Source organism: Alnus glutinosa, chromosome 14 (assembly GCF_958979055.1).
Source record: "Alnus glutinosa chromosome 14, dhAlnGlut1.1, whole genome shotgun sequence".
Lineage (NCBI taxonomy): Eukaryota > Viridiplantae > Streptophyta > Magnoliopsida > Fagales > Betulaceae > Alnus > Alnus glutinosa.
The window spans coordinates 6673006-6745094 of NC_084899.1; the positions used below are offsets into that span (position 1 = coordinate 6673006).

At 36.8% G+C, this 72089-nt stretch overlaps 3 protein-coding genes and 1 long non-coding RNA gene across 5 annotated transcripts; all 4 read right to left on the reverse strand.

The window, feature by feature from the left end:
• Positions 1–3993: 3993 nt before the first annotated feature.
• On the reverse strand, positions 3994–5579 carry LOC133856682 (uncharacterized). Its single transcript, XM_062291740.1, has 6 exons — positions 5340–5579; positions 5009–5242; positions 4790–4882; positions 4579–4680; positions 4053–4484; positions 3994–4005 (listed from the first exon to the last, which is right to left on the reverse strand). The coding sequence occupies exons 1-6, from the start codon at positions 5427–5429 to the stop codon at positions 3994–3996; spliced, it is 963 nt and encodes a 320-aa protein (XP_062147724.1). The 5' UTR covers positions 5430–5579.
• Positions 5580–6303: 724 nt separating this feature from the next.
• Positions 6304–14362, reverse strand: LOC133856576 (uncharacterized). The gene is made up of 3 exons (XR_009898222.1): positions 14268–14362; positions 13558–13604; positions 6304–6590 (listed from the first exon to the last, which is right to left on the reverse strand). It is a non-coding gene; the product is annotated as an uncharacterized LOC133856576 (long non-coding RNA).
• Positions 14363–16902: 2540 nt separating this feature from the next.
• LOC133857813 (protein NRT1/ PTR FAMILY 6.2-like) lies at positions 16903–20492 on the reverse strand. 2 transcript variants are annotated; one of them, XM_062293163.1, is made up of 5 exons: positions 20330–20492; positions 18992–19209; positions 18331–18887; positions 17789–18129; positions 16903–17619 (listed from the first exon to the last, which is right to left on the reverse strand). In XM_062293163.1, exons 1-5 carry the CDS (start codon positions 20436–20438, stop codon positions 17093–17095), a joined length of 1752 nt encoding a protein of 583 aa, XP_062149147.1. In that variant the 5' UTR covers positions 20439–20492; the 3' UTR covers positions 16903–17092. The 2 variants fall into 2 exon arrangements, with proteins under 2 accessions (XP_062149147.1, XP_062149149.1); XM_062293165.1 differs by having other exon boundaries at positions 20334–20476.
• A 42873-nt stretch (positions 20493–63365) lies between these two features.
• Positions 63366–64598, reverse strand: LOC133856565 (probable sugar phosphate/phosphate translocator At4g32390). Its single transcript, XM_062291618.1, has one exon. The coding sequence runs from the start codon at positions 64527–64529 to the stop codon at positions 63489–63491; it is 1041 nt and encodes a 346-aa protein (XP_062147602.1). The 5' UTR covers positions 64530–64598; the 3' UTR covers positions 63366–63488.
• Between the last annotated feature and the right edge of the window lie 7491 nt (positions 64599–72089).

The following is a 72089-nucleotide window of genomic DNA, read 5'->3' on the forward strand; positions in this document are numbered from 1 at the left end:
TGTTCTCGACAAAGATGAGTAGGAACAGTGGCCCTCGCCTTGGCGCTTGCATCGGCCACCGCAGCCGGATCTTCGACATTAATGTCTTTGAAATGAGGCTTGTATATATTCAAGTGCAGGTTGGAGCGAGTCCTTGAATAGCCTCTACTTAGACCAAAATCTAAGCCTTCCACGTGTGCTATATTATTATCATCCAACCTGAAGTAACTCTGGGACATAGTAATTACGCAAATAATAATGGTTAAAACTTTGTGATATTATTTCTAACAATTGGCATAATACACATAAACAATGGTCTACACTTTGTACCTTCACATGGTTTTTTAATATTTGCACCATCTCACTTGGGACCTCAGTCCAAGAATCATGATGCAACTTGCAATGATCGCTGAGGACCTCACCAATCAACCTCGAGAAAAAACGAGCATTATCGCCTACAGGATATCGCTCCCTACCCTGGAACTCGATATTGATGGGACCATTCTTCATTATTTCCTTCAACTTCTTATTTTTGTTCTTTCCTCTTTTGTGCGTAATAGATGTGGTAGCTATTACTCAAAACATAAAAATAGTCAGCATTAACAAATTCAATGGAAAAAAAAAAAAAAAAAAAAAACAATTTCTTTTTTTTTTTTTTTTTTTTTTTTTTTTTTTTTTTTTTTTTAAAAAAAAAAAAAAAAACACTAATGACCAGATGTTTACTTACATTCCACTGATGAGTGTACGGCATCAGATTGTGACTCGGAAGGATGGCCCTCCACTGGCGATGTAAGTGGGGCATCTAGTTGCTCCTCGATAGGATGGCCGTCCACCGGCATTGGGATGTCCTCCACATGGCCTCGGCCTTGGCCCTGAATATGTTTCTGCTTAGTAGACGCTACTAGTACTCGTTTTCCTCTGTGCATGTCTAATTTTCTTGATTGACCTGTACCAAAAAACAAAAACAAAAATTGATCAGTCATATTAGTTGGCAATATGCTTCTTTCAAAAGGAAAATAAAATAAGGAAAGAGAAGTATTTGGATTGACACGGATGGTTAACTATTCTACACCTTTACATTATGGAAATCGAAGTGTAAATACAACCGCATTTGTTTGTAAAATTTAAAAGCATCCAACATTGGCACGTAAATTTCATTGAATCTTTTTCAGTTATTCTATATTTTCATCGGCATTTAATAGAAGTGTTTGGATTGACGAAGATGGTTAACGCATTTTACACCTTAATGATAAGGAAAGATATGTGATCTTCTAGCATAATTAATTCTTGAACTTTCCATTCAGATATGTGATCTTTCCTTTCTGTAGAGAATTGTAACTTGAATAGCACGGAGGTCTTGGTAGTTTGACTTGGAGCACACGAGTATTTCCATAACAGAATTGTGCTTCATATGTCTTGCCTAAACTGGTTGATTTCTTTCTATCTTGGACTGCTAGGCTAGTTGGCATTCGCTGAGCTGAATCTTGCATATATTTTCTAGCATAATATGTGGGAGCTGCGTCGATATATGGTCCAATGTGATCTGCAATATTGTGTGCATATTCTGCAACACAATACTCGGCTGTTGATATGGGAAGTGTGGTCTTGAGTGCCATGTTGGCTACTGGGTGAGTGTCTTCTATTGGATGCTTGTCATCTCTAGAAGGTGCCATATGGGCTGCTGCATGCATGTCATCTGCTGAGTGCGAGGCAGCTCTAGAAGGCTGGTTAACTGCAGATAGATGGGTTTAGCTATGATGGTATGAGCAAGTGTAAATGGTTAGTTGTCGTTTCAACTGCTGGTATATATTTTTAATTGAAGTTGGTTCTTACTTGAAGTGAGAAAAAAAGTGACCAACATATGGTGCATATTGATCTTGAATATGTGCTTATGTAATGGCCATCCAATACGCTTGTTGGCACCTTGTTGTAGATCATGTAATTGTACTTGTGCTTATTGTCGTAGAAACCCAATCTTTTGCTCAAAGTGTAATACTTGAATCAGCCTAAAACTGTCAGGCTTGTGGTGTCATTAAGGGTTTCTCTATCTATCGGAATTAGACCTTGTGGAGTCTTGGTTTGGCATGTTTCTTATGACCTTGTCGTGGTGTTTTTGCAGAATGGATCATCAACAAACATCAAAGTCTAAATAACACATTACACAGCAAAAACCATAACCATACTGCATTAGTCTCCACATTTACCAAACACTAGTACAGAAAACAAGACCATATATACTGCGTTTACTTTAATTGATTTCAGGTTTTCGAACCACCTCCTTAATTTTTTGCTGTGTAATATGTGTTATTTAGACTTTGATGTTTGTTACCTACTGTTTGGTTTATTTCTGTGAGTTTAATGTATGTTGAGATTGTGCATCGTTTTGTTTATTGCCTTGGATTATGCTGAATGTTGTTCAATTCAGTTTGGAAATCACCCAATAGGTTGAGAAACCACAAAATTGAAATTAAAATATTTAGAAACGTCAAATGATTTTTTATTTTTTTCGTAAGTAGAAATTGTTTTGAAAACAGTTGTCCAAACACTTTTTTTTGTTTGTTTTCACACTACAAAAAAGCTGAATTTCGCCACTTGCAGTTCGCCGCGTGTACGGTCACTGTACCCGTGGCGAATTGTTGGCCGCGTGTAAGTAGCCGCGTACATACACGTGGTGGACTTGGGGAACGCTAAATGCACAATTGGCCGCGTGTAGAATAATACACGCGGCCAGTTATATATATATATATATATATATATATATATATATATATATATATATATATATTTTTACTAAAATTCTCCAAATTTATTTTATCCAAAAATATCACAAAATCAAATTGCACAAATTAATCAAAACAACAATATTTAAAAATTCGAATACCATGTACTAATAAATATATTCATTACTAACAATAACTACTTACACAACAATATCAACAAATTTGAAAATCTTGATTTAATAAAGTTATTCGTTACTAACAAAAAAAAAAATATACAAAATATTTACAAATCTGGAGGACGTCGCTGCGGATCACAAGGTGCAGTCCCGGGCGTGACCTCGCCAACTGTCGATTGTCCCGCAAGAGATGGTGTAACGGGCGATGGAGTCCCGAGAGGGGATTGTTGGCTCAGCAATTGTCCAGAAGGCGACAACGGACCAACCGTTGTCGCATTACCTGCAAGTAATAAAAATAATTAACCTACATAATATTATATGCAAATTTAAACAAGTAATGAGAACAAATTAAAAATAAACCTAAATGTATACATAGTATGAACCATACCTACAGGCGCACTACTAACAGATGACGTACTACCTACGTGTGCAGGTGAAGACTGCTGAGCACCAGGGCATACGAACGATAATCCTGTAGAGGACATGAAGGCCTCAAAATGTCGCATGCGCTGCTCCATAGCCGCGTACATACACGTGGTGGACTTGGGGAACGCTAAATGCACAATTGGCCGCGCGTAGAATAATACACGCGGCCAGTTATATATATATATATATATATATATATATATATATATATATATATATATATATATATATATTTTTACTAAAATTCTCCAAATTTATTTTATCCAAAAATATCACAAAATCAAATTGCACAAATTAATCAAAACAACAATATTTAAAAATTCGAATACCATGTACTAATAAATATATTCATTACTAACAATAACTACTTACACAACAATATCAACAAATTTGAAAATCTTGATTTAATAAAGTTATTCGTTACTAACAAAAAAAAAAATATACAAAATATTTACAAATCTGGAGGACGTCGCTGCGGATCACAAGGTGCAGTCCCGGGCGTGACCTCACCAACTGTCGATTGTCCCGCAAGAGATGGTGTAACGGGCGATGGAGTCCCGAGAGGGGATTGTTGGCTCAGCAATTGTCCAGAAGGCGACAACGGACCAACCGTTGTCGCATTACCTGCAAGTAATAAAAATAATTAACCTACATAATATTATATGCAAATTTAAACAAGTAATGAGAACAAATTAAAAATAAACCTAAATGTATACATAGTATGAACCATACCTACAGGCGCACTACTAACAGATGACGTACTACCTACGTGTGCAGGTGAAGACTGCTGAGCACCAGGGCATACGAACGATAATCCTGTAGAGGACATGAAGGCCTCAAAATGTCGCATGCGCTGCTCCATAGCATTAAACTGTCGTATGCGCTGCTCCATGCTGTCAGCCCGCTCTCTCTTGGCCCGCACTATGCCCTCCAACTCCGCAATTTTCTGAGCAGCCCAATCCTGAGACGTGCCCTCGGCCGGTCCCCCCCGTGTGCGGGCCCTATACGAGAAACAAGTCCCGCGAACAGGAGTAACGTTCGGCCCAACCTGCCGAACCCTACCCGCATACTCGGGTCGCCCAACCGCTTGCTCGTATGCGTCGCCAGGTGCCCAACGCACCGTATCTGATGAGACGGGGTCCGAGGCAGCAGGATCAGTGGACAAACTCTGTGTCATCCGCTCCTGTACGTCGTCAACATACAAAACACTGGTAATTAATAAATACTTTATCACACGCATAACTAATAATAATCGATAACCTATAACAGTAGCATACGCATAGGTCCCGTGTCCGCTCGTTTAGGTAGGTGCCGTCTTTCCTTGTGTGCGTCTTCACAAACGACTCGGCGCGAGTGGGGGGCGTGCCAGATATAGATGCCTGTCGCCATACAGTATAAATATATAACAAACATTGGATATTCATTTAATGTTAAGAAAGAACAATTATGTACAAATAAGAATTAGGGTTTTTACATATTGTTCCATACCTCATCGTGATTAAATCTGGCATAACTTTTGGACCCCAGACTATGGGGAATGTCATTCTGCTCCCGCAGCCGCTTCATTCGTTCAGACCTCGCCTTTACATTGAACATTCCCAAAAAAATGTAAGAATTGATACACTTAATTACTTATGTGCTATGATTGAATGAACTGTTTATTAAAAAAACACAACATTTTAGTAATACATTGAAAGACCTACATACCACATTTATTTTTGTGCACCACTCGTGCAGTACGTCCTCCACATCCGTTCGGTCATACTTATCAAAAAACGTATCTGGCATTCTCGCACGTATTGTCAATGGCGTGTCACCGTCTCGAATATTTAGCTGGGTCCTCAACTTCGACTTCCACGAACGGTGCTTACGGCCCATATCACCCCAGAATTCATTCTGTGCCAGGCGCTGGTCGACGGATACGGGTACATAAAATTCTTGCTGCACATTCAATCTAATGATTAATTTTAGCAGTTCAATAAAAACATCATCTTAAATTTAATTTCACAAAATACATATATTAGTTTCATACACATACCATTATGGCATCCCACATCGCCTGCTTAATCTGTTTATCTACCTTTGCCCATTTGTCCCGCAAGTGAATGTGGGACCCGCTCCGTAACATCTTGCCCGCAGCCCGTCTATAACGATTGCATGCTCGTCCCACGGGTTGTGTTGCAGCATTGTACTGCAACACAACTTTCTTACCCCTCGGGAGCACCCAATTTCTCTCTGGGTCCTTAATTACCTCAAAATAGATGCTCTCGTCTGGGTTATACCCTAGTCAATAAATATAAAACGTTAATATATTAACACTAAATAACTTAATTATATTAATAAATTAAGAATTCAATTTAAATATTATACGAACTTACTAAATTAAGATATAATGATGTATAAAAATGTACTTACCCATCAGCCGAATATGGTCGAACGCTATGTGCTCGGTCGCTGGGTCACCAGCATGCTCCTCGCCTACTTCATCTTCTGGGTGATGCTCATCATCATGATCGTCATCCGAAGGCATATTCTGGGGGACATCATGGGCTAACTGATCGTCCCCCTTGTGGGGCAGCTGGCTCTCCCCCACATCTGGGTCCTGACTCTCCCCAGGAAGCGGCAACTGGCTCTGTCCATAAACAGGCATCTGGCTCTCCCCAGGTGCCGGGCCCTGGCCCCCCGCCGGTGCCGACAGCTGTCCCGACCGCATACCCGGCATAGGCATCCCCCCCCGCTGTGGCAGCGGGAATCTGTCATCCTGAGTCTCACTATCAGGGTTGACTAGCATAGGTGGTGTAAGGGGGTGTGGATAGTACAATGGAAATCTGCTCAGATCATGACACTCTCGCGCCCACCATCGATCAATATGACCCTGTGAGGTCATCCCCAACTGCGAGAACGTCGTGTATGGAGAAGGAGAATATCCAATTGAGCTCGTCTGGCCGGGATTTGACCTGCTCATCCCTGCCGTACCCGGGGGCAATGGTCTATAAACGGCGTCCGGGTGGTGTGGCCAGGGTGTAGTATGTAGTGCCGCTGACATCGCCGGTGTGGACGTAGGCGGGTATAGAGAAGGAGAATATCCAGTTGTGCTCGTCTGCCCGGGATCTGACCTGCTCATCCCCGCCGTACCCGGGGGCAATGGTCTGTAAACGGCGTCCGGGTGGTGTGGCCACGGTGTGGTATGTAGTGCCGCTGACATCGCCGGTGTGGATGTAGTCGTGCAAGGCACGGGTAGGCGTGGTGCACGATGTGCGCAAGTAGGGGGTCTCTGGTCCATCGAAACCTGCGAACAAATGTGAGACAAATTATTTGAAATTCGTTTTAATTTTAATATTAAAAAAGAATATGCATAATATACAATGAGCTCTATGCAAACTAAGAAAGTACTTTGAGTTTAAGCAAATTGTACCAATAATAAATATAGCAATCATTGTATAACAGGAGCTTCAATCGGATCAATGTCGGGCCTGTCGTGATCGAATTCATCATTCATATCATGCAGGTCATCAGTGGGTAATATGATCGGTACACACTCGTGATATGCATTATTTGCATCACTACTCCCTTCCCCCTGACCAACATCGTACACGTTGTGCGGTTTAGTCCTCACGGCACAGACCCAGTTTGGGTTCATTTCATCCTCGACATAAAACACTTGGTCTACCTGAGATGTAAGCACGTAAGGCTCGTCAGTAAGCAGTTCTCCCCTGTGGACGAGGTGAGTGAAGTTGACAAACGCTAGACCATAATGGTCGACTCTAAATCCTCTGTCCATCGTGGGGCCCACCCAATTGCACTTAAATAGGACGTACGTAGTCCTATCGTAGTACTCGACCTCAACCACATTGGTTAAGTACCCGTAGTAGGTTTCGCATTCAACGGTTGGCACACATACGCCGCTGTTCTGAGTCCTCCTTCCCACATCATGGGCTAGCGTGCGGAACAGTTTCCCGTTTACCACGTACCTGTTATACTTCACTGCTGTCTCCTTCAACCCTCTACTGCGCATAACCAATTTCAGCCCCAATTCCTCCCTACCTTGATCGTCAAGGCCATCAACCTATGTTATCATTTCATATATTAAAAGAATACATCGGTTAATAGGGGCATATTGTCGAACCCTATCTTAAATTGACACTGAAAATAGGTAAATATTATATACGAAAATACGACTATTTCCTTACATATGTGCGGTACCACTCGCAGAACTGCTCGTGATGTTGGGCTTCAATCAGAGCATCTGTGATGCGACCCCTAACGCATGATCGCCTAATAGCGTCTTTGTGCATCCTACATTCAGCGGATATAATTAAAAAACTAATTATTATCAATTATATCATTTGAATCCGATTCAATATGTAAACACTACTTACATCCGAAAATTGAGAAACTCTTCAGAGTTGAACACAATATAATGATGAATTTGATGCATCGTCAACCGGTTCAAACTAACTCGCGTTCCCGCCCCCTTGGAACCATCAGGGTTTCTCAAAGGTCTGTTGTGGAAGGTTGGTGCATTTTCTAGATATCTCGAACAGAACGTTACTAGCTCGGTCGCTATGTAACTTTCCGCAATGCACCCCTCAGGAGCCGCTTTGTTGCGCACATTCGACTTGAAACCCCCAAGACTCCTGGTGCACACACAAACATTAAGGGCTTGTCCCCGTTTAATGCCACGAGTTACATGAAAATATATATATATATATATATTCTGCTGTATTTTACCTCTCTGCCGGGTACATCCACCTATATTGCACGGGTCCGCCGAGTCTACACTCGCGCACAAGATGCACGACCAAGTGGACCATGCTACTAAAAAACCCAGGAGGAAATACCTGTTCCAGCTTGCACAGTGTGATACAGACGTCACCCTGCAGTCGGTCCATCTCAGCTTGGGTTAGCTTGGTTGAGCATATGCCTCTGAAAAATGCTGACATCTCAACAATAGGTCTGACCACTTGTCTGGCAATGACTGACGCAATGCAATTGGTAGAAGCTGCTGCATCAGTATGTGGCTGTCATGACTTTTTAACCCTGAAATTGTACGGTCCTTCATCCGAACACACCGTGAAATGTTCGACGCATATCCGTCTGGAACTCTCACATTTCGAAGCACCTTTAAAAAGCTTTCTTTATCCTCCCTGGACATCGTGTGACAAGCCGCGGGTATAAATGTTTTACCATTTGCGGCGGTGAACGGATGCAATTTAGGTCTCAACCCCATCTCCTGCAAATCCAGCCGAGCTGCCAAGTTGTCCTTCGTTTTCCCTTTGATGTCCAAAATAGTGCCAAGTATATTGTCCATGACATTTTTCTCTATGTGCATGACATCAAGATTGTGTCTAAGCAAATTGTCCTTCCAGTACTGCAATCTGAAGAAAATACTTTTCTTCTTCCACACAACATCATCAGCACCCCGTGCACCTGTCTTCCGCTTCTTCCGTCTCGTCTTACCCGCGTTCTCATCCCCAAACGCAACTCCGTCCAACTGTTGGAGGATCTCGTCCCCGCAAGGCACATCAGGAGCACATTCTAACTCCTCAGTCCCATCAAACGTTCTTCTGTTCAGCCGCCACAGATGTTCGGTTGGCAAGTACCTCCTATGTCCCATGTAACAAAATTTACAACCATTCTTCAGATATTTAGAACGTGTCAAATGCATGCAACAAGGACATGCCTTCACACCTTTGTTAGGCCAACCGGATAAATCTGCATACGCCGGGAAGTCGTTTATTGTCCACATCAACTGAGCACGCATATTGAAATTCTCCATCTTCACAGCATCTAGTGTTCGTACCCCTACATCCCACAGCTCCAACAGCTCATCAATTAGTGGCTGAAGGTAGACGTCGATATCCATACCAGGTGAGCTCGGTTCGGGGATAACCAGTGACAGGATGAACGACGTCTGTTTCATGCACATCCAAGGAGGCAAATTGTACGGTACAAGCAATACGGGCCATGTGCTGTGGGATGTACTCATGTTCCCAAATGGATTGAATCCATCTGCTGTCAGTCCAAGCCGCACGTTCCTACTGTCAGCCATAAAATTCGGATGTAGAGAGTCGAACGATCTCCATGCCTCACCGTCCGCGGGGTGCCTCAATACGCCGTCCCTAGTGCGGCCTTCTGCATGCCATCTCATATTGTGCGCCGTGTGCTCCGACATGAATAACCTCTGTAACCGTGGGATGAGTGGAAACCATCTCAACACCTTCACTGGATGTTTTTTCCTCGACGATATTACCTCACCATCCTGATCGAAATGTATATCAGCCATCCACTTAGATTCTCCACATACGGTGCAGGTATCTAGATCTTTATTGTCTTTCCAGAATAGCATACAGTCATTACGGCACGCCGGAATCTTCTCATACCCGAGACCCATGGAACTGAGGAATTTCTTCGCCTCGTACGTATTCACCGGCAATGCCTCAATCGCAAGGAGGCAATAACTGACTGACAAGCTCAAGAATATCACAAAAAATCTTGTTACTAATACCTCCAATGCACTTCAAGTTGTAGAAATGTACAGTAGCACTCAATTTACTGTGCTTTGTACCGGGGTGAAGTGGCTTGTCGGCAGTCTTCAACAACTCAAGGTACTTCAATGTGTCCCTTGCAGAGGTTCCTTCATTTACTTCTCCGGGCTGGCCAACATGATCGATGTCACCTACTTCGTGCACGCTGAAGGCGTCATGCAACATGGCGTGCATGTCACCACCTTGTTCCAGGTCTCCGCCTTGTTCTGTGACTTCTACATGTTCAATGCCACATGCAGCCGTATCTGTGACACTGGGATGGTCGTGACCCCGAACAGGATCAGCAGGGTTTAGGGTTGTCTCACCGTGCATATACCAGAAACCGTATCCCGTGCACATTCCCTTCCCCCCTGTCAGGTGGGCAAGAACGTAATCTGGGGGGTGCCGCTGGTTATTCCGGCAGTACTTACATGGGCAGTAAATTTTGCCATCAGCAGACCTACAGTTACGAACGGCGAATGCCACGAACGCTCTACACCCGTCGTTATACTGTGTCGTACCTCTAGGTGCTGACATCCATGACTTGTCCATATTCCTCTGTACGCGAGTTAACAGTCTGAAACGAAATATGTTATTTGATTACAGCAAATAAAGTGCTTGTTTGTTTAATGTTTGTTTTAAACAGTTAACTCAAAGTATCATTTTTTCATACTTTTTTTAGGGGTTAGAGTTTTTTCTTTTTAGGTTTTAAGGTTAGGGTTTAGGTTTTTAAGGGTTTAGTTTTTAGGGTTAGGGTTTAGGGTTTAGGTTTTAATATTTGTAGGGTTTAGGGTTTTTTAGGGTGTAGGGTTTTAGGGTTTAGGGTTTAACTAAAATAAAATAGTAATAAAAAAAAAAAAAAAGAGATCTCGAACCTTTTTCTTTTCTATTTTTTAATATTCTTCTTTCTTTTTTTAGGGTTTAGGGTTTTGTTTTTTTTTTTTTTAGGGTTTAGGGTTTTAGGTTTTTAGGGTTTAGTTTGTAGGGTTAGGGTTAGGGTTAAAAAGGTTAGAGTTTAGGTTTTAAGGGTTTAGTTTTTAGGGTTAGGGTTTTAAGGGTTTAGTTTTTAAGGTTAGGGTTTAGGTTTTTAGGGTTCTAGTTTTTAGGGTTTGGGTTTAAAGGTTAGGGCTTAGGTTGTTAGGGTTTAGTTTTTAGGGTTAGGGTTAAAAAGGTTAGGGTTTAGGTTTTAAGGGTTTAGTTTTTAGGGTTTCGGTTTTAACGGTTTAGTTTTTAAGGTTAGGGTTTAGGTTTTTAGGGTTTAGTTTTTAGGGTTTCGGTTTTAAGGGTTTAGTTTTTAAGGTTAGGGTTTAGGTTTTTAGGGTTTAGTTTTTAGGGTTTGGGTTTTAAGTTTAGGTTTTAATATTTGTAGGGTTTAGGGTTTTTAGGGTGTAGGGTTTTAGGGTTTAGGGTTTAACTAAAATAAAATAGTAATAAAAAAAAAAAAAAAAAAATAGATTTCGAACCTTTTTCTTTTATATTTTTTAATATTCTTCTTTCTGTTTTTAGGGTTAGGGTTTACCTCACCATAAAAAGTAATTAAAAAAAAAAGAGATCTCTCCCTTTTTTAATTTTTTCTTTTTTAATATTCTTCTTTCTTTATTTATGGTTTAGAGTTTTAAGGTTTCTTTTTTTAGGGTTTAGGGTTAAAAAGGTTAGGGTTTAGGTTTTTAGGGTTCTAGTTTTTAGGTTAGGGTTTAGGTTGTTAGGGTTTAGTTTTTAGGGTTAGGGTTAAAAAGGATAGGGTTTAGGTTTTAAGGGTAAATGTTTTTAGGGTTAGGGTTTTAGGTTGTTAGGGTTTTAAGGTTAGGGTTTAGGTTTTTAGGGTTTAGTTTTTAGGGTTAGGGTTTTAAGGTGAGGATTTAGGGTTTACCTCACCATAAAAAAGTTAAAAAAAAAAAACAGATCGGTCTCTTTTTTCTTTTATGTTTTTTATTATTCTTCTTTCTATTTTTAGGGTTTAGGGTTTTAAGGTTAGGGTTTAGGTTGTTAGGGTTTAGTTTTTAGGTTGTTAGGGTTTTAAGGTTAGTGTTTAGGTTGTTAGGGTTTAGTTTTTAAGGTTAGGGTTAAAAAGGTTAGGGTTTAGGTTTTAAGGGTTTAGTTTTTAGGGTTTCGGTTTTAAGGGTTTAGTTTTTAAGGTTAGGGTTTAGGTTTAGGGTTTAGGGTTTAGTTTTTAAGGTTAGGGTTTAGGTTTTTAGGGTTTAGTTTTTAGGGTTAGGGTTTAGGGTTTAGGTTTTAATATTTGTAGGGTTTAGGGTTTTAGGTGTTTAGGGTTTAGTTTGTAGGGTTAGGGTTTGGGTTTACCTCACCATAAAAAGTAATTAAAAAAAAAGAGATCTCTCCCTTTTTTAATTTTTTCTTTTGTAATATTCTTCTTTATTTATTTATTGTTTAGAGTTTTAAGGTTTCTTTTTTTAGGGTTAGGGTTAAAAAGGTTAGGGTTTAGTTTTTAGGGTTAGGGTTTTAGGTTGTTAGGGTTTTAAGGTTATGGTTTAGGTTTTTAGGGTTTAGTTTTTAGGGTTAGGGTTAAAAAGGTTAGGGTTTAGGTTTTGAAGGTTTAGTTTTTAGGGTTAGGGTTTTAAGGTTAGGGTTTAGGGTTTAGGGTTTAGGTTGTTAGGGTTTAGTTTTTAGGGTTAGGGTTTAGGTTTTGAAGGTTTAGTTTTTAGGGTTAGGGTTAAAAAGGTTAGGGTTTAGGTTTTTAGGGTTAGGGTTTTAAGGTTAGGGTTTAGGATTTAGGGTTTAGGTTTTAGGGTTTTAAGGTTAGGGTTTAGGTTTTTAGGGTTTAGTTTTTAGGATTTAGTTTTTAGGGTTAGGGTTTTAAGGTTAGAGTTTAGGGTTTTAAGGTTAGGATTTAGGTTGTTAGGGTTTAGTTTTTAGGGTTAGGGTTTTAAGGTTAGGGTTTAGGGTTTAACTAAAATAAAAAAGTAATAAACAAATTTCACTCTTTTGTAGGGTTTAGGGTTTTTAGGGTGAACGGTATTTTGGGCTAGGGTTTAGGGTTTATGGTTTTTGCTTGTTTTTTAGAGTATAAAGCTTAGGGGTTTGGTTTTGAGATTTGATCATAGGGATTTTTATATTGGTTTTGATTTAGGGTTTAGGGTTTATTGTTTATACCTTTGTTATAAATTGAATAATAAAAAAAATTATTATAAATGGTCGACGGTGGCCAAATTTAATTTTCTGTATCTATCCAATAATCATTGGATACGATCATTTTATTATAAAATGATGGCGAGTTTACTTTGAAATGTTTTTTTTTTGTTTGTAAAAAAATTACCTGAAAATGAACAATTAAACTTTTTTTTCTTTGTTCTTAAAAAACCCAAAAATTGTTGAAATAGTACCGCATACTTATTTATATTTTATTGGTTTGGATCATTGATTTTATGATGAAGTTAATAAAATAATTGCCACAAATAATAATCCACACACCAATTCGTAGTACAGTAAAACATATTACAAAAAAAAAAAAAAAAAAAATACCACAACTGTACGAATATTTTTCATGCATAACGACCAACCACATCAAAACACATAAAATTACACAACAATAGATATTCAAACCCAACAAAATTAACAGCATTGCATTGACCATTATTAATTGCTAAATCCACAATTATTATATGAAATTATTAAAAAAATTAGAAACAGATTTTAAACAAATTAATTTAAATGCACCAAGTTTATTATAGCCAAAAATAAAGAAAAAAAATTAATGCTAAAATTACTCACAAATATTTTTTTTTGAGTGATTTGTATGCTCCTTAGCCAAAATGTACCTGCATTAAAGCATATTAGTCCCAAAATAATATCCCAAAACAAGTCCCAAAATAGCAATCACGTACAAGGCAGAGAGAGAGAGAGAGAGAGAGAGAGAGAGAGACCGGGAGAGGTTTCAGAGAGAGAGAGAGAGATGTAGAGAGAGATAGAGTCAGAGAGATGGGTGTAGAGAGAGAGAGGTCCGGAACTAGGGTTAGGGTTCCTACTGTGGTTCGGTTAGAGAGAGAGAGAGAGAGCTAGAGAGAGAGAGAGCTAGAGAGAGACAGAGAGATAGAGAGAGAGACAGAGAGAAAGAGAGAGAGAGAGAGAGAGAGAGAGGGAGATTTAGAGAGAGATAGGTCCGGACCTAGGGTTAGGGTTCCTACTGTGGTTCGGTTAGAGAGAGAGAGAGAGAGAGAGAGAGAGAGAGCTAGAGAGAGACAGAGAGATAGAGAGAGAGAGACAGAGAGAGAGAGTGAGTGAGAGGGAGATGTAGAGAGAGATAGGTCCGGACCTAGGGTTAGGGTTCCTGGTTCGGTTAGAGAGAGAGCTAGAGAGAGAGAGCTAGAGAGAGACAGAGAGATAGAGAGTGAGAGGGAGATGTAGAGAGAGATAGGTCCGGACCTAGGGTTAAGGTTCCTGGTTCGGTTAGAGAGAGAGAGAGAGAGAGAGAGAGCATGCACCTATTGGGCCAACACGCGTGGTGCAGTGACGGCCGGAGAGGGAGCTGGCCGGAGAAGACACCGGAGGGCGGTGGTCGGTGGACGGAGAGGGAGAGAGAGAGAGAGAGAGAGCTGAGTGAGAGAGAGAGAGCTGAGGGAGAGAAATGAGTGGATCGAGGGTAGCTTCCTCTGGAAGCTACCCTTTTTTTTTTTTTTTAATTAATTAAAATTTAGGCCAGGTGGCGCGCGGGAATTGTCCCGCGCAGGTCACCTGGCCAAAAATTGGCCGCGTGGCGTAATGCCACGCGGCCAATTAGAGACGTGTATAATAATACACGTCTCTATCTGTTTTTTAATTTCTTTTTTTTTTTTTGAAAAACGAAAAATTATATATATATATATATATATATATATATATATATATATATATATATATATATATATATATATATATATATATATATATATATATATATTTGTATTTGTAAACACAAACCCTAATCCGACCCTAAGTGTATGTAATATATATAGTGTTAAGGTTTACGTAAACTCTAACCCATAAAACTAAACCCTAAACGATAACCCTAAAACTAATTCTTAAACCCTAAGTCTGTGTTAAGTTTCATATATATATATAGGTCCTATATATATATATATATAGGGTTAGGGTTTTATTAGATTAGTATTCCATTAACGTAAATCCTAATTAGAGTTAGGGTTTACTTATAAGTATACCATATATATGTAAAGTACTCAACACGTAAAACGTAAATATACTATAAACATATTGCACGTAGCCCATAACCCCTAACCCTATGTCTATATACTATATATAGTCATAAACCCTAACCCTAAGTGTATGTACTTTGTTATGTTGCATATTTTTTTTTTGTTCCTCGCCGTATAATTATGCATATATATATATAGCACAAATTTGGGTTAATTATGCATTTAGTACTCTATATAAACATAAACCTTAACACTAAGTGTATATACAACGTTATTATATATATCTATAAACCCTAACCCTAAGTGTATATATATACTATATATAGCTATACTGTATATAGCTATATAAGTATACTATATATATATATATATAGCCATAAACACCAATGTTAGGGTATATACAAGTAACTATAAAGGTATATAGTTTTGGCACGCCGTTTACATGCATGCATGCATGCATGCATATATTATATATATGTATATACATAATATGACAAGATAGTTTTGAAATACAAATACAAATACAAATACAAACACAAACACATGCAACCCTAAGTGTATGTACTGTACAAATTGTTAAACCCTAAGTGTATGTATTGTACAAATTGCTAAACCCTAAGCCATAAAACTAAACCGTAAACTATAAATTAAAACTAAATCCTAACCCTAACCCTAAGTATATATATATATATATACTATACTAAACCCTGACCATAAAATTGAACCCTAAAACCCATAATCTTAACCCTAATCTTAAGTGTATGTACCATATATATGTAAGCCATAAACCCTAACTTTAACCCTAATATTAAGTGTATGTACTATATGTATAAACCATAAACCCTAACCTTAACCCTAATATTAAGTGTATGTACTATATGTATAAGCCATAAACCTTAACCCTAAATATATATACTATATATATAGTGATAAACCCTAACTCTAGGATCAAATGATAGTTCGACCAAGTTTTGAACATTGAACTGGATCAAATGATAGAGGCATGCAATTTTATACTTGTGTAAGGTATGCTATAATGATCGGGACCACAAGGCGAACACATTCAAATGGATGTTCTACGAACCCTAACCCTGAGAGTATGTACTACACATACAATAAATTAAGTCCTAACGCATAAACCATATTCAAGAAACTCAACCTGCATGTAAACCCTAAAACATAACTATAAGTACAATACATACTAAATATAGCACAAATTTATTGTTGGGGTATATAATAAGAATTTTTTATATAAATAAATTCAAAAAAATTTAACTACAAGTACTGTACAAAACTAATTAGTTTATAAACTCTAATTTGGTATAGGGTACATAGTAATATTATCATGTACATACTATTTGTTTGTTTGTTTTTTTTAAAAAAAAAAGAATTCCAAAAATATTTTTTTGGAAAACACCAGTTAGCCACGTGTATTTTTATACACGTGTCAAACAGAATGCCACGTGTAATTTATACACGCGGCCAATTGTTTTTACGCCACATATGGCCACGTGGCCAGAGATACACGCTGCCATCTGGCCTCGTGTCTACAGTACCGGTTACTGTAGACACGCGGCGATTTACAGTGTTTTTTGTAGTGTCTGAAATTATTTTCAAAAACAGTTTGCCAAACATTTTTTTAACGAAAAAACAATAGAAAACTGTTTTTTGTTTTTGTTTTCAAATGCAGTTCTCAGAAAAGAAAATAGAAATCGACTTTGTAGTGTCGTCACAATTTTTGCTTCTCTCAAATAATTTAGACGGTCAATAGTAGTAAAAGTATTCATCAACGTACTCTCTCGGCCAATACTCTTTTCATTCCCACCAACCAAATAACACAAGGGTGATGGGGATCGAGTTGGACTCGATCCCCTCACTTTTCCCTCCATTCTTCTAATTAATGTGAACTTCTAAGAAATAGAGATCATTAAAGAAAACAGATGCAGTTCCTGATCTTATTGAACAAGTAGTTGTTCCACAACAGTAATATGTATATGTGTTACAAACATATATGGCCGGGGCATGTAGCCGGGAAATGAAACAGTACTTTTCACTATCACAAGAGTGATAACATAAAAGCTTGGGCAATAAGGAAAATAACGATGGTGGTTTGACTATCACACTTTTTCTTCTTTACCATTTATCTTCTGATGAGCATCTTCAACAGGACTTGGCTTATACCATGATGCCAAAACCAGATAAAATACCAAATTGATAAACCCTAGCACAGCCAGCAAAGCATAGAAAAAATCCAATCTGCTATCATTTATCCTGGACAGTAGCCAACCATGCCCAACTTCTTCCCCTGTGACTTTCGTTATGATTGTGACCAAAATACTACTTCCAAAGAAACCAAGGGCGTTGGTTGTGAGGAACAGGCCGGTGCTGATTGCTTTCATCCCTTTGGGTGACTCAGTTATGAAGAAATCAAGCTGACCAGTATACATAAACCCGTCCCCGATACCGACCAAGACGAATTGTGGAAGCAAGTAGAAGGCAGTTACTGGTAGAGTACTTGAGGTGCTTGTGCTACCTCTATTGGCTCTAACAACTTCTAATCGTTTCATTTCCGCAAATGATGCAGCTGCCATTCCTAAAATGCTTAAGAATATTGCTATCCCTATTTTTTGCAAATTTGTGAAACCTGAAAAAAGGAAAACGTACTATATGCAAATTAAAGACTGAAACAGTTTTCAATACGCACAACAATATGCCATTTTCTTTGTCAAAATAAATTAATATCAATTTGCCTATATAAGTTGTTCTTTTCATTTTTTAATTAATAGAAGATTGTTTTAAAATTTTCCTCGTACCTTGAACCCCATTGGATGATTGTCTCAAGAAAGGCAGTAGGCGGTCATACATGATGAGAGTGATAATTGTGGATCCCACGAAGAAGCCGTTGAATGAAGCTGGTGGGATTGGGAAATTTTCGATTGTTCTCTCCATGGTGGCAGCTTGTTGCACTGAGAAGCTTAGCAGCTGTGCACGTATTGTCCAAAAGATTATCGTTGAAGCCATTATTGGCAATATTCTGATCAACATTTTTACTTCTTCCACCTCGGTGACTGTACAAAGTCCCCATGGATTGGAAATCGTTAACCCATCAGCTCCACGGTCCATTCCGGTTATGATTGCCCCCTTGTCCAAACAACTGTCATGAAAATGTTAAAATATAAATTAAATAATTAAACTACTCTATTTTTATTAGTTTAAATTTTTTGGATAAGTAATAATTTAATATGATATCAAAGTAGATGCGCTAAGTTCAAACCCTGTATCAACACCTGAGAATTCTATTATTGTTAACAATATTGTCAAAATTTCAATCAATACGCATATATAGTCGGCATACCTATATTTATCTGTATGAGAGATCGTTGATTCCTTATCAGAAGCTTTGTCGTATAAGAAGCTAAGATCAGTTGGAAGCTCGGCCTTCCTTTTCCTTATAGCAGCCACTATAACCTGTAGAATTTGAATGATAGGGCTTCCGGTACACTCCCTGTACCTATATCTTTTAGTCCCGACAAGGAAGGCAACTATTGAAAGAAACATGGAGGCCGAGCAAATCCCATATCCCCAGCTCCGTCCCACTTGGTCTTGTACATAAACAAGCACGGTAACGGCTAGTAGGGTTCCGAAGCTGATGATGAGGTAAAACCTGTTGAAGAAATGGGCCATTTCAGACATTTCTTTCTCATCGTTTTGATCAAACTGCTCTGTTCCAAACCCTGAAACACTAGACTTTATCCCGCCGACTCCTAGAGCCATTGAGTAGAGAGCAGTATACAAAATGCCCATTTGGAAGCTGCTGGGCTCTTCACATTTGAGAGGAAAATCATGATGCAGGTTGCATTCAGAAGGGCGTAGTTCTGGCAGTGCTGCCGATATAGCCAGCATGCACGTCCCCTAGCCATCAATTCCAGCTGCCAATATTAGTATGATTACCAAATAAAACCACGGAGTAATTGACTGATATATATATATATATATTCTGGAGGAATATTACACACCAGTGCATGAATTACAGAGAAAATGGCGATTGTCCAATATCGGCCAAGGAAAGAATCGGCGAGAATCCCTCCAAGCAAACACAGAAGAAATGATGTGCCTGCTACATTTGATGTGCTGTTTGAGGAGGTTGTACTAGACTGATGCATTGTGCCTTTTAGATACGTCACAAGGTTCACAATTATTCCCATTGTTGACAGTCTCTCGCTTACTTCAATACCTACATCAAATGACGTCCCACCAAACTTAATTAAATTAGTGCACAAACTTAAAAATAAATAGCAAATCAATGCATCAAAAACTCTAACCATTTCTCTAACTTCTAGTTTTTAGGAGACAAAATATGAAACTTGCAAAACAGTACTGTAATTTACATAAAGTTCATGAAAAGCTGTAAACACGGGATAGAGGCTAGGAGGCCATTCAGGGTTTAATTATATAATAAATCAAAATAAATAAAGAATATGTTTACTATTCTAATAGTGTTTTTTCTTTTTTTAGTTTGAAAAACAAAATTTTCTCAAATACATTATGAAACAACTCAAAAAATAAAAAAATAAAAAAATCATTTCAAAATACTTTTACAAAACTTTTCACACCTTGTAAAAATACAAAACAAGCGATTAAATATTATTGTAGCTAGAGGTAGGGGCTAATTTATTATTTAAAAAAAATAAAATATATATATAGTAGCCATGTGGTCATGACCAAACTAGATCGAGGGCTACTGGACACGCATCCATCTGTGTCTTCCATTAAGGATGGCATAAACAACAACTCTCTCTCTCTCTCTCTCTCTCTCTCTCTATATATATATATTTTTAAAAATAAAAATAAAAAATAAAATAAAATTTAAGGGTCCGTTCTATATGTATTTGTACTGTACGTCCTTTCACTCTCGTGTGTATCGGCTTGGCTTTCGACCGGCCTGTACACTCTTAATTAATCATATATAAAGTATGACTAAGATTTGATACACGTACATTTCTTGTATATTTGTTATACAAATTTTTTTACAAACTAACCATTAAATTCTTAAGATATATATCTCACAAATTTCATGGTTAATTTGAAAAAAAAAAAAAAAAAAATCACTTTCCATGACGAGAAACGGGAACATGGCTCTCTCGTTGCACGCCATTATATTTTCTTATTTTTTCGAATTTGCAATTGGGATCGATCCACCAAAGTTTCAATCTGCTTTATGATCGATAGAGCTGAAGTCTCCCACTTGTATAAACCATGCACCAAAAAGATGTACTTAGAAACTGAAAAGAAGATAAACAAATTTGTGCGCAAAGGAAGGAAGAAAAGTAGATCAAATTGCGGGATTCATTCACCTACGATTAGAGCCGCCGGCACCCAACCACCCGTTGTGTTCCTATCGGCAGGGTCACCCTTGTAGTCAACTCTATCTGAGATGAAGCAACTCTTCTTGCTTTCCTCCATGGAGAACTATCACAAAGAGATCGAGCTCTTTCACCTTTACTTTCCTCAACCAACTTCTTGCAACCCAATTTATATAGATTTTGAAATCCACGAGAACCTTAAACTAATCAAAAAATCATCTGATATTGACATTTTTTTTCCTCATAATTAAGTGATCGAGTTGTCCCTGCAAGTGGCAAATGAAACTAACATATCTCTAAAATTGATGTACAACATTAGTTTTTTATTATTAAAAAATGAAACTAACATATATATCTCTAAAATTGATATCCATGCAGAAAGAAAATCGGGTAAGTGGTTATTGGTTTTATGCATTTTATTTTGCATTGTCTTTTCATAAATCATATAAAAATAAAAAATAAAAATCTGCCATAATTTATTTTGAGATGATTTGGATATGAAATGACCAGGGGAGTTGTTAAAGATGGTGATTACATTTGCATTGGAATATATATCTATACTTTTCAATACGACACAATATTGGCTCTTTATTATTATTTTTTATTATTTATTTTCCATTGTAAGCTTTCAGTTCATCATAAAACTGTCCTTTGCGTGGTGGATCAGGTCACCACAAGAGTCGAATAGCAAATTTGTTTGAGCCGCCGTAATGTTTGAAAACTATTTTGATCATGACTGCCCAAGCAATTCTGATCATGTTGTGTGATGATGCATGTTGATGTTTGCACAAGAAGTCGGGAAAAAAATATACACCGACATATGAAGATGATTATATATATCATGCACATGCACTGAATGCTCATGCACAATTCTGTGAAAGATTATACACTATATATAGTGTTATGCGACAAATTTCGCACAAATGTTAGGTTCTAGTACAAAACAATTACCCATGCAACTGCTAGAAATTAAGAACAATGTGTAGCCGTGCATCATTACAAGAAATTTGCACATTAGGGTACAACTTATTAGCGGCGACTCTAAAGTCACTGCTAAAGATCACTCATTAGTAGCACCTATTATAGTTCCCTGCTAATAGGTTGCCGTTGATCATGGACGCAAATAACCAAAAGGTATACTTTTTAGCGGTGACATTTCTGTCATTGCAAATTACTTTGCAGGAATTTATAAAAACGTGCGAAATTTAGTGGGCAAACATTAATTAACAGTCATTTATTAGCGGTAACTTTGAGGTCACCGCTGATCATGGGCGCAAACAACCAAAAGGTTTACTTTTTAGCGGCAACATTTATGTCACTGCTAATTACTTGGCAGGAATTTATAAACACATGCGAGATTTAAATGGCGAATATTAATTAGAGGCAACATGCAGTCGCCGCTAATAATAATTAAAATAAAAAGTAATTAGCGGCAACATATGAGCGTTACCGCTAATAAAGGATCATCAGAGGCGACATTCACATGTTGCCGCTGAAGGTCGGCCTTTATCAACGGTGACACCTGCATGTCACCCCTGAAGATCCTTCAACAGCGGCGATATTCAAATATAGTCGATAATGATGCTAATAAAAAGAAAAAAAAAAAAAAAAAATCATATTATAACCATAAGAAGGTGCCCTAAACCCTAAATTATGCTCGATTCTTTTGTACCATTTTGACATATAACATCGTTATAGATGTAAATAAAGTAAATGTATGGCATGCAGCTATTTAATTTTTAAGGGTAATTACCTTTTCCCCCATCAACTACCAGCCATTGTCAACCTGCCTTCATGAACTGACACCTCGACCAAAAGAGAATATCCAACTACCAACTTTACATACTTTGCTCCCTTCCGTCAGGGAATTCCGTTAACTTGGACGGAATATTCCATTTTTGGGCGTTAATTTTGGTTTAAAGACCAAAATGCCCTCTAACAATAATTAATAATAAAATATAAAAATTAATATATTTAAAAAAGTTGAGGGCATTTATGTCATTTTTGAATTTGACTTAGGGTATTTAAGTCTTTTCACGAATTAGACTGACGGAAGGGGGTAAAATATGTAAAGTTGGTAGTTGGATACTCTCTTTTGGTCGACGTGTCAGTTCATGGGGACATGTTGACAATGTCTGGTAGTTGATGGGGGGAAAAGGTAATTACCCCTAATTTTTAACATTAATCATTACAACGATGGAGAGATATTAGTAAATAAAGATGGGGGAAAAATAAAGGAAAAATAATGAATAAATAAAGGAGGAAAAAGAAAAAGAAAAAAATCACAAAAACTAAAGACTTGGACAGCATAGAAAATGACCAATTCCTACTTTTTTTTCTTCTTCTTATCGGTTGAATTTGAATGTCCCAAGGAGGTTAGAAGGGTCTATTATTTAAAAAATTAAAAAAAAAAAAAAAAAAAAAAAAAAAAAAAAAAAACGAGTTAAAAAGAAATGAAGAAAGCAATAAATAAATAAAGAAGAAAGGGAAAAATCAAGAAAGAAAAGAAAAGAAAAAGAAGAGAGAAATAAAGAAACAAAAAAATTAAGAAAAATAAAAGAGAAATAAGAATGTGCTAGTAAATTAAAACTTACCATACATATAAATTATATATGTATGTATACAATTAATATACCACATGTTATACACTTATACTTATATTAGTACATATATGTTATAGAGAAATGCTATATTTAGCATTCTCACAACATTCTTCTAGCATTCTCAGCTGACGTGGCATGCTTAATCCTCCTTTTAATTTTATTTTATTTTTTCCTTTTTAATTAAGGTTGATCTAAGGGTGAATTGAGCATGTCACATCACTTAAAAATACTGGGAGAATACTAAATATATACATATCATATCTTTATGTTATACTTATACACTTCTACATTGTTAATTAGTATATTAACCGATTTAAGAACATATACGTATTAATTGTATTTATATGTCATACAAAATAAGTGTTGTTGTTTTGTTGATATAAATGATGAATCATATGTTTATTTCATAATTTACATTATATAATGAAGATACACTATGCCCTATCAGGATATCACCTAAATTCAAAGATTTAGTATCATATGAACGAGCGAGCCAAGTTTTAAACAAGTGAGCCAAGTTTTATACGGATTTATATCGTTTAATAATCGAGTATATTTTCGTGTCCACAAATAGTTTATTTAATAATCGAGTCGCACACGAACCTAGCCCGATGAGTTCAATGGTAGCTTTACTTCGTTTACATCCCTATGGGCGAGCATTGGTGATAACACTTGGGTTTAGGGCTTAAATAACTTGATGTACTTGCGTGAGACAGAGACATTGTCACGTAAATTGATGTCAATTTTTTTTTTCTTATTGTAAGTAACAATACTTTTTCCTACTTGCCATTTATTAAATTTAAGTTTTAGAATTTTTTTTTAAAGTTTTAGATATTTAATATCATATAAAACATACAGGAAGGATGTACTTAGATTTCTTATATTTTTGGATATAATATATTTTTGCCCACTTGGATTGGCATAAATGTATTGATCATCTCCTTTAAATAGAAACAAAACAAAGTGATAAAGCTTATCTAGAAAAGAAAGACTTTTACCAATGACACCTCATTCCTTCCATTAATTTCTTAGCATTTTCTTCTTTATTATTTCAACTTGAATTGTTGCTTGACATACAGTTCCTTTCAATTGTCTGATTGTGAAGCTTATTGTCTGACAACTTCTACTTTTTGTAAGTTATTGTCTGTCAACTTCATTCTTTTGTTTCAAAGATTTAAAGATCAATTTTGTGGTTGGGAGATATAGATTAGAATAAATCACTTAAGATGGATGCCGCGATATTTTAGCTTTTCTTATTTTTTATTTTTTAACCCCCCCCCCAAAGTACTTACCAAAAACTTATTTTGTTTCATTGATCCTTTTTTTTTTTTTATCAACTTATATAATTGATTCAACAATTTTTTTCAAATCTATGGTTATATTTAGGTAATAGATTTTTGGGTTTTAGTCTAATCTACAAGTGTTTTTCTAAGCTATAACAAAATATGAGGTGAATTAACACTCGATGTGTTATTGAAATTAAACTAGGTGTATTGTCCAGCCATCAATAAAGAGAATGTTTTGTTCTCATAGAAAATTTCAATAAATGACATTTCATAGGATATAAGTAAAAGTTGAGGTTTACAATAAAGGACTTGTTTCCTTAATAACTTCTCATTTAGTCCTTCATGAATGCTACTCTTTATGGCCTTTTAAATGGACAACAGTACCCACAACTTGTTCTGAAATGACATCTAAATCGAAGCATTGTAAATTTTGTGTAATCACGATGAAGTTAGACATGCCTGTCTAATTGAAGAGTGAAGTTATACATGCTTGTCTAATTGAAGAGTACATTTGTGTATTTACAATGCAATTAAGCATGGACAAGAGTTGGATGATAAAGTGGAGAGATTCGGCAGAGTATATGAATGGGGTTTAAGCGTTTTTGATATTTCTAGGTGGCAACTCCATAATTAAAGGGTTTATGAGGTTGCTTTTTCTTCCCCGAGTCTCTCTGTGTGACTTTTTTTGGGGTGAAGTTTTTTGTCCTCTAGCCCTTGAGGTTGAGAGTTTTGTGCCTTTTTGTCGTTTTTTTGTTTTCATTGGTTCTTTTGGCTTTCTGTTCTCATGGAAGACGATCTTGAGGATATGTGGGGAAAGTTTTCCCTTATGGAGGAGGAGAACGTGGGGGTTTCGGTGGACAATCATGAATTGGAACCCCTGGTATCTAGGGGAAAAGTTTGTGTTGTCAGGAAAATTCAATCGGATAGAGTGATACCTAAAGAATTCTTTAAAGCTCCGCTACTTCGTGCATAGAGACCTTCCGGTGCTGTGTCTTTCAGAGTTCTGGGGGAGAATATTTTCCTGGCTGATTTCGACAATGCCTGGGATAAATCTCGGGTATTAGAGGGGCGTCCATGGCTGCTTGATGGGAATCTCATCTCGTTGGCAGATTTTGATGGCACAACCCCTCCGGCTCAGATGACTTTTGATAAGGAGGCGTTCTGGATCCGTATGTACAATAACCTCCCTTTGGCTTGTATGGGGAAGGATGTTGGTCATAAAATTGGAACAACTGTGGGTCAGGTAGATGAAGTTGACATACTGGATGATGAAGTGGGGTGGAGGGAATATCTACAGGTTCGCATTGTTCTGGAAATTACGAAGCCCTTGGCGAGGGGGAGGATGCTCCATCTACAGAATAAGTCTATCTGGATTCCATTCAAATATGAGAAGGTTCCCAAGTACTGCTATGGCAAAACGGGGTGGAAAACATAAGAGTTGGTGGAGAGGCTCCTTTTGGTTCTTGGCTCAAGGTTAATTTTCTTGGACGTCGCATGGGCGGAGATGAGCAGTATGGGTGACAAAAAGAAGCCAGAGTGACGAGGCGAAGACCAACTCATGAGGATTCTAGTTCCATGGGTGATAGTAACCCAGTAGCTAATGGTGACGGCGGTGACAGACGGGTGTTGGCGGTTTGGAGCGTAACCCTAGGCTCCAGGACTCTTGGGATCGTCAGCAGCCCAATGTGGAAATGGAACGATCATTACCAGAAACGATTGTAACGGCAGCAGCACTAGTTAAGGCAAAAGGAGAGATTTACAGAAACGGCCTTAAGTTACTCTATGATCACGTTTTATCTGATGAAGAAAGCAGATCTTTTGGTAACGTTGGCATTAAAACGGCTACAGTTTTGGAAGGAGAAGTTTCGGAAAGAACGGTCAGTGATCTTCGGCTGAGCCAAAAGAGGAAAGAACTATATGAAGAGAGGGAACAAACGAAATTAAGTCCATATTCTGCGGGGATGGGCAAATCTGGAAAAAAGAAACTAGTGTACGTGGGAAGTTGGGACTCAGTGGCTGGTAAAATGAAGTACACGTGCGTTGAAAAGGGACAAGCTTATGTCCAGCTGGAGCGTGATCCGTCCTCCACATCTTATTTTCCATGTGTCTGTTTGGAGGAGCATGTCCCACCTGATTTTAGGCAGAAGTCCTCTCAACCATCCAAAGTGGCTAATGACCATGTAGTCCCAATCAGCGCAGCCACATAAATTACTTCTCCACTCAGTTCTGGAAGGTCCACTGAGCAACAGGGAAAATCTCTTGAACCCCCTCCTAGGTTCTCTTGTTCCCCCTTTCAAAGCTTCACGAGGAAAATCCCTACTTGGAAAGGCAAGAAAGGGACTTCTTTCAGAAGATGGGGGGTCAATCAAACTTTCGAATGGGGAAGGAAAGAGGAAAGTTGATCTGGTTGAATCAGAAGGTGAGGATGGTGGCCATGTTTCGAAAAAGAAATCAAAGGTACCCTCCGTTCATGCTCAAAAGGTTTCGGCAACGACTGTTTGGTAGCCCTGCCCAGCCAAATGAGTATCTTAGTTTGGAACTGTCGGGGACTTGGGAACCCCCAGACAGTTCGGACACTTCATCGACTGGTGAAGGACAAGTGACCCAATTTGGTTTTCCTTATGGAAACCAAATGTATGCAGGCTAAGGCTTCATCCCTTAGAATAAAGCTTGGTTTTGATTCTGTTTTTGCTGTAGATTGTAAAAGTTTGAGTGGTGGGCTTATGCTTCTATGGAAATCTGATCTAAAGGTTGAAATTCAAAATTTTAGTAGGCGTCATATTAATGCTATTATTCATCCTTGTTAGTTTGTAATTGGCCGCATTCTATTGGACAAAATCACTTCATTGTAAAGATGCTTTTTAACAGGGATTCCGCTATTTAGAAGTGTTTCCAAAAGATTATGCACAGTTTGCAAGTCAGAAAATTTGGTTCCCTGCCAACCGTCTGAACGACGTGTCATACCGTCTAGACGCCCAGCTGTCCAATGCATCAACCGTCCGGACGCACATCAGACTAAAGCATCATTCGTTCGGACGACGTGGATTCACATCCGAACCTTCCTCTGTGTCGAGAAGCTTTGAACTGCTCCAGCTTGCATCCGTTCGGACATTTCAGCAGCCTGTCCGGACAATCCTCAGTGTTCGATCAAGCTTCAGGATTTCTTGCTAAACACAGATATGGAAAGATTGCTGCAACCGTCCAGACGACGTGGATTCCTGTCCGGGCGCGCTCATCCATAAGGCAAGTATCTCAATTCAAATCCAGACGTTCGGACGCTAGTCAGCATGGTCCGGAGGCGCTTGCATCAGATATGGAAATTGCGTGCATCAGATCAGCCGTCCGGACGACCGTTTCCCCGGTCCGAACGTGCGAAGCCTTTATATGGAAATTACTTGCAGCGGTCGTGCGACCGTCCAGATGACAGGGCATCACCGTCCGGACACGGCTCTCAAACAGGAAAGATCTTCAGCGAAATTTTTAGAATTTCAATCACACAGTTGTCCGTCAAGACGGCCTATGACCACCGTCCGAACGGTGCCCAGTTTTATCAAGCCAAACGCTCATTTGAACTGTTGGCCTATAAATAGAGGTCCCTAGCCTTGAGAACAGCAAGAATTCGGTATTGAATTTCATTAGTGCTTAGAGAGCTATATTGTGAGGTTATTGAGCTGAGTTGATCTCTCTGAAGCCGTTGTTGTGTGTGTTGTTGCTGCGCTTAACTTGAAGTCTATCTTAGGGGTTGGCCCTAAGGTAAAAGATTCCATTGAAGACCCCTTCATGTAGGAGACCTGGTTGGGAGGCGTTCGTGTTGGGTTAAACGTTAGAGAGCAAGGTACGACCACTGCATCAGGGGTATGTGAGTGTTACTACTTTGTATCTAGTCTTGTCTTCTGAATAGTGGATATCCTGGGTTTGGCTGCCCCGGAGTAGTTTTTCTCATCTTGAGTTTCCACTTCGTTAACAAAAATTTCTTGTGTTATTTATTTTCCGCATTGTTGTTTTGTTAACACATTGTGCACACACACACTTGATTTATTTAGAAGTCAATTTTTTATTTTTCAATCTTGATGGTGTAAATGGATCACTCTGGAAATTCATGGGATTTTATGATCATCTGGAAGTAGCAAAGAGGTCGGAAGGGTGGTCTCTTCTACGCCATCTTTCACATTTAGAGCCGATTCCCTGGTTGTGTGTGGGGGATTATAATGAAATTCTGTCAACATTTGAAATGGCTGGGATTCACTCTCGTGCTCGAAGTCAGATCAAGATGTTCCAACAAGTTTTGGAGTTTTGCAGACTACAATTAAGATTTAGGTTTGAGGGGGCCGAAATTTACATGGACAAATGGAAGGTAGGGTGCGGATCACACCTTGGAGAGACTTGACCGGGCTTTTAGCTAATATGGAGTGGTGTGGACTGTTTGATGTAGTGGAGGTCTCTATATTAGCCAGAATCTGTTCTGGCCATAATCCGGTCTATGTAGCATATTCCACTAGCAGTGCCATTAAGGGGAATAAAAGAAGGCAATTTAGATTTGAAGCAATTTGGTTAGTTCAAAGTGAGCCTAGGAAAATCATTCGTCAGGTTTGGAGGACTAAACCACCGGTACCAAATAAGTGGTGTGATGTGGGGAAGAGGCTGGCTGGTTGTAGAAAGACCCTTCAACAGTGGATCAAGAAAAGAATTAATACAGTGGAGGAACAGATTAAGTCCAAATCCATGGCTCTTCTCGCTTTACAGTCTAGTGAAAGGCATGTTAGAAATGAAGAAGAAGCTGCTCTAAAGGCAGATCTTAATTCCCTCTTGGAACAAGAAGAATTGAAATGGAAGCAGAGAGCAAAGGATGGCTGAAAAATGGGGACCGAAATATAAAGTACTTCCATGCCTGTGCCAGTCAACGTAGCAAGAAAATGTTATCAATGAAGTGTTGGACAAAGACGGCCGGTCCTGTGCGACTCAAGTTGATATTGAGAATGCTTTTGCAGACTACTTCCAAGAGCTATTCACTGCAGGGGACTCTTTGGAGGTGGAAGCTTGCACCAACCATGTTGAGAGGAAGATTGAAGGGCATGTTAGAAATGAAGAAGAAGCTGCTCTAAAGGTAGATCTTAATTTCCTCTTGGAACAAGAAGAACTGAAATGGAAGCAGAGAGCAAAGGAAAATTGGCTGAAAAATGGGGACCGAAATATAAAGTACTTCCATGCCTGTGCCAATCAACCTAGCATGAAAAATGTTATCAATGAAGTGTCGGATAAAGATGGCCGGTCCTGTGCAACTCAAGCTGATATTGAAAATGCTTTTGTGGATTACTTCCAAGAGCTTTTCACTACAGGGGACTCTTTGGAGGTGGAAGCTTGCACCAACCATGTTGAAAGGAAGATTGATGCATGGATGAACCAGCAGCTCCTTGCAGACATTACAAGGTCAGAAATTTATGATGCTCTCCAACAAATGGCACCGATGAAAGCACCCGGTCCGGATGGCTTCCCAGCCTGTTTTTTCCAGCAAAGTTAGGAGACAGTACAAAATGAGGTGTGTAATGCAGCCTTACATTTTTTTAATTCAGGCATTTTAGATGATAAGATCAATGCTACAAATATTGTTTTGATGACTAAAGTTCCCAATCCAGTTAGTGTCACTGACTTCCGTCCAATCAGTCTATGTAATGTGTTATATAAGCTTATATCTAAGGTCTTGGCCAATCGACTCAAGGGAGTGTTGCCGGTTATCATCTCTAGCTCACAGAGTACATTTATTCCAGGCAGACTAATAACAAATAATATTTTGGCAGCCTACGAAACCATGCACTCTATGCAAACCTGAATGTGGAGCAAAGTTGGATATATGGGACTAAAATTGGACATGAGCAAAGCCTATAACCGAGTGGAGTGGACCTTCCTTGAAGCTATGATGTGGAAGCTGGGCTTTGATGCAAGGTGGATTCGATTGGTGATGGCCATCTTTTTCAGTCGGAATACTAGTGTTGAAAAGAGAGAGGAAATTCTATCTTTTTCTGGGCTTACAGAGGCTAACCGCATTGATATTTACCTTGGTTTGCTATGCCTGGTTGGCAAATCTCGTGTTCAAGCTTTCAATAGTATAAAAGACCGAATATGGAGGAAGTTGCAGGATTGGAAGGTCAAGTTTTTGTCACAGGCGGGGAAAGAAATTCTATTAAAGGCTGTGATCCAAGCCATCCCCACCTACAACATAAGTGTGTTCCAACTACCTATCACACGGTGCAGGGAGATAAACAGTATGATGCAACATTTTTTGTGGGGTCATATGTCTAAAAATTTGAAAAAAGCTTGGCTGAGTTGGGAGAAAATGGGGTGAGCAAAATCTGATGGGGGTTTGAGTTTTAGAGATCTGGTCATGTTTAACAAGGAATTGTTAGCTAAGCAGGGCTGGCAATTGCTTCGAAACCCGGATTCTCTCACTGCAAAACTTTTCCAAGCTAAATACTACCCTAACTCTTCTTTTTTGGAGGCATCTTTGGGAAACCGCCAGTCATTTGCTTGGAGAGGTATAATCTCTGCAAAAGATCTCATTACACAGGGGTCTTTTTGGAGGGTTGGAGATCGAAAGAAGATAAGGATTTGGGGTGACAGATGGGTTAACAGTCCTTCCTCTTATGTTATCCAATCCTCAATCAATAGGTTGGTAGCTGAGACACGAGTGGCTGCCCTCATTGATTTCAATAGGAAGGAGAGGTATTTAGCGCTAGTAAGGGCAGTGTTTATTGAGGAGGAGGCCACAAAGGTGCTAAACATCCCTTTAAGTCCGGCTCTTCCTGCTGACAGGCTTATTTGGCAGGGTACAAAAACAGGGCCTTTTTCAGTCCGAAGCGCATACCACCTTTGCATGGACTTGCATAAAAGAAACCAAGGCGAGTGTTCTAATCTAGTTAAAAAAAAAAAAAAAAAAAAAAAAAAAAAAAAAAAAAAAGGAACTCTGGTAGGATATATGGTCCCTAAAGGTCTCAAATTCAGTTAAAATTTTTGTTTGGAGGGCTAGCAAGAATATTCTCCCCACGAAGACAAATTTATTTTCTAAAAGAGCTATAGATTCAAAGACCTGCCCGTGCTATCTAACAGAAGATGAATATGTTATCCATGCTCTCTAGAGCTGCCCAATTGCGCAAGACATTTGGGGGTTCAGTCCACGAATTTTCCAAAAGAGTAGTTTCCTGGGAACGTCTTTCCAGGAACTGTTTGAATATTTCTCTGACCGTTGGTGCACTAAAGACCTGATGTTGATGGCTTTTCTGATTCAGAGAATCTGGTTTAGAAGAAACAAGATTGTATTTGATAAAAAATGGGTGCACCCCTCTACTATGGCACAAGAAGCCAAGGCAGGCCTTAAAGCTTTTCATGCTAGCAATACATCTCTACCTTACGTGGAAGAGGAAGTTAATGTGATGGCATCTCAGAAAGGTTGGCAACCTCCCTTCCCTGGCTCTATTAAAGTCAACTGAGACGCATCAATTAATAAAGCTTTGGGCTGTATTGGTATTGGAGTTGTGGCTCGGGGATTATGCAAGGAATGTTTTGGGGGCTAAATGTTCATATAAGATGCAATCCCTTGAGCCGGACATTGCTGAGATTGTTGCAGCTTTAGAGGCAGTTAATATTTGCAAAGACGTTGGCTTCCGGGACGGGATAATGGAAGGGGATGCTCTGAATGTTGTCAAAGAAATAAATTCTGCTCCGCCTTATCTATCTCGACTTGGGCATTTCGTAGAGGCTATCAAGAAGGAGTTTGATTCTTTTAATTCTATCTTTTTTATTCATGTGTCCAGGGATCTCAATTCTGCAACACATATTCTAGCAAAGGAAGCTTCTCGTCTTTGTCTAGATCATGTGTGGCTGGAGGAGACTCCTAATTGTATTCACGATGTTGTAATTAGGGAATAGGTCGTCCCTAGATCCTAATTTTTGGATCACTATTTTGATGATTTATGAAGAATGGTTCGATTTGTTCAAAAAAAAAACAAATAAACTCCATAATTAAAGGGTTCATTGTGTGCTGCTATAAGAAGTGTTGCTTGGGCAAGACATTGCGGGTAAATATTGTATACGACCATTTGACATCAGGTGCAGGGATTTTGGAGGGTTACACCGAGTGGGTAATGCATGGGGAAACAATTAACATTTCCGTTAATAGGGAGCCAATATCTAAAGGATTCAATATGGCTCCTATCAATAGGATGCCAATACATGATGGGTTCGCTAGGATGCAAGCCATGCTGAATGATGTTTTCGCCATGTGTGATGTTCGAGTAGAAGAAGGTAGGACCCAAGTGGGTGTGGAAGCCGAACTTGGAGATGATGATTGCTAGTCCCTTAGCAAAACAAAACAAAAAAAAATAAAATGAAAGCATGAAACATAAATCCTCTTTCGTGAGAGACGATTGCATTTAACATATGTAACAAGCCTTTTAAACCTCTAGGAATCACTAGTGGACCAGCGAAGTCTCGTAAGGGTTTGCCAGGAATGATACCCACATACATTTTAAAACACTATGTTGTTGACAAACAATGACTTCCACACAAACACATGGTTCATACATTATAAGTAGGTTTAACAAAGTGAACATCACAATCGCATCATTATGACATCAAAAATCATTCAACTGATAATTGAAAAATTGAGACAACATATGCTCAAATAATTGTAAGGTGTGATTAACATAGACTCATGAGCTTTCAATTTTTCTCAAAGCTTGTGTACCCCAACATTCATAAGAATTTCTATCAGATGAAAACAATTAAGGCTTAAATCTTTTTTTTTCTTTTTTTTTTGTCAGCTGTGCAATGCTTGACTCCTTTAAGCTTTCTAATTGACTTATGTAACGAGTGTTGGGCCAGTGACTCGCAAACTAGATGTTTTAGGGCACTAGATGTAGAAACATCCTAAGAACTTAATTACTCAAGTCAAATAGGTTACGAAGCCAAACTAGTCATATAATCAACGAAATTGAATTTCTCATCTTTTTACGCGAACACTTAATGCTTAGTGAGGCAAGAGGCCCGGTTACTCAATGAGAATTCAAACTGATGATTTTTTATTATTATTTTTTCTCTTTCTTTTATTTTATTTTATTTATTTATTTATTTTGAATTTAAGCCAATGTTTCATCAACAAATCATCCTACAAATCTTAAAAGACACATTCCTCAATTCAAATCTCATACCTTACAGAACCAATGCTAATGTGCTTGTGATAAATAATTCAAACAAGTGAAGTCTCTCTAATCCAACATATGAGTAAAAAGATTCAGATTTTTAATGACATGCAATGTTCAACATGTTAAACAAACCAATGACATACAAACCACAATTGTGATGTAATCATGTTCAATCAACAACATAACACAAATTATTTTTTTTTTGAAAATTTTCTAGAACAAAAAGGCAAATAAACAAACAAACAAATAGATAGATTGTTTTCCCATACCCCAAAACTTGAATTACACATTGCCCTCAATGTGTAGTATAGAAGTACATTACCAGAAGTAAGGAAACATCAAGGTGTGAAAAAGGCCAAGGCGTCCCCCAAACTTAAACACCAAAACAATTGTCAACAACTAACAGCAATATTTTCTCATGGAAACAAATATCAAAAGGTTAATTGCTGTCAACAAAAATAAAATTAAAAAGGAAAAAGAACTCAAAAATTAAATGTAGAAAATGAAAAAGAAAAATTACCATACTTTCCCCGATCATTTGGATGCCCAACCAGTCCCTTCACCATTTCTTCTTTAAAATTTGATAGCACACTGGAAGGATGTTTTGCCATCTTAAGTAGCCAACTTACTTACTTCGAAAGATTTTCTTAGAGGAACAATGATAAAGGAAAGAGCTTCAGTACTCACTTCCTTGTCATTGGAAAAACTTGTATCTACTAGGGGCTCAAGTGGCTCTGTGTGCTTAACTTACTCATCTTTTTCTTCCTCCTTATTGTTATCCACAATTTTCTCACTCTCAAGTATGGTGGTGGCAGGAACAAGTTCATGACAAGAATTACCAGCATCATGCTCATCAATCATGTAGTGCCCTCTAGCCATCAGCTGACTTTGAAACTATTCTTCCTCTATTCTGTTAAATCCAGCAACTAGATAATCGATTTCTCCTTCCATCTCGACAATAGCTTGATGCATGAACTGATTTGAATCCCTGGCCTCATTTGTAAGCTCTTGTATATTCTGGCTATTGCTCATGGTGACACTCTGAGACTCTTGTATATTCTGACAGCTTTCTTGTATGAAAGCTTTGAGTGTGTCTTCCAATGATAATTCTTGTGCCGGATTATTGTAGGATGAATAATGGGAAAATTGGTGATTAAACTGTGGATATTCAGGATGGTGCAGTTCATGGTATTGGGGAGCATAATTTTCCGTGGCTTGAGCTTGCCATGAAAAATCAAAATGGTTGCTCCAGTCCGGGTTGTAAAAATTAGAATTTGAATCAAACCTCAGGTTGAAGAAATTGTCGTTCATTTGCTCATATGAAAAATTGGAAAGCACTGTTCCCCGGATGAACAATTACTGGAACTATGATAAGGATTTGAGCAATATGAACATAGTTTATGTGGGTAGAAGTTGTGAGGGTAATTGGTTGGAGCAGGTGTCCTACCACTAGGTGAAGCATGTTGTGCATAAAAATTGCCATAACTATTAAAAGAAAAATCCATGTTTCACTCTCACTCTTTAGCATGCAAATATCCCACATAAAACATCAACAATTTTTTTAAAAAAAAAAAAAAAAAAAAATAGAGAAAAGAAAAAATCTTTTTTTTTTTTTGAAAAAAAAAAGGAATAACAAAAATAATTTGCAAATAAAAATAGTTATAACTAGTAGAAAGAAAAAATCAATTTAGAAATAAATTGTTTTCAAAAATCAAACAATTCTCCAGCAACGGGGCCAAAAACTTGTTGTGAATTTTAATTGTACTCGCAAGTGCACGAATCATTTTCAATTAATGAATTGCAAGTGCGAGGCCGATCCCACAGTATAGGGAATTGTGTTTTTGAAAACAAAATTTATGTCTAAACTAATTAAATCTTAACCTAGTTCCAAAGAAAGTTTGATTTTGGTGAATAAAAGAAAACATAAATAAAATGAAACAAAAAAAAAATGTACTAAGGTTTTGTAATCCACACCCATTGAATCATAACAACATACTCCATGTTCATCAATATTAATCCAAAGTTCTCACAATTAAAATCTTAGGTATCTTTTACTATGCTTCAAATATTTAATCAAAATCATCCCATGTATCTATTATTTACACAAATCACAAAAGAAATTCAATTTAAATCAAATCATCAAGTGTATCCGTAAATCACAACAAGATATCCAATTTAAATCAAAACATCAATTGTATCTGTAGAATAAATCACAAATGATATCCAATTGTTTTATTAATAAAAACGAAGTAATCAATTATGTGAAATTATCTTAAATCATCAAGTGTATCATTGAATCACAAAAGATATCCAAGGATAATTCCACACATTGAAAAGAAGTAAAACATTGAAAAAATTAAACCAAATAAAATCGGATAATAAAGACTTACATGGAAGTATTATTGTTCTTCATCGATGAGGCTTCATCATCAACCTCAGTTGAAAAATTAGCTATACATGATTATGAAAAATAAAACCTACACTTAAAGAAAAACTAAACTAAAAAGAAAATATTTATGGTCTCTAGCTTCCCCTTCCTTTTTTTCTTGAAGCTTAGCAGTCTATTTATAGGAGGAAAAAAAAAAAAAAAAAAACCCTAGAAGCCCTAGAGATCTCAGAAAAATCGCACTTAAATCTCCTAGTCAAATTGGGAAGCAATCCTAGTACAAATCGGAATAGGATTCGTCCATATCTACGTTCTTATATTAAGAGACACTTTTGGCATAGCATACGTCCGAATTAGGAAAATCCTATTTCACAATGATTTGTGGAATTTTGAGTTAGCTTTCTAAAGTTGCTGGTTTCACCTTAATAAGATACTTGAGTGGAAAGTTATGGCAAAAATACTATGACATATGCAGAATTTGAAATTTAATCCACTCCGATTTTGATTCCAATTAGCGAAATTCCGATTTAATCCTTTCTTTGATTTGGTTAAACATAACAACATCATCTAGGTCTTCTCAAAGTGTGCTTTCTTCCAAGCTTTCCATTTTTTACCTTAAAGCTGCCATTTTCTTTTAGTAACCTACAAAACACTAAAAACACAAATCTAACACAAAACATTAGATTAAGACACAGCTAAAGAATTAACTAATGTAAATTAAGGGGTTTAAATATGCAATATTTTGCACTCATCAACAATATTGAAGACTCTGATGAGGGGGCGAGGAAGTTCTATGATTTGCTTAAGGATGCAGATAAGCCATTGCATGAGAATACAAAACATAGTAAATCGGGGGCTATTGTATGTTCGTATAATTTGAAGTGTATGGGTGGGTGGAGCAATACTACTTTCACATTCTTGCTTGAATTTATCAATTAGTTGCTTCCATTAGATGCACCTTTGCCTAAAGACACATATGAGGCGAAAAAAAAGTGCATGAGGGATTTGGGGGGCTTGGATGTTAGAAGATCCCGACTTGTCACAATGATTGTATGTTATTTTGGAAGGAGAATGAGAAGTTGGAAAAGTGTACATAGTGTGAGGCGTCTAAGTGGAAGGATGACATTACTCAAGAAGATGGGTCATCCCGAAGATCGAAAAGAAAGCTAGCTAAGGTGTTGCAGTGGTTTCTTTTGATACCAAGGTTGCAAAGGTTGTTTATGTCATAGCATACAACGACCCCTTTGATGTAACGACCTGTTATTTTATTTTATATATACAAACGTAAAACAAGTCATCACGCACGACTACATATCGCTCAGCCAACATATGGCATATGTCCCATAACATGCATCAGATAAACAAAGTTATATCTACAACGGATTACATCATGATACCATCTCAATCATAGCAGAAAAGCACATCTATAAATAAACATGTTGTCTAAACAAAAGTGAGCCATAACACAAGTCTAACTATTTAAGGCTTAATAACATATAACTATTATAAAAGAATAGCTTATACAAAAGAATACGTGACACATACGTCATAAGCCATATACAAAAACACTCAAAAACAAAGACACCATAGTCTGACATACTACGATTGTCGCGAGTTGCTTCAATCGTAATAACCCAAATATAAAGCTACCGAATCACCATCCACCTCAAGAGTACCTGCAATCATAAGACCATCATCTACACGGTTGTGGTGGTAGCCACATCCGCATAGGTGAAAGAATGAGTCCACCGTCTCAGTACATAATATCGACACCTTAGTGATATAAAACTGACTGAGTTTTTGCAAAGAACCAACTTTCCTTTTTAGTTCTGCGAGTACTATAATAGCTACCAATTTACCAATAGCTAATACAGCAAACACCGACTATTAAGAAAAACATTTAAAACATACTATGTAGCTATGAACGTATGTAGAAGTTCCCGTCTACAATAATACTTTTGATCGGTGGCTCAGACATATGTGCACACGATCACCCCATTATAGGATTCACGCCTACACATAAGTCTTAAGGAAGAAAACATGGCATCTTACTCTTCCATACTAAGATATCATCATTCTCCAAAATACAAACACCACCATCTCTAATTGTATTTCAGCTTCATGCCTTGAACGTCAGTTAATCATACGAACACTAGAGTGGAACTCTAATATGCAAGCACGTCTTTGCTGAAGAACAATGACAGTCAACCTACTTACTCATAAACATTCCATTACTCATATCTGGGTAACATGAACATCCTCGTACATTCAAGGTCAATGCTTTTTAACACATGCAACCATCCGATAGAAATATATATAAACTCTTTCCATTGAGACTCTTATGCATACCAATACGTTTAGCAAAACTACTCATAGTATAAGGACATCACTCATGAAAAAAATGTTATATATGCTATGCATGAAACTAATTTACTATGGGGCTTGGGTCCCCCTGTTGCTGTTTTACTGTTTACTGTGTTTTGCTGTTGTTAAGCTGTTATTGTATGTATGCTCTATGCTACATGCTCTATGCTCTGTGCTTGATCAGTATATGTTTCACTACTATATCATGTTGTTAAATCATACTTTCTTCGTAAAACATAAACAATTCAACATAACATATTCTCAAACAATTTGCATAATTTAAATCCCAAACGCAGCACACACTCAAACACTTTAAATCAATTCAACCCCCCTCATTCATGCATCATTTCTTAAACATCATTGACATAATTTGAACATAATCAAAACTAATCAAATTATCCAAAACATATATTTCAACATACAGTCGGTTCAGAATTATAAAACAATATATATTTTACAAATCCATAATATGTAAAAATAGTAGTTTGCTCAATGAATAGAATACTCACCTCAGATCGCTTGTACTCCCAACTCCAAATAACTCTAAGTTCAACTGCAAAGTGCCGCTAAAAATACAACACATTTTATTATTTAGTATTCTAACCAATAACCACTCTAGGTGGCATTTTGAATCGCTCAAAGCTACGTTACTAGATTTTAGATATTAAATAAAATATCTTAAAATATGATTTAAGACATAATAATAAGGTAAAAAAATAAATATAAATATTTATGAAAATAAATATTCATTTATTAAGAAACGTTTATAGTTTTAGTTTAATAAAAGTTCAAACGGACCTTAAACTTTGGAATAACGAAAATAGGGTCAAACAAACTCCATTTTTGTCGATTCAAAAGGTAAAATGCTTGCCTCGAAGTCCTTTAACTACCCTCCGAATTTCATAATTTTTGAACTTCGTTAAAGGTATGAAAACACCCGCGAAAAATACTACCCCTATTTTGGACGAAAATTATCATTAATAATTTGTGGGCCCATTTTTATCCCCACATGAACTAAGCCCAGCCCATGTGAATCCAGCCCACATGATTTAAACAACCCTGTCCAGCCCACGTTGCAACCCAGTCCCAGCCCATGCTTCACGTAAGTAACAGCAACTTAAAATTCAGTTGGACATGGAGTTAGAAGCAAACTACCGGTAGACGTCCAGATGCTGTGTTCCTCCTCATCACATACGTTTTGCATTACGTCACCCACATGACTCTCCCAACTTGCTACACACGTCTATGATTTCCAGCCCTTGATCAAATTTCTCCAAATTGATCCAAGCCACCCAATTCATTGTAAGAGAAGGTGATTCCCCCTTTGATTCACGCACAGCATCCTCTCTTCTTTGCTCTTAGTTTCTCTCTGCATAAACTCTTCTTCTCTCTTTCTATTTTCTCATTCAGCCAGCAGCATTGAAAGGTAGAAATCTTCCTCTTAAACTCTCTCTTGCTCACCTTCGGCTTCTTTTAATTCCCAACGGAAGAATTCTCACTCAAAACTCCTTAAACTCTCTTTTGATTCTCTTCCCTCTCTTCCTCTGTTTCGGCCAAGCAAGATAGGAAATCATCTCGGTTTCTGCCACCCTCTCTCTAGTTGCAGAAAATAAAAAGAAAAGAGGAAGGGAACATCAACAACATCTCACCGTAAGTCCCTCCTCCTCTAGTTTTCTGTTTCTTTTGTCTTGGGTGTGTGTGTGCCCGGTTGTAGAATAAGTGAAGAAAGGAAGAACAAAAAAAAAGGGAGGGGAATAGAGAGTATAGGAAAGGAGAAAATTTTGGAGTCGGACGACTAGAATTAGGGCTAGCAATTGTTGACACGACCCGCAAACCTGACACGAACCCGACACGAAATTAAAGGGTTAGGGTTAAGCTTCAAAGGGTTCGAGTCATAAAAGAGTTGACCTCGTTAGACCCATTTAATAAACAGGTCATTAACGGGTTAACCCGTCTGGCCCACGGGTCGACCCGTTTGAGCCGTAAATTTTTTTTATTATTATTTTTTTAAATAAAAAAAAAACACTAAGTTTTAGTTTCAACCATTACCGTTCCATAACTTCCATCATGTACAAAAACATAAAAAATTCAAAATGCAAGACATACACTGTAAGTCTGTAACACATAAAACAAAGTAAAGTGACTAATTTGACTTTCAAGTCTTTCACTTTTTCTTCTTTTTTTTTTTCTTTTTTTGTTTTTTTAGAAAAAGTTCATTTTTCTGGTTCTCCTTTCCCAAAACTTGCTCATCAAATCTTGAGCAAAATTTTGTCAAGAAAATTCTAAACATATATATTCTTTCATGAGATTGTTGCTCTGGAATGGAAAAACATTTGGACTTCACTTTAGTTTGCTTTTATTAAAAAAAAAAAAAAAAAAAAAAAAAAAAAAAAAAAGCCGTAGAAGCTGTCATATATATGCACCGTAATGATAGGAAAGTTAGGAAACATGTTGCACGTCTTTGTTTTTTAAAATTGTTAAGTGTTTTTAAAATTACTTAAAAAGCTTGAAATTGGGCGTTGGCTTTTTTTTTTTTTTTTTCCTACTGCCTCTAATATTCAGATTCTTTGTTCTTAAACGATCAATGATGTGTGCAGATGAGTGACAAAGAACCTGTGGTAGATCTTCATGAAGTAGAAGATTATCATGATTTGATAGAAGTAGATGCAATAGAAGACATACCTATTAGTATGGGGAGTTTTTTAAAAAAAAACGCCTCAAAAGCGTAGAAAGACATCGGATTTTTGGAACTATTTTGATCCCCTTCCTAGTAAGTGTCCAAATGACTACAAGCCGAGGGCCAAATGCAAGTATTGTGATGCTACATACATGGTTCTAGGTGCATATGGAACTGGAAATCTAAAGCGTCACATAAAAAAATGCTCGAGGAGAAACACACGTGATGTTGGGCAGCTGCTCATGTCCCAAAATCTAGGGTCTCTGTCTGTAAGTGCTTCTAAATTTGACACTGAAAAATTTAGAGAATTATGGATTGCTTCAATTATTAAGTATGATTTGCCATTTCGATTTGTTGATTATGAGGGTATAAGTGAAATGTTGCTATACTTGAGAAATGATGTGCCACTCATCTCTAGAAATACTGTTAAGTCTGATGTGATTAAGATGTATCAAAGGGAAAAGCAAAGGGTTAAATTTATATTGAATGCTTCTCCTGGGAGGGTTTGTTCAACATCTGATTTATGGACTTCGTTGACAACTGACGAATATATGTGCCTTACAGCACATTTTCTTGACAAGAATTGGGTCTTACATAAAAGGGTGTTGAATTTTTCTTTAATGCCCCCACCACATAATGGTATTTCTCTATGTGAAAAAATTTATAATTTGCTACAAGAGTGGGAGATTGAGACCAAGGTTTTCTCTATAACCTTAGATAACGCTTCTTCTAATGATGTTTCTGTTGACTTATTAAAAAATCAATTGAATATTAAGAAAGATCTTCCTTGTACTGGTGAGTTCTTTCACCTTCGTTGTTGTGCACATATTCTTAATCTAATAGTACAAGATAGGTTGAAAGAGATTGATAGTGCTCTCCATAAGGTTCGTGAGAGCGTTAAGTATGTTAAAGGATCACAAGGGAGGAAAAAGAGGTTTCTTGAATCTGTGAATCAAATGTCTTTGGATGGTAGAAAAGGGTTGAGACAAGATGTTCCAACTAGATGGAATTCCACCTTTCTAATGCTTGAGAGTGCTGTTTATTATCGGCGTGCTTTTTGTCATTTAGATTTGATTGATTCTAACTTTAAGCATTGCCCTAGTGTACTTGAGTGGGAAAAGGTGGATAGTATTAGAACTTTCTTGGCTTGTTTTTATCATGCTACTTGTGACTTTTCTGGAACTAAGTATCCCACAGCCAACTTGTATTTTCCAGTGGTTTTCATGATCTATGTGACCTTGAAGCAACATAAAGAGAGTGAAGATGAATATAAGAGATTAATGGCAAATCGAATGCTCTTTAAGTTTGAGAAATATTGGTCAGAATTCAGTGTAGTGTTGGCCATTGTAGTTATCTTAGATCCTCGTTTCAAGCTTCATTTTATAGATTTCTGCTATAAGAAGTTTTATGGAGAGAGTAGTTATAGAGAGTTTTTGCTTGTTCGTGCTAAATTATTCTCTCTTTTTATGGAATATAATGGTATGTCTCCTATAACTTCAAGCACCATAGCTATTGAAAAACATGTTTCCCAAGAGTATCCCCTGGAGACTACAGAAATGATGAAGGTAAATAAATATGTTTATTTATTGAATTATGTGACATTGTTAGTATATATCATTTTAGTAAATTATGTTTATATTCTCCCTTTTTTATGTAGGAGTTTCATACATTTGAAAGGGATGATGTTGGTATACAAAAGACTCAAATGGAACTTTATTTGGATGAACCTAGGCTGGATAGGAATGCTAAATTGGACATTCTTGCATTTTCGAAAGGAAATGAATTCCGTTATACTGATGTAGCTTGTATGGCTCGTGATATTTTAAGTATTCTCGTTTCTACAGTTGTCTCAGAATCCACTTTTAGTGTTGGTGGGCGTGTAATTGATCAATTTAGGAGTTCGCTCAAGCCTGATGTCGTTGAGGCACTAGTTTGCACTAAAGATTGGTTATATAGAAAGCAAGGTAATATTATTTATATTTTTAGGTATTTGCATATTTAATTTATTTATTAACTTGTAAAAGTTTTTTAGTACATAAAATAAAAACTCTAACTCTTATCTTTTGATATAGAACACATACAAATAAAGTTGGATGAGTTAGTAGAAGATATTATGACAATGGATATCAATTCAGAGGACATTTCATCTGGTTCCAAATCTGTTATTATTCATTAACTTTGTAAGTTTTCAGTTTTCAGTTTTCAGTTTTAGTTGATGTAAATTATTGGTGTAAGTGTATAACAAACTTGTGTCACTGTTTGCTTCTAATGTGTTTAGTTTCTACAATGAAACATAGTTTTTCCTGCAACCCACATGCCTTGTTCGGGAACACGGGTTTTTGAACTTGTATTTGTATATTTTTTTTTCCCTTTATTTTGCAAATGAAATCAAACTAAATTCAAGTTTTATCAAAAACTTGAATTTTTATACAAGTTTGTATTCTTGTGTCTTTTTAAGTCCCACATTTTTTCAGGGAAGAGTTCATACTTGGGTTTATTTTTGGCTTGTTTTTAGGATTGACGTTCTCTTCTTGTGTCTCTTGTTCATTTAGGTTTTCAAAAATACAATTTCAACTCTATAAGTGTAGTAAGCTAGTAAGTAGTATGGCAATCCAACCGGTCAATTGTGGAGCTAGCTAGCTGAGCCTCAACCAACGATTAAAACCTGATTTTGGGCATATTGTTATGATATGATATCAAGGCTTATCATCCTTAAGCTTAAATTTTGTGGAGACCAGCTTAAATTTTAAAAAGATGTTATTAAGTTCAACATTTTGGAACTTTTATTACTTATTATGTTAATGTAAATTTTATTTGCAACTCAAGTATGGTTGAGTTTTTGTAATATTTGTATAGCATTTTCATGACAAAGAATCAAAGATTATCACATGTAATTGGCTCTTTGATAGACATTTTTTGTAATGAAACTTGAAAGTAGTAGATTTTCTTTTGTAGTTTAGCTAGATAGTGGAAGTGGAATACAATATGATTTTTTTTTTTTTATTTATATTTGTGTTTTTTATTTTTATTTTTATAGTGTTTATTATATAATGGGTCAATCGGATCGTGTTAACCCTACACAACCTGAAAAATTGAAATGACTTCTAAAAGTAAAGTGTGTGCATAAGTGTCAACAAAAATTAAGGCACAGCGGAAAGTAAATGAAACAAAGATTTTTGTTGACGAAGTGGAAACTCAGTTAAGAGAAAAACCACTCCGGGGCAGCCAAACCCAGGAATTCCACTATTCAGAAGACAAAGCTAGATACAAGATAGTAACACTCACATGTACCGATGCAGTGGTCGTACCTTGATCTCTGACGTGTAACCCAACACGAACGCTTCCCAACCAGGTTTACCTACCTGAATGGGTCTTCAATGGAACTCCTTACCTTAGAGCCGACCTCTAAGATAGACTTCGATTTATAGCGCAGCACACTTGAAAAACGACTCTAGAGGAAATAACACGTCTCTAAGCTCTAATGGAATTCACACCGAATTCTTGCAGGTCTAAGTGCCCAAGGACCCTTATTTATAGTCTGGGGGTCAGGATGGGCGTCAGGCAAAATAAGCCTGTGAGCCGTCCAGACGGTGGACCATGACCGTCCGGACGGACAACTGTGCAACAGGGTTTTCCGAAAATTCCTCGGAGAAATCTTTCCTGTATAAGAACATCGTCCGGACGGGATGGCTCGATCGTCCGGACGGACGCACGTCCGCTGCAAGTAATTTCCATAACAGGCTTCGCGCGTCCGGACGGCTAAACTTCAACGCGCAATTTCCATATCTGATGCGTGTGCGTCCAGACCATAAGGGGGAGACGTCCGGACGGTTGAAGTCGAATCGTCAGTTACCATATATGATGCACCAGCGTCCGGACCACAGCTGTCAGATGTCCGGACGGTTTATTTTGAACTGTGATTCTTGCCTTACGGAGATACGCGTCCGGACGGTATACCACATCGTCCGGATGGTTGATTGATCTTCCCTTTCTTGGAATTTGGAAAGAATCAGTGAACCGTTCGAGAACTGATAGGTGTCCGGACGTGCTGCTGAAACGTCCGAACGGAGCAAGCTGGCATAGAAACTTCTCGATACAGTGAAGTGTCCGAACGGGATGACACATCGTCCAGACGGATGGAGCAATAGACAGATGGGCGTCCGGACAGGATGACACATCGTCTGGACGGCTGACAGGGAACTTTGAAATTCTTCTGACGTCACTCTGAACAATGGAATCCCTGTTTGCAGCATCCTTACATATAAGTGATTTTGTCCAAACACAGAATGAGGTCAAAATACTAACACAACCCATTTAATAAATGGGTCAAACGGATCGGGTCGTGTCAACCCATTATTTAAGTAGGTCGTGTTAAGGTCGAAGGGTCTGACCCTTTTATTCAAACGGGTCATGTCAACCCGTTTTGACAGCCCTAACTAGAATAGAAAAGAGAGGAGAAAAAGAAGCAAAAGAAAAGGACAAAGAAAGAAGAGAGGAGACCGTTTATGTTAAAATCAAAAGAAAACGAAATTGAAGCCTTTAGCTTTTCTTTTTCTTTTTCTTTTGGACAAAACCGGTTAAGACCTTCTAGAACTATCAAGAAAAGTCTTATCCTTTTGGACTAAAAATATTCTTTCTAAAAGGAAAAAAAAAAAAATCGGTACTTATATATAAATAACAAATGCTACATTATATATATATATATTGATTTCTATATATATATATATATATATATAAACTGGATGCCGTGCTCTATATATAATTGATATTGGTAAGTTTTTAATTAAAGCTTTGATTTAATTTTTAAGTTATTAACTTTGTTTTAAAATTTTGTGATTTTACAGCTTTTATTATTTTTAAGTTGTGTTTTAACAAGGTATTTCAAGTGGCGTATTTAAGTAATAAATCACGCCATTGTGATGCTCGAGTAAAAATAAATATTTTTATAAAAGCACCGTTATAATGCTTAAGTAAAAAGTTACTGTTTTACAAAAGCGTTGTTACACCGCCCTAATATTTTAAAGTATTTTAGGTGTTATTGATACTAATGTCGTTATTTTGTCCGGATTTTATAAGAATAAAATAAGGTTATTATTCTATTAACTTGTTTTGAAATATAAAACTCATTATTTATATTTGATAAGCTATTATATTTATCTGATATAAAAATAATATATATATATATATATATGCTTTTAATGTTAAGGCTTTTATAATGACATTTTAACTAAAATTGGTTTGTTTGGGGTATGGAGTGTTGGACTAATGATTAGGTGATTCAAGGGAGTTATTGTTTTTTAGGGAGAATTTTATGTGGTTTAGGCCGAATGAGTTCTTATTGAAATTCCTAGAATGTTGACGATTTAGTCTACTAAGTAGTAATGTTGATAGGCAATATAATTTGGAGATCTATGGTTACATGTTATAGGATATCTTAGTTTAAGTTTTAGGCTTCAAATCTCAAAATATTTCTCTAAACTTCTTCTTACAATTTATTTAGGTAGAACGTCGACCCTGACGCTAATGACAAGTCCAGGTAAGGGGATACAACACCGAAAAACCCACAACAAGATTTTATTACAAATTTTTTGAGAAAGTGTTGGAGAATTTACGAAGCATTTACTTACGTGATTTTAATTATTTCAATGTCAAGCTTTTATTACTCATATATTATTATTCAAGAATTTTGTGCATAAATTACAGTTATGATTAAAAACATTTTAAAGTTATGATTTATACATAATTATAGTTATGATCAAGAGCACTTCAAAGTTATGGATTATGCATACTTACAGTTATGAATAAGAACATTTCAAAGTTATGATTATAGAGCATTCCAAATTTTATGATTTATACATGAATACAGTTTTGAATGAAAAGAGGATCTAAAGTTTAAAATCTACACATGACTATAGTTGTGAAAACGGCTCTTACAGTTTTAAAGTAAAGTGTACAGTTATAGCAGAGTCTACAGAATTACAAAAAACGTTCATGTGCAGTAATTGTTTAACCCTGAGGCACTATTATAGTTACGATCAGTACCATATAGGGTAGCATGGCAAGCATACCAAAAGACGGTGTGTACCGGCCGGGGTTGGCCTTCACCTAGGAAAGTTCCTCAACTCGGCGACTCTCCCCTGTGACGACAGGCTGAGTCTATAGGTCCTTTGGACAAAAGCCAACGTGCTCCACTCACAGGTAATAGCGATGTAGAATCTATAAAGGGGTAAACTATAGTTTTTAAGGGAAAAGAAATGAATGTACTTGATCATTATAAATTTCTTATGCCATTACTCATGTTCCTCATTCACTTACTCATAAATTCTGTTTTAATTGTTCATTATGTTATTTTGCATAAACTGTCATTATGCATGACTAAAGATTATGGCATGAAGATTTTACAGCATGTTTTATTTTCCTGGTGTTGTGATTTCCTTACTGAGTTGTCAAACTCACCCCTTTTTCCCCAAATCATTTCAGATGAACTAGTAAGACGAAGTCATTTTTGTATAATGGCGTAGACCTCGCTAAGAGCAATAGATCGTTGTGAATTGATCAATAATTTATATTGTATAGTATGTCTCTTTTGAAATTCATGGCATTGTAAAAAATTATTAATAGGCATGAATAATAAAATAAAAAGTTACAATTTATATGTTGTAAATATACGCTTCCATTTAAATGTTTTTAGCACTCAAGTTCACGTCTCCCCTTATATCCCAAACTGGGGGCGTGACACCCATTAAATCCTAAAATTCATAAATATTTTGTCAAAATTTCTAATCACTTTCTTAAACACAATATTGTTAACCCATAAGCATTACTTAGGGTTAATCACACAAAAACAACACTTTAACAAAATACCCAAAAGTTAGGGTTTATGAAAAACTCACCAAAAGTTCATCATGCCAACACCCAATGCTCGGGAAGCTCCTTGCAACTCCAAACCACACAAAATCTAAAGAAAACACTAAGTTAAACTCATTTCTACAAGATTTACTAAGATTGGACGGCTGGATTTCCGAAAATTAGGATGAAAAATTGAGAGAGAGAGAGAGAGAGAGAGTGAGAGAGAGAGAGAGAGAGAGAGAGAGATTCGGCGAAAATGGTGTGAAAGGGCTCACAGTCTAATTTTAATACAAGAGCTGTCCGGACAGAATTGATCAGTCGTCCGGATGCGTGTTTTTAAGTCGCGGTCCAGCATTTCAGCAGCCGTCCGAACGGAATAAGTGATCGTCCGGACGCGCGCACATTGATGCCGCGTGATTCATGAAGCAGCCATCCGAACGCTAATCTGTGACTTCCGAACGCTAGGGACCAAAATTCCACTTCAGGGATTTCTAAGTGTTTTCTATGTGTCCATTTTCATTTTCTAGACATCTAATCAAATCCTAGTCATTTATCCTCTAAATTTTACTCTTAAAATGACAAGTTATATACGGGACATCACATATGAAGTGGCACGCTCATGCGTGCACAAAAGATGGTGTACTAAGACATCCAACCGATGGTGAAGCTTATAAGTCATTCGATGCACGTTACCCAGGGTTCGCATCTGACCCACACAATGTAAGGCTAGGCTTAGCATTAGATGAATTTAATCATTTTTGGCAACATTAGCACTAGTCACAGTACTTGGCCGACAATGTTAGTACCGTACAACTTGCCTCCTTAAATGTGCATGAAACAACCGTATTTTATGTTATACTTGATTATCCTAGGCCCAAATTCAACTAGAATGAATATAAATGTCTACCTACAGCTCCTTGTAACTGAATTGAAAGAACTATAGGATGTCGGGATACCGACTTTTTATGTATACTTGAAAAAGATTTTTACGATGCGTGCGGCCTTGATGTGGACAATAAATGGCTTTCCAACATATGCAGATTTTTCAGAATGGAGTACGAAAGGCAAAAAGGCATGTCCTTATTGGATGAATTAAACACGATCTACTTAGATAACTTACGGTAGAAAACAATGCTATATGGGGCATAGGTAATGGTTCCCTCAAGATCGTAGGTGGAGAAGAAAAAAGATAGCCTTTGACGACAATCAAGAAATGGGTAATCTGCCTATTGTGCAAGATGGTGTTGAGATCATGAGACAATTATAGGGTTTGTGGAAAAGGGCATGGATCATAAGCAAGAGTGCCAATGAGGAAGTGGTTTGTAAAAAGCGAAGTATATTCTTTACATTGTCGTATTGGAAAGATAATTTGTTATATCACAACCTTGATGTGATGTACATGGAGAAAAATGTCGTGGACAATATAATTGACACGCTGTTGGACATGAAAAGGAAATTGAAAGACAACCATGATGCACTCCAGGACCTACAAAAAATGGATTTGAGACTAGAACTTCATCCATTTAATGTGGAAAATAACCACGCATATTTGTCCACAGCTTGCTTCACGATAACGAAAGCAGAGAAATATGGCTTCTTGAATGTGATAAGTGATGTAAGAGTGTCAAATGGATATGCTTCAAATGTGTCACATTGTGTTAGGCTTAAGGAATGTAGTATCGGGGGTTGGAAAAGTCATGACAACCACATACTCATGACAACCACATACTCATGCAACAACTCATGCCAATTGCACTTTGAGGATTCTTACCATATAAGGTTGTTGGGCCTTTAATAGAGCTTTCTGTCTTCTTCAGGGAGATATGTTCTAAAATACTATGAGTAGAAGATCTGGATTGTCTTGAGTCTCGAATCCCCATAATATTGTGCAAATTGTAACAAATATTTCCTCTTAAATTTTTTACAATTATGGTGTACATTGTCATACATTTATTTTGTGAATGTAAGCTAGTTTATCGGGGACTGATAAACTACAGGTGGATGTATCTAGTTAAGAGGTATTACTTATTAAACTTTAGAAAAATAAAGTAAGTGAATAAGGTATTCCTTTTTTCCTATGGATTATAGTATTACAGTCGTAATTTTTTTTTAAAGTAGGTTCCTTGTCCAATACAAATTTACTGTTCGCAATAAGGATGCACTAAAAGGGTCTATTGCAAAGGGTTACATTGTGGACAAATTATTAACGTTTTGTTCGCGATATTTAATTAACACACCAAAAGTCCCTAATAGACTTCCAAGAAACCAAGATGAGTCTAGAGGGGCAATAACTAACATAAATCTTTATGGAAACACTTTCATACAAGCACACCAATATATTTTATTCAACTCTGAGGACTTCTTTCCATTGCGCATGTGAGTTGCATTACTAATTTCAAGTCCTTCAGGTTATGCATTTGATTGTAATATTTAATTGTTTATTACATATAGGATGCCACTGGAGATGCTAAAGCAAACAAACAATAGGGATCACAAATCGGATAAGGATTTCACAAGAATTATAGACACCAATTCTTTGATTAGTACCAGGTCCACGTAAGAATACGGTCGTGATTGGTAATATAAGACCTTTATACTCCCATTTAAAGCATCCTCTTAATTAGTTAAACTCATTCTATTGAATGTTGTCCAAATATCAGTTTGGCCAGTTGGATGAGGTATGTATAAATGAACTAAAAAGAAGCTTGTATGGGATACAAAAGGGCCGATGCAATCTGCCGTAGAATATAATTGCTACGTGGTTAATAACATGATGTTTCGCACTTTGGAAGAAGATAAAGGAAATAGAATTCAAAACTATGGCCACCGTAGACGGCCCCACCAACTACAGGAAGCTACTTCGCATAATCGAGGTTCAGTATTACGACGACACTCAGTATGTACTATTCAAGTGTGATTGAGCGGACATAAATTTTCATTTCTAATATGGATTCCGACTTGTGTGTAATGTAAATTCTATGTGGAGCCCGGTAAAACTGCTCCATGAAATTAAAAGGTTTGCATTCAAGGATTTTGGAAGAAAAAGAAAATAAAAGGAAAGACTCAAGTACGTCATTAAACAATCTCTGCAACTGAAGGAAGGTGAAACACTTGAGTATGTGCTATTGATGACGCAAAACCTCCACCTATTTGATGCGTAGATAAGGGCCGAAAAGAACACGACACGCAATAGCAAGCTCAAGTTTACGCACACCTCGGAGTCAAAGAGCAACGCTGGACTTGCCAAAGAAAGGGTACGTGTTACTCTTACAATTAATAAAGAACTTTCTCGCTCCTGAAAGTGTGGTATCCGTTTGTATATAATGTAAATTTTATTGTAGGAGGGAATGACAAGGTCTACCCTAAGGAGAAGCAAGCTTTTTGTAATGACTCACACAAAAAAGGATGGGACCTCTGGGAATGAAGTGGCTGGGGAAAAAATGGTAAGTACAAGTGTTGTAAAACCACGAAAATATGGTTATTAGTAGGACTCGTTACACTTTTTTATGATTATCAATTATTTGGTCTTGTACAGCTGAATATTAGTTTTTTAATTTCTAATAATCTACAGGGAAAGATGGTAGAACTAATGTCGCAACAGCCGCCAACATCTAGAGTATGTACACAAGTGTCAATATATTGGGTACATGCCGACCCGTATGAGCAAGTTATGGGCGTCGAATACCAAGGGCATGTCCGTGGACATGGCTCAAGCCTACGCCGAGCAGATCCAGCTCTTCTAAGTCTAGGGCATCTACATCTGCCTCCTAGGAACATAAACTTGCTAGTCAGGTGAAAGATCAAATGGCCCAGATGCTGAGATGCGGAGGATGCTCTAGATTGATGATTATGGAATGAAATGAAAACCCCTGTGAAGTGAGAGGCGGCAATGTGGCAAACATTCCAGACAAAAAATCCCCACGTGTGAGGCTCAGATCATCCGTTGGTAATTGACGAGGTGATGTTTTGAATTAGTTCTATTCCTATACTAGCCATTAAGTTTAGTGGTAACAATAGAAATCAAAAGTTATTAACGAAATAATTAAGTAATGTGTAGCTATGTTCTGTAAAGAACCCCCAAGTGCAGAAGAGGATGATGCTAGCATGGGACAAGTAGGTGTGGAGAGGGCATAAGGATGATCTAAGTTAAGCACGGTAATGCATGCTTATCTTCAGAATTTATTGTTTAGAGGTGCAATTGTTGTATCAAATTGCTTTGTAGATTGTAATGGCCTTAGTGGTTAGAAATGCAATGTAGTGCAGGACTTGTTTTCTTTTGGTTTTGCGAAATGGTTGCATATTATGGTACTTCATTCTAATTTGTAGTGAGTTTGAAATTGAGGAGTTAGAGGTCTAATAGCTCATCTTGTAGTGAGTATGTAGAATGGTTTCATTTTGTTGCATATTGTTATGAAATTATTATTTTAGTACTTCTAATTTCATAAAGGTATGTGTTGGTATAGTTTTCAGGAGCTTGTCAGGTGTGCCAACGGGGTCTCACTCCAATGCCTAAGTCAGACTCTTATAGACAAAATATCAGGGAATATGAGAGCACAGTAAAGTCAGAGAGATCAGAGAATTTTGATACAAGAGTTAGCAGCCTATTTATAGGCATGTAGTTCTGATACATTAGGTGTGCTCTGATTATAGTTAAATTAGGATTCTAACCCCTAGACCGTGTGGGATTAGGTCTTATACCTTGGGGAGTCCTGTTCGGGTAGGACCAATCTTCAGCCAAATTCAAACAGGTCTCTTATCTCGTATCTCGTGGGATAATAGGTTATCCCAAAATTTTTGGGATAGAGTCCTTCTACGCCTTTCTAGGGATTATGGATCACATCTTCCTATAATCCCCTGCAACAATTCCAGGATAAGGCTTCTAGCGTATTCAATCCATATCTACTAGTGGTGGTCTCGAGAAATCCATTCTCAAGACCAACTAGATATCAATATGTTGTGTGTATTCTTCTCGTGTTCCCAGGACAATGATGGTCCCGAGAGGTATCAACTGTGCTTATCCCCAGCTCTAGTAACCAAGGATATTCATAAAATTTTGTAAGGAGTATCCGAGGCAGTTATGACTAACCCGATCTTCATGGGCTTGTCTTCAGATCGAATATACTGACTGGGCCCGCAAGTATGGACTTGTTTGGGCTTTGAGAATCATAATTTCCCAACAATATGTAAGTTCTTAATTATTGTTCCAAAGCTAATTATGTGGGCAGATTGATGATATAATGATACCGGATAAACCTGATAGCAAATTCTTGAAAGCCTTATAGTAATTTCTTTGTTTTGAACATTGCCAAGTATATGTTTTCTTTGTTTACAAGTCTAGAGTTGTGCACTTGTACTTCTGATAAACTTGTCTTTGTTGGGAGACCATTGTATTATGATCGATCAAAGTGCGATATGTACATAGCATTGCTTACAGACTAATAATTTAAGTGTTTTACAATCAACATTGGTGCCCCTTGAGGCCTTTGATGCCTCGAGAAGAAGCAGGTTCTATATAATATTTATTTATATAATTATGTGGGCAAAGAATTTGATATATATTTTAGTATTTAAGTAATAACTTATCACTATTTTGTTGCTTGTTAGGAAATATTCCCAATAGTTAATAGATGAGCTCGTCTAATTCATACAAGCCCATCTACATATATTAATCTTGAAAAAGAAAGCTTGCTAGACTGCTTACCGGATGACCAGTTAGAGCGAAGGCCCATCTAGGAACGACTTGCGAGAAGCTAGGAGTATCTCAGAGATATCAAATCTCGAGATATCCGAGAGTATCTTGGAGATATCAAATCCCGAGATACCCGAGAGTATCTCGGAAATATCAAATCCCAAGATACCCAATAGTATCTCGGAGATATCATGGTCCCGAAATTGTACGGATCCTGGATGGCTCGGGATCACCCTTCAGAATCAAAGAATCGGTTCCCTCCATATCTAGAGAGAACAGTTGAAGTCCCTACTATAAATATGTGAAAGCCATCAAGTATTCGCCCGTTGATATTATTAATTACAAAGAATTGATACAAATTCTCCTTAAAGACTAACTTAAGCATCGAAGTGGGATCAACTGGCACCCACAGCAAGCTCCTGTGCTAATATTCATTGTTTTACAGGTTAATTGGAAGAACTTTCTAGAAGCTTGTGTCACCGTACCAGAAACTGTCTTAACATTGTTTATTGCTTATTTTTGTATTTTTGCATTATTTGGACATGAGGCTAGCTACATATCGATCAATTGACTATTTTCAATAAACATTGTCATGTGGTTAGCTATGTTAAGGTATTTGTTGGTTTGATCTATACAGACCTCTGTGCATAACAACTACGTTTAATTATATTTTATCTTGGCATGCATGATGTTAGAATTCTTCTTTCTTCTTTTTTATTTGTGGCTATTCTTGGTAGGAGTGACGTAGCGGAAGACTTGGTAATAACAATCAGAAGTGTCTGCGTCTTCTGACCTAAAGATAAACAAGCCCACAGGCTTAAAAGAACAATAAACTCAGCAAAGTGTTGAGAAATTCTCAAGTTTGATTAATAGTTCAAGGGTTAATGTTTACATGCTACTACCTCCTATATTTATACTGAAACAAACTTGAAGAGAAAGTGAAAATACTCCAAGTAGTAGTAGTAAACCTAATTCTAGCTAGTAAAAAAATATAAACCTAATCCTAGTATGGAAAGGAAAATAATTATAATCTTAAAAGAAAGCTAGTAAAATCCTAAATTATAAAAGCAAATAAAATCTTCATCTTGGTGCTCACAGATTACCCTTCCAAAATATTCACCATTAATGCACGTGCCAGCTGTCTACTGATTGAGGATGGCTAGTTGGATAAAGCTTAGCGTTCGTTTATCGGATGAGGCTTAGCGATCAGGATCGTGTCTCGGGAGTGTCCTACATCTATCTCGGGATCACTTATCAAAAGTGACTCGGGATCACTTCTTAGAAGTGTTTTGCATCGCTTCTTGTTTCGGGTTCGCATCTCAGAAGCGTGTGCTTCTCGGGCTTTGGGAATCGATTTGATTTTAGTCACTTGCAGTTAGCCACGTGTATGGGGGTCATACACATGGCTAACTGTTAGCCACGTGCATTTAGCTACGTGGGTTACACGCAGTGAATCCGGTTGTTACTAAATGCAATTTTAGCCACGTGTCCTTTTATATATGTGGCTATTTAACCATGTGACGTTTAGCCACGTGCCACCCCAAGTGGCTAAATGCAATTTCATTTTTTTTTTAAAAGGCAATTATAGCCACATGTAATTAAAGCCACGTGACTAAAATTTTTGTTCTTTTGTTTTTTTTAAAAAAAAAAAAAAAAGAGAAGAAAAAAGAAAAACAGAACAGAATTGCCGGTGTTTTTTCTTCTCCCAATCTAACTTATATCCAGGCCGGGACCGGCAATCACCCAGTCACCGGATTGGAACCCATCAAACCAAAAATACAAAAACCCAAAATCAGATTGAAAATCCGGCCGGCAAGTGTGAGTCGGCCGGATCTCCTCCATCTCTGAGAATCGGTCGATCTCGATCTCTACCTCTCCGGCCGTGATCCTCCAGCTCCATCGTCGACCACAGATCTATCTTAGAATCGCTCCAACTCTCCGATCGGTCTCCCTCTTCCATCTCCCTCTGTGTGAAAAAAAAAAAAAAAGGAGAAAAAGGAACAGCGAGCATGGGAAAAAGGGAAAGAAGGAAAAGAAAAACCGAACACCAAAAAACCAAAAACCGGCCGGATCTCCTCCATCTCTGAGAGTCAGTCGACCACAAGCTCTACCTCTCGGACCATGACCCTCCGGACTCCAGCTCCGTCGTCGACAGCCGGATCTATCTCAGAATCTCTCTCTCTAGCTCTCTCAGTCTCCCTCTTCCATCTCCTTCTCTGTGACTCTGTGTGAAGAAAATGAAGAAAAAAAGGAGAAGAAGGAACAGCGAGCGTGGGAAAAAGGGAAAGAAGGAAGAAGAAATAACAAAATGAAAAAAGAATAGTTAAAAAAAGGGGGCGGGGCAACTGATAAAAAAAAGGGGAAAAATTTAAAAAAAAATTTAAAAAAATTTAAAAATTTAAAAATTAAAAAAAAAAAAAAAAAAAAAAAAAAAAAAAAGGTAAGAAGGAGGGAAATTAGAAATGGGTTGGAGGGAAGTTTTAGCAATTAATGATAGATTAGCCACGTGGCCAATAAATAAGTGGCTAAAATTTTAAATCTTACAATAAATTAAAATAATTTTAATAAATTAGCCATGTGGCACATAAGCCACATGGCTAAAATTTTAAACATAAATATAAAATAATAATAATAATAATAATAATAATAATAATAATAATTCCTTTTTGGTTGTGGCCTTTATATCACATTTACGGTATTTACTATGTTTATTATTTTTCCAATAAACATATACGGCATTATGGATATTTCCATTAATTTAGATTACCGTAAATATGGAATCGGTATTATGGTTATTTCTATTAATTTAGATTACCGTAAATATGGAATCGGTTAATTGATTTTAAAATCAATTAACGATATTGTTTCCTTGATGGAAGGAAACAAATACGGTGTTTACCATTTTGAGGGTCCCTAACCTAGCCTATAAATAGAGTGCCTGTGTACACCATCAGTACAGCCATCAAGCAATAGGCATAGGTTAGAAGATCCCTCAAATAATCTTTCTTGTTCTTCAGATGGATCGTGAAGACGCTTGAGCAAACATGGCTAGAGGTAAGCCTGAATCCTGTTTATTCGTTTTCCGCTGCGCATGTTAGATTAAATAATATGTTTATTATTTCTAACATGTGGTATCAGAGCCAGCCTCTATGCTATTTTGCTTAGCATATAATTTTACTATGTGTTATCAATATTGAATCAAGTATTTTTATTTGTTATCAATATTGAATCAAGTATATTCTATTTGGTATTGTTCACTTCTGTTTGTCAATATTGTTTGAGCAATATTTCGTCTTTTGTGACATGATAGAAACGCATTAGCGATTATTTTGTGAATATTTGTTGTTCACGTACTGTTTGTGAAAACCCATAAATTTGATAAAACTATTTTTTGTTTTATCACTATTCTGTGTATTATGATATACTGCCTAATTTTGAGTTGTTGTAATTTTGATATGGGTATTTTCATAAAGGGGTGGCGGCTAGAGTTCCATTTTTAGGGTTTTCAACCCATCTGGAACATTACGGGTCGGGTTGGTTGGTGACTGGGTAAGGTTTCGACCCATTAAAGTTTTTGGGTTTGATATATTTTCGGGTAAGGTTTTTTAAAACCCATGCAGTTTTGGGCCATTTAAGTGGGCTGACCTAGTTTGGGCCAGCACTATACATAGACCCAAAGGCCTGACCCGATTAAATGGGTTGACCTAATTGCCAAATACAGTAGCCCATTTGGAGTCTTGTGACCCAAAAGCCCAACCCAATATAGTAGCCCAATACAGATACCCAACCCAAATTAAGTGGGTTAACCCAATTGGGTCAGCCCAATACAGCAACCCTTTTCAGTAACCCATCAAGTTCTTTTTAAAAGGGGAATTTAGGCCTTATGGTGTTTAGAACCTGGGTTCACCAGGTGTAAAGAGCCTTGGCCACTTACTAAACCATTAGGCCATGTGTTTTATTATGTCCTCATATTAAAGTTTTATTCCCTTTATTATTTACAGTACTATGTATTAAAATTATTGTTTATTTAATACATGAATTGAGGAATATATATTTTAAATTTATATTGTTTAAATATAAATTGTTTGATGCCTAGACCTAAGAATAATTAACAATACCATATATACTGGTGTGTTTACAGTAATATCTAAGAATGCAATGTCGGGGAAAGTTCTGGCAAGGAAAGTCTTGGGATTTATGTGTGTCCGGTGTGACCCCCCTCACTTTCCTGGGAGCTCATCTGCTTGCATCTTGGAAAATGCTGTTTACCCCATTTAAGTATTGGTTTGTTATATTCCTAAGGCCATTAAGGGGGCATCTATAAAGTTGTTAGATGTTAATGAAGTAGCAATTATCATGATAATTTTGGGAGAGCCTCAGCATCCCAATTTTGAATGACAATTGCATCAAGATTACACACACGTAATTATCATAATAATTATGGGAGAGCCAAAGCATCCCATTTTTGTATGATAATTACATCAGGATCACACGCATGAACCTCATAAAGATTTATTAGATGTTCATGAATTACAGCGTGATTATTATGATTTTGGGAGAGCCAAAGCATCCTAATTTTGTAATAATTGCATAAGGATCGTACACATGAACTTCATATAGAAAAATTAACATCGTATTGTAATTAACTCATAAATTTAATTACCTATCCCCAAAGGGAAGTTTTTATTTTTATGACTTAATTAGAATGAGATAACAAATTTAGTATTAAAAGTAAAATTTCTTTCGGTTGCCCAAAGGTACGAAGAATTTTATTTATTAATATTTAAATTTATTAGTCTTATCAATAAAGAGTAAATTTCATGCGTGATGCAACCTTTGCCCAAAGGTAGGTTGAAATTTACTATTTAAATTGGCATTGGCTAATTTAAAATAAAGTTACTTCATAGCATTAAAGTATTTATTTTAATTTTGGGTTATTGCAGCTATTCCTGTTACTCTACCTTTTGGTGGTTTTATATTCCAATACATTATGATAATATTTTTCTGACTGGAAAAATGATTGATATGCTTTTTCATTTGGGGTGTTAAAAATTTTGGTACTCCGTGTGGACAAACCACCTACTCCCGCGGAATTAAGTACACCACGTGAGATTATTAAGCATGAACGGTGGGAGTGATTTAATCACTTAAGTTAGATGTTCATGAAATCTCATGTCACTAAAGTCATCAGGGATTTATTCCTGAATGTTTTAGAGCCAAAGTTTTATAAAGGTTGTTTATGAACATTTAGTAAGTTCAAACAAAACTTGGCCAGCACCCTAATAGAAAAAGCTTTAAAGACAAACCTTTTACAGTTTCTGAAGTGTTTATAATCCCATTATGGGAATGAAGGATATTATAGATTAGCTTAAGTCCCTAAAGATTGAGATTTTTGAGTCATTGTTGGTCTATTTCAATTTTTTGAATTCTCTCTTCTAAGTGTAGAATTTTATATTGTAACACACATAAGGATAAATGGTTAGTAAATAAACTTCTAACCATGTGTGTTCAAGGGTATGAGAGAATTTATAAAGTGTTCACATGATTACTCATGTCAAGGGAAGGACCAATAAATGCAATCATGTCCAACAATTAAAGCATGAGAATAAGGTGTCAATAAAGTATTATGGCAATCAAGATACCTATTTCTCATGAAATAAGGAAAATTGAGGGCATATAAAGAAAGATTGCATGAAGTATAAGAAATGACCTAAAATAAAGATAATCTCATATATCTAGTATGTCATGAATCTCCTTTAGTGACTCATTCAAATATATTGTGGATTGATTATGGTTTATCAATCCACGTTGTCAACACAAATGCAGAGTCTTTTTAAAATGAATAACACGTGTTTATAATTTGAGCTTGTTGGGATCTATAGGTTAATTTTAAAATTCAGTCATAATTTTGACCTCAAAAATGATTTATATTCCATAATTTTTTTAGAAATTTATTTTCTAGTTTGGCTTGTTATTAAAAATTTCAATTTTATTTTAAACTTGAAATTTTTCTTATTTTTTGGTGGAATATTGGTTGGGGTTTATTTAAAGTCTATTTAAAATTGACCTACGTCCCAATTTTTTAAACAAAATTATTTGTTTATTTCTGCATAGTGATGTTGACGTAAAATAGAGTCTTTAAGAATTTAAAAATGCTCTTGTTATGGCTTTGGAGATTGAAATATATCTCCATACAGAAAATAAAAGTCGGTGATTTACTGACTTTGGTACTTGTGTGGATTGCATAAGGGAAAGCATACCAACAAGACCATTAGAGGTGCCAAAGAGAGCCTTTTAAAATTCTTAAGATCATGTACATTGAAATATGTTAACCTTTCCATACTCATTGCCTAAATGGTTAGAGATATTTTTATCTCTTTCAGTGATGACCATATAAAGTTTATGTATGTCTATCTTCTAAATATTAAAGTTGGGGTATTGAATGCTTTCAATATCTATAAGGAAGAAGAAGAGAAACAATATGAAGATCATAAGATCTAATATAGGCATAGAGTATTAAGGTAGGTACACACAAAGGGAAATGATTAGTAATACTAATCTGCTATTACCCTTATAGAGTAAAGCTTTGAAGACCATTGTGTATATGTTAAACAGTATTCCATCTAAGGTTGTCCATAAGACACCTTTTAAAGTATGAAATAGATGGAAGCTTAGTTTAAATTATTTACACATATGGGGTTGCCTTGCTAAAGAGAGGATTTATAATCCTCGCCTAAGGAAATTAGATTCAAGGACAATCAGCGGATCTTTTATAAGCTATCTAGTAAACTTTAAAGGGTTTTAATGTTTTATTATCCTTCATATAAGCCTAGAGTTGTTGATTGTAAAATTTCTAGAGGATACGGAACCTAGTGGGAGTGCTCATTCACATAAATTGGAATTTGAGGAAGCACTAGAGTTGGCCAAATCTCCTCCTCATAGAGGATGATTGATTGTATTCAGGAAAATCAGATTGATTATCCTGAGCCACAATCACTTCTAGAACAACCAACTCATACAGAACAGGTTCAAAATCTATTCTCCCATTGCAAAATGCAGAGGAAGTAGAATTAAGAAAATCCTATAGAATAAGTAGATTAACAATTCTTAGTGATTATGTTGTATATCTCCCAGAGTCTGATGTTGACGTTGGACATAAAGATGATCCAAATTTGTTTTCACATGATATGAATGGAGAAAACTCCTCATTGAGATTCAGTGCCATGAAGTGAGAGTTAAGTCCATGGCTGAAGGGTCGAGCTAGACTCGTAGCCAATGGTTTTACTCATAAGGAAGGCATTGATTATCGTGAAACATTCTCTCCAGTGTCTAAGGATAGTTCATCAAGATGATCATAGCATTAGTAGCTTATTTTTGATCCAGAGCTACATCAAGTGGATGCGAAAACAACTTTTCTGAATAGGGATCTTAAGGACGAGGTTTACATGAAACAATCAAAAGGTTTTATAAATAACAGTCAGAAAGCTTGCAAATTAAAGAATTCTATTTATGGGCTGTGATAGATCTCTCAATGGTAAGATACTTTTTACAAGGTTATTGTTTATAGAAAACCTTGTTGATTAGTATATATACCTTAAGGTCAGTGGGAGTACAGTAATCTTTCTAGTCCTATATTTGTAAGTGGTGATTTAGGTTTGCTACATAAAGTTCACAAAACTTTGAAATGAAGGATTTGGGTGAAACCTCTTATGTCTTTTGACATAGAGATTCACAGAGACATAAAGAATATTAACATTGTCTCGGAAGGCCTACATTGAAAAAAGTTTTGAAAAAAAAAAAAAATTAGAATGAAGGATTTGCACCTTCAAGCAATTAAGAGGGACTAATTAAATACAGATTAATGTCCCAAAAGGTATTGGAATAAGGGCAGATGAAAAGTTTTAAGCGTCTGCATTATACATAACCATATGACTGACAATAAGTATATTGAGTCAATAAAGTGCTGCAAATAAAGCCTTGCGGTATATGCAAGGAACCAAGAAGAACAACTTAACCTAAGGATACACTTTCCATTTGAAGGTGGTTAGTTGTTTAGATTTGAGTTTGCTGATTGTGTAGATAGTAGAAAGTCTACTCTAAGGTATATATCTTTTTATTGAAGGATAGATCCTAGAGATGCAGTTTGCAGACTATAGTTGCTACGTCTACCAAGAAAGCTAAAAGTTTAGCGTGCTATGAATTTGGTACACAGGCATGATGGTTGAGACATTTGTTGAAAGTCTCAATCTTGTCAATTTTACAGTTAGACCATAAAGATACTCTGCGGTAATTCTACTATAATATTCTTTTATAAGAATAAAGAGTAGAAGCAGAAGTAAATCGACATTAAGTATCTCAGTACGAGAGATAACATTAAGAGACATAAAGGGTCTATTGAGCATATAAGTACTGAATTAATGATTGCGGATCCCATGACTTAAAGTTTACCGGTAAAGAAAGAATAAAGTCATGCGGAATATATGAGACTCATTAATTCATTTTCGCTTGGTTTGTCTCTTTTTGGTCTATAGACATAAAGTTATTGTAATAAAGATTTTTTGTGCACATTTGTTATTTTATCCATAAGGATAAATAAAGTTGGACCCGAATGACTTATAGGAAGTTCATTCATAAAGCTTGATTATCCATAAGGTACTCATGTAAGGAGTGTTTTACATCGTGATACATGGAAGGGACGACCTAATTTTATAATGGTTTTACCGCCATGATTCGTGTGAAACATTTCTTAACTGAGTTGGAGGATTCCATAAAAGATTGGCAAAAACTAAAGAACCTAATACCATATGGTCATGTGTTATAAAGTCCAAGTGGGAGAATGTAATATATTATTCCTTTTTGGTTGTGGCCTTTATATCACATTTACGGTATTTACTATGTTTATTATTTTTCCAATAAACATATACGGCATTATGGATATTTCCATTAATTTAGATTACCGTAAATATGGAATCGGTATTATGGTTATTTCTATTAATTTAGATTACCGTAAATATGGAATCGGTTAATTGATTTTAAAATCAATTAACGATATTGTTTCCTTGATGGAAGGAAACAAATACGGTGTTTACCATTTTGAGGGTCCCTAACCTAGCCTATAAATAGAGTGCCTGTGTACACCATCAGTACAGCCATCAAGCAATAGGCATAGGTTAGAAGATCCCTCAAATAATCTTTCTTGTTCTTCAGATGGATCGTGAAGACGCTTGAGCAAACATGGCTAGAGGTAAGCCTGAATCCTGTTTATTCGTTTTCCGCTGCGCATGTTAGATTAAATAATATGTTTATTATTTCTAACATCTAGTCCTAACAAATCGCAACCGCCCAAGCTAGCTATAGAAAGAGTCAAAGAAAATTTATCTTACGATTGTAATTGTCGATATGAATTAAGTTTAATCTTAATCATATGTATATAATTCTTTTAATATTCATTCCTTACAACCTGTTTTTAAAGACGAATTCTAAGTAAAATTTGCAGGTGTCCTTAGTAAAAATGGCAATAATTTCCTTTATGATCGCTCCCAGTAATGTTTGTAGAAAAGAAGTGTGATGCCATCTAGTCCTAGCTAGAGCTTTGTTACAACTCGTTCGATAAGATGCCTTTTTTTTATGACTATCTTGTGACTTGTCTAGCTGGAATATTATGCAACGTGTAAAAGTAACATGCTATCTTCTTTCTCCCCATCATAAAAAAAGCCAATCCATCTAGCTAGCTATAGCTAGAAAATTGTGTGTTTTAATTAAAATGAGAAAAAATACAAAATTAGTTCAAATAAACTATAAATTTTGTTAACGTGACACTGACTTATATAGAACACGTGTCATAATTTCATTCGCTCTTACATGTTACACTAACAGAATCTATTAAGTTAGTGAACAGAAGCAAATCAAATAAACCACTTGGACCGACTTAGTATTTTTCTCTTTAAAAAAAATATTTAAATTTTTCTACATTTTTAAATTATAATTTTTTTAAAAATACTCCAAACAATACAATCTTTTGTAATTTAAAATCGCAATTTTAATATGTGAAATAACAGTGTCGTCCTTTCCGCAAAACTAGGAATGGGAATCAGGAATCGAATCAATCCTGCGTTTCGCTATTCTTGCCGGTCCCTTCGTATTCTGTCTCCAGCAACAACCTCCCGGCCTCCTCGTCAGCCGGCAGCTCGTTTTTCTGCGCCTCCGCGGCCTTAAGCACCTTCAACTTGTAGTGATTGTAATAAACAACACCCAGAAACGCCAACAAGTAGCCAACCAAATTGACGGCCGTCACGGTGTCCTTGATCACCGACCACGAGAATGCGATCAGCAGCCAATCCTTCACCACACCGGCTACATTCAAGGTCAGAGCGGAGGTCTTCCCCACGACCAAGAACACGGCCAAGTTCAGCCCGAACGCGCAGAGCGCATTGGTCCCGAAGATCACGAAATCCGGACGGAAACTCGACGCTTCCCTCAGCAACGGGTACTCCAGAATCATCCACGGCAGAGACAAGAACACGAAACAACACGGCGCGATATAGTAAAGGGAAAGGATGGGGTTCAGCTTAATACCTTTCGAACCCAACAAAATCTCGATCATGACAAGCCGGGTGGCCTCGAATGTGAGGCCGAGAAGCTGCAAAATAACGCCCCATGTGTGGAACTTGACCTCGCCGTAAGCGGCAACGGCGACACCGAGGGAGATGGAGAGCATGTTGACCATGATGCCGGTGTTTAAGGGGTCCTTCTTGAAGACGACGGCGATGGAGTAGACGGCGACGGGGGTGAGGGCCTTGAGCATCTGAATGAAGGAGACTGAGAGGTAGATGTAGGCGGAGTTGTAGAGCCAGAGGGAGAGGGCGTAGAGGGCGCCGATGGGGACGACGGTGTTGAGGTAGAGGTCGCGGGGCATGGAGTAGGTGTCCTCGACCACCTTGAAGACGCGGACCAGGAGGTATGCCAGCGTGGAGCAGAAGGCCATGTGGATCATCGTGAGGGAGATGGGGAAGGGCCAGTTGTAGAGCTTGCGGTCCATGATGTACTTGTTGTACACGATCACCGAGCAGCTGAGGAAGAGCCAGATGGTTAGGTAGGTGAACGAGAGGACCACTTTTTTCAGGACGCCTTCGGAGAGAGCCATCTCGATCGGATCTTTGGATTTCGGGAGAAATTCGTTAACGGGGGGGATGGGGAAGAAGGGTTTTAAGAAGTGGTGATTGCAGGGGAGAAGAAATTGAATGAGGAGAGAAGACTGACTACTTCGGGGAAGGGAGTTATAGTTTGAGTAGGATATGTACTTTAGAGTCACGGGGAATCATGGGATCGATGCATGTGTTTGGTGTACCTTTTTTAGGCTTTTATATATGTGTAAAACAATCTATTAATGTGCCACATGAGTGACACGTGTCACTTAGAATAAAAAATATTAAAAATATCCAGCTCCTCTTCTTTTACTTCTTTGAACTTAAACCAATTAAATTTTCTGTAAACTGAACTCTTCAAACCCTAGAGTTCTTTGCAAATTTCCGACAAAAAGTCCAAAGCTTGGACCAAAAACTTCACCTGCATGGTAGCTCTTCCTTTTCCAACGATCAAAAACAACAAGAACTTACAACTGCAGCCACTCAAATCCAAGTCCTATATAAAACCTAATGCTTACAGTACTAAGTCCATGAATCTCGGAGTTTCAAGATATCCTGATTTTGAATACGATCGACGCCGAAGGTGGAATAGGAACTGGGTCTGGTACAAACTACAAAGGTCCCAGATGGTGAGTTGAATGATGAAATTCAGTTTCATTTGACATTAAAACAGTCTATATGTATATATATAACACCATTGTCAAGTCCAACAGCCAGGTTTTTTTGGGATTGCCACTGCCACCATTTTCAAAGATTGATATTGTCCCAGAACCCTTTTTGGTTAAACTAGAAGCCCGACCATCCATGAGTTTTTTTTTTTTTTGAAATTCAAGTCATTCCCTTTCAAATACATTGGCTTGTTTAATGGCTTTTATAAACTCATACACATCATGAAAAGTGTTCTTTCGCTGCAAAACTGAATTTCCCAAATTGGATAGACTAAATAGCACCCTCTTGGTAACACACACGTTCTGAATCAACCTTATCCTCTTCATCGCTAGCAGGAAGAGAGATTAGTATATCACTTTGTGACATTTATGAACCAACCTTATCCAGTATATCCTCTCCATTACTATCTTCCACTGCCTAATCCCACATCTTCACCTACACCAACTTCTGGTTCTAATCCCATCTCTTCATCTACGTACACCAACTTCTGGTTCTAATCTCACATCTTCATCTACATCAACTTCTGGTCACATCACTTCATCTACACCAACTTCTGGTTCTAATCTCACATCTTCATCTACATCAACTTCTGGTTCTAATCCTACCTCTTCATCTACTCTCACTTCTACATTTTCAGACTTTATATGGTCATCACCATCTAATTCAAAGGCATCGGAGTCAAAACTTAGAACATCATCCCAAAATTCATTATTTCTATATACATAGTCTCTCAAATTCTTCTTCCTCTTCCTCATCAACACTATCCTCTTCTTCACATACATCTCCATCTACATCAACTCCACCAAACGAAACTAAATATAATTCTACAAGTCCATGCCCTATATGGTGTTCCACCATTTTAAGGACATCATGGTCAAAAGACAAGTCTTAGCCCTTCATCTAGCCTCTTGTTATGTATATTGTAATAAATTAGATCACCGTGACCATATTCATAAGACTCAACTACTCCATTTACCTCAATAAATGACATCTTCTCTCTATTAAATGGGTTATGGTAATGTACTACATCCCCATCAACATAGGTGCACCGTTGTTCCCTATTAAACCGACCACCATGATGCACCTCAAACTTCAAACATTCTGGACCCATCATGTGTCCTACAAATTAATAAAACAAACGCACAAAGACATTATCATTTACTTTACAATGACAAGTCCTAGTGAGCAGACAAAAACAAACAAAGTAAAGACATTGGGTCCACAAACCGAGTAAAGACATTAGGTCCACTTTATTCCAATTACATGGTTAAATAAAGATATCAAACAAAAACAATTACAGAGCAAAGACATTGGCTCTTCTAACTTCCAAAAAGCTCAAACAAACAATCGAATACATCAAAAACTTTAAACACTTTTTAGGTCTAAACCCAACACTAGCACACTAATCAGGACCCACTAATCACAACAAAATAGGACTACAAACTATATAAAATATTCAACATTTCGTTAACATCAAGAAGACCCAAATGTTAACAATGGTGAAACACATGATCCTCAAACAAGATCAATCACACAATGAAAAAAGTATAAGAAAACCGAAATAACTACAAGATTGATGTTGGTAACATTTAACATTTCGATAAAATCCAAATTTCATAAACAAATTTACAAAATAAAGGCATATAATACATATTAGAGTTAAAGCACTAATTAAACTTTTACACTTAAAAGAGTAAAATCGTTCATTTCGTGTCACAAAAAAAACCTTTGTGATACAAATGGCAAAGTATATTGGCGAAACAAACAAAACCGCAACGACACTGTTAGGGTTCTTCTCTCAAGAAGAAAGATTGGGAGTTCTAGAGACTTCGAAACCAAGTTGAAAAAAAAATATCATTAAAAGGGGAAAATGAAGTTTGACGAAGACCTGGCGTTCCTTAAGTGATTTCACACATGAAGGAGAAGGGCATAACAGGTAGTTTAGGAGAAATATAGCATGTGTGTCGCACTTGAGGGGGTCTCTGATAAGCGTTGAATGTTTACATTCAAAGCCCCTTAATTCGCATATGTTAAACCCTAAAATATGTTGTTAAATAATTTGTTATTGTGTTTTAGTGTTTTAACTCTTTTTTAGGTCTTAATTGAAAACAAGAGCAAAATCATCAAAATTGGGCCTAAGATACATCAAGGACAAATTTACCAAAATTCTTTATTTTTTATCATCGGTTGGAACTCTACCAGTCTCCGTTAGGACTTAACAGAAAATCTAACGAAAGACTAAAATTGAAACTTTCTAAAAAATGGATACCCTAAATTGAGAAGATTTAAATTTTTAGTACCTTTCTTTAAAATAGATGAAAGTTCAAAGGTTATAACTGAAGTTTTTCCTAATTTTTATATATTTTTTATATTTGTCAGAATCTCAAACCATAAGAATTAAAAAAGCATTTATCCCTGAGAAAAACTTAAGGCTTAGGTGATTGTGGGGGATAGGGACAAAACCAGAAACTCTTATAGGCAGGGGCCAGGGGCCAAAAAAATTTGTTGGTAGGGGTCAGTAGGCTAAATTTTTATTTTTTTCCTTATAATTTTTTTTTTCTTTTTTGGAATTGAGGAGGGGTCATGGCCTATACCCCCCCCCCCCCCCCCCCCCCCCACCCTGGCCCCCCCCCCCGCCCCCAAAATTCGTCCCTAGTGGCGGGGGAAGAATTTGAATGAGGAGAGATTACTAGTTCGGGAAGAAGTGGTGAAGACAGGGAAAGGAGTTACAGTTTGAATAGGATATGATCGCTTTAGAGTCAATGGGCTCTAAGGGGTTCTAAATTTAGTGTTATTTGGCTAACGAAACTATTTAAATTGGGTCTTTCGCATGTGTCTTTTTAGGTTTGTAATTTCAAAATGTGTAATTTAAAAATTAGATCTCAAAATATGTGATTTGAAAAAATAATTTTTTAAAACACATTTAAGTGTTTGATAAAATCGTGGTTTGACATTGAAAATTATAGTTTAGCCTTTAAAATTGTGTATTTTTAAAAACATAATTTTTTTTTCAAATTTCCATTTTTTAAAAAACACAATTCCAAACGAGATACTTTCTGCAAATTTTTTTAAAAACACTTTTTTTACCTGTAAGATCGCATGGCACCAACTCTTCATTTTCCTAAAGTTTTAACATAGATGGGTACCACATCTAAAAAATAAAGGATAAACTTCACTTAACTCCCTGAACTCCCATGAACTTCTATCATTTTTGCAATCTCATTTCTTATCTTAAAAGTTTAAAAACTCTCAATTTAGTGTATTCAACTTCTAATGTTTTGCAATGCCACTCATACTTTATAATTTTCTGTTAAATCCTAATGAAATCATTGAAAATTACCAAGATACCCTTAACTTTTTTAAAAAAAAAAAAAAAAAAAAAAAAAAAAAAAAAAAAGAATGGTGTGGTAGGTCACCAAACCTACGGCAGGTAGGGTCACCACCAGACCCTGTTGTGGGTCAAGTGGGGACCCAGCGTGAGTCACCTAATTGAGACCCACTTCATGACCCAACTTGTGACCCACTGCCATGGGAGGTTAGGTCACTTTTTTTAATGCCAATTGCCGCACTTGTACGCGCAGGAATCGAAGGCCTCTTCGATCATCGTCCTCCTCTTATTATGTTATGAGATGGAGGAACACGAGTCATCACCCGAGTTGTTAGAGCCTTCTACATTGCTTTATTGCTAAGTCCTTATCATATTGTTTTCTTATGTTTAGTTTGAATGGTTTAAGTGTTTGAGTTGTATTATGTTTTAGTATTCTTTCTTGGTCGAGTAGTCTCAATGTTTAAGACTTAGTTTGTTTATTTATCTCTTAGCTTGGTTGAATATCATCACGTTGAGTATATCTCCGTGAGTTGAAAAGTCTATATTTTATTATGTTAGTAGGAGTCTATTGTTATTGGAGCATAGATGATTATCATCACGTGTTGGAGTCAAAGTAGGAATTAACCGACTTGTGGTTTAATCCTACACTATCCTATAGTCTATTTAAAGAGAAGCAACATGAATAAAAAGTATCAAAAGAATTGATCCAAACCTTGTGTTTGAAAAGGTCTAGGTTCTCTCAGAATCTAAAAGATCTAGGTTCTCTCAGAATCTAAGGTCTAGGTTCCCTTGAAAGGCGTGTTACAAAATTCGTTACGTATTCAAGTGACAATTTGGTATCAAAGCTGGTTCATCTCCAATGGCCGATCCACGCACATATGGACAGATTGGAAGCTCAACTTTCCAGCATCCAATCCGTGTTAGAAAAGCTCATGAAGCAAAATTCAGATTAGGCCAAAACAATGGCCGAAAATTCCAAAATAATGGCTGAAAATTTCAAAAATGTAGAAGAAATCAACAACTTCTTATCCCAAAGCGGGAAAAATCCTGGAGACAATTCTACATCCTGAAATCGTGATAAGTCAGTCCACCCTACAGAGAATAGTGTAATCGAGGAGAAATCCGATCATGAGCAAATCGAAGAGATAAAGCTAAAATTAGCTGAATCCTAAGTCCTAACCTCATCACCACAAATCATGTCAACTCCACCCATAGAGAACCCCAAATTCCAACTCCACATCCGCTACGGCCAATTTTATTTGAAGATCCCTTTGGCGATCTCACAAAGCTACAACAAACCGGATCTGTTAGGGAGTACCAACTACAGTTTGAACAAATCCTAAACTGTGTTGGAAGGATGTCTATTCCTAGCCATCGTCGTTCACCAACAAAGATGCAAGATCATCGAGGCAAAGGATTGTGTTTTAACTGCGACGACAAGTTCGATCTAGGCCATCGAGCCGAGTTTTAGTTAAGACTAAAATTGAAGAAGCTGGTTGAAGAGAAAGAAAAGTCACATAAACTACGTCCGCAACGGAAACGTTTAAAATTGGCCCTACATATGCCACGTGGGAAAAGTGATCTGTTATGCAGCAGCAATTTCTAAAACTCATCCTTTAGGACAATGATCGTTTTAAGGGGGGTGGAATGTTATGAGATGGAGGAGCACGAGTCATCACCCGAGTTGTTAGAGTCTTCTACGTTGCTTTATTGTTAAGTCCTTATCATATTGTTTTCTTATGTTTAGTTTGAATGGTTTAAATGTTTGAGTTGTATTATGTTTTAGTATTCTTTCTTGGTCGAGTAGTCTCAATGTTTGAGACTTAGTTTGTTTATTTATCTCTTAGCTTGGTTGAATATCATCACGTTGAGCATATCTTCGTGAGTTGATAAGTCTATGTTTTATCATGTTAGTAGGAGTCTATTGTTATTGGTGCGTAGATGATTATCATCGCGTGTTGAAGTCAAAGTAGGAATTAATCGACTTGTGGCTTAATCCTACGCTATCCTACGGTTTATTTAAAGAGAAGCAATGTGAATAAAAAGCATCAAAAGAATTAATCCAAACTTTGTGTTTGAAAAGGTCTAGGTTCCCTCAGAATCTAAAAAGTCTAGGTTCCCTCAAAATCTAAGGTCTAGGTTCCCTTAGAACCTAACAATCTATCAAAATAGGTAGAAAGAAAAATCTAAATCCATCTTCTTTTCCTGTTGAAAAGTGTGTTGCAAGATCTGTTACATATTCACGTAACAAATATATGGCCACGTTTCCATCAAGCCACGTGGCTATCTGGCCACGTGGCTACAGTGACCTTTACTGTAGCCATGTGGCAAATGTCATCATTTTTTGTAGTGTATTACTACTTTTTTTTTTCCTCTGAGTTTTGTTTTTGGTATAGAATTGTAGGTTCCTTTGGGAATTAATGGGGAGAAGAAGTTCAGGGAGAAAGGGAAGGTATCAACATGTAAGCAGCAGACGAAGACGTGGGTTGGAAGAATGTTTGAAAGGTCAGTTGTATTGAAATGAATAGGCAAAGCAAAATGGTTGCTTGGTTACCGTTTAGGTGATAATGAATGATATAACCTACAGACTAATTTCTTAGTCATTCGGGCATTTTAACAAAAACTATTATGCACGTTGTAAAATGTTTCAAAAACTTGAATGCTTAACAAGCACCATAGTGCCAAAATTTGAAGGTACATAATTCATAATTGAAATTCAAAAAGATGTAATAAGAAAACTCCACAAAGAACGTGCTCTTAATTACGGTTTAAGATGCTACTAGTAAATCACCCATGTTTTATATGAGTAATGATTGTTGTACAACTCTTGACATAACTCTTGTATAACTCCAAAATCTTTTTTTCGAACTAACTATTGGATCTATTTTCTTACATGTGGGTCCTACATAACCAATGGTTGATTTTAAACAAAAGTTGTTGTAGTTGTACAGAAGTTATAAACGTATCATATCACATTACATATTAGGAGATGAAATAGAGATATGATACATTTACAACTTCTGCACAACTCTTATACAACTCTAACAATTTTTTTTTTTTAAAAAAAAAAAAAAAAAAAAAAAAAAAAAAAAAAAATCAACCATTAAATATGTAGAGAACCTACATGTAGAAAATAGATCCAATTGTTAGTTTGATAAATAAAAAAAAAAAAAAAAAAAAAAAAAAAAAAAAAAAGAAGAAGAAGAAGAAGAAGAAGAAGTTGTTAGAGTTTTATAAGAGTTATACGTATAGAAATTGTAAATGTATCACTTTTCGATGAGATATGATATATTTACAACTCTTGTACAACTTCTATACAACTCTAACAATTTTATTTTCTTTCAAACTAACCATTGGATCGGTTTTCTTACATATGGGTCCTACATATTCAATAATTATTTTTTTATTTAAAAAAAATAAAAGTTATTGGAGTTGTACAATAATTATACAGTGTCCCACTTTTTAATACACTTTAGGCGCTTTTTGGTTTTTGTCCAGGTGGTGGATATCGATTGAACAATTATCACAACCGTGACATGGCTTCCATGGTTGAAGCACGAGT

Coding starts and splice junctions, on each gene's coding strand:
- LOC133856682 (XM_062291740.1), bottom strand. CDS start 5,429: ATGTTACGGAGCGGGTCCCACATTCACTTGCGGGACAAATGGGCAAAG. Junction 4,883..5,008: donor GGTGCACAAAAATAAATGTG/GTATGTAGGTCT, acceptor TTCAATGTAAAG/GCGAGGTCTGAACGAATGAA. Junction 4,485..4,578: donor AGCGGACACGGGACCTATGC/GTATGCTACTGT, acceptor GACGACGTACAG/GAGCGGATGACACAGAGTTT.
- LOC133857813 (XM_062293163.1), bottom strand. CDS start 20,438: ATGGAGGAAAGCAAGAAGAGTTGCTTCATCTCAGATAGAGTTGACTAC. Junction 18,888..18,991: donor TCTCTGTAATTCATGCACTG/GTGTGTAATATT, acceptor ATTGATGGCTAG/GGGACGTGCATGCTGGCTAT. Junction 17,620..17,788: donor ATCATCCAATGGGGTTCAAG/GTACGAGGAAAA, acceptor TCCTTTTTTCAG/GTTTCACAAATTTGCAAAAA.
- LOC133856565 (XM_062291618.1), bottom strand. CDS start 64,529: ATGGCTCTCTCCGAAGGCGTCCTGAAAAAAGTGGTCCTCTCGTTCACC.